General features: G+C 39.8%; 6 protein-coding genes across 7 annotated transcripts in view; 5 read left to right on the plus strand and 1 right to left on the minus strand.

Annotated features, from left to right (window-relative positions):
• The window catches only part of ccndbp1 (cyclin D-type binding-protein 1), an 11,708-nt gene extending 10,599 nt beyond the window's left edge, over positions 1-1,109 (plus strand). Inside the window, exon 11 of the mRNA XM_080775037.1 lies at positions 173-1,109. Within this exon, the coding sequence (XP_080631163.1) occupies positions 173-284 (112 nt within the window). The 3' untranslated portion in view covers positions 285-1,109. The remainder of the gene's footprint in view (positions 1-172) is intronic.
• Positions 1,110-2,696: 1,587 nt separating this feature from the next.
• Positions 2,697-23,377, plus strand: tgm8 (transglutaminase 8). Its single transcript, XM_080775048.1, is given in 16 exon segments — positions 2,697-2,753; positions 4,291-4,470; positions 5,965-6,234; positions 7,094-7,212; positions 7,463-7,591; positions 8,131-8,253; positions 8,256-8,298; positions 8,885-9,020; positions 13,208-13,317; positions 13,550-13,665; positions 17,780-17,906; positions 19,176-19,354; positions 19,658-19,832; positions 21,224-21,387; positions 22,111-22,244; positions 22,491-23,377. Coding segments are annotated over 16 exon segments (2,196 nt in total). The 5' UTR covers positions 2,697-2,737; the 3' UTR covers positions 22,666-23,377.
• Positions 10,090-10,860, minus strand: LOC308325793 (nicotinamide/nicotinic acid mononucleotide adenylyltransferase 1-like; the record flags this gene model as incomplete). The annotated part of the gene is made up of 1 exon (XM_080778488.1): positions 10,090-10,860. One exon carries the CDS (start codon positions 10,858-10,860, stop codon positions 10,090-10,092), a length of 771 nt encoding a protein of 256 aa, XP_080634614.1.
• On the plus strand, positions 15,079-17,247 carry LOC308325803 (N-alpha-acetyltransferase 35, NatC auxiliary subunit-like; the record flags this gene model as incomplete). The annotated part of the gene is made up of 1 exon (XM_080778498.1): positions 15,079-17,247. The coding sequence occupies one exon, from the start codon at positions 15,079-15,081 to the stop codon at positions 17,245-17,247; it is 2,169 nt and encodes a 722-aa protein (XP_080634624.1).
• Positions 23,378-25,096: 1,719 nt separating the features above from the next.
• Positions 25,097-39,989, plus strand: tomm34 (translocase of outer mitochondrial membrane 34). Of its 2 annotated transcripts, XM_080789029.1 has the most exons (9): positions 25,188-25,325; positions 26,768-26,840; positions 27,377-27,532; positions 29,295-29,391; positions 30,329-30,481; positions 31,410-31,570; positions 31,789-31,936; positions 35,294-35,420; positions 37,223-39,989. In XM_080789029.1, exons 3-9 carry the CDS (start codon positions 27,397-27,399, stop codon positions 37,322-37,324), a joined length of 924 nt encoding a protein of 307 aa, XP_080645155.1. In that variant the 5' UTR covers positions 25,188-25,325; positions 26,768-26,840; positions 27,377-27,396; the 3' UTR covers positions 37,325-39,989. The 2 variants fall into 2 exon arrangements, with proteins under 2 accessions (XP_080645154.1, XP_080645155.1); XM_080789028.1 differs by lacking the exon at positions 26,768-26,840 and having other exon boundaries at positions 25,097-25,325.
• A 1,545-nt stretch (positions 39,990-41,534) lies between these two features.
• On the plus strand, positions 41,535-44,674 carry LOC308328246 (uncharacterized protein). The gene is made up of 6 exons (XM_080782015.1): positions 41,535-41,645; positions 41,817-42,243; positions 43,401-43,564; positions 43,773-43,836; positions 43,961-44,045; positions 44,273-44,674. The coding sequence occupies exons 2-6, from the start codon at positions 41,823-41,825 to the stop codon at positions 44,412-44,414; spliced, it is 876 nt and encodes a 291-aa protein (XP_080638141.1). The 5' UTR covers positions 41,535-41,645; positions 41,817-41,822; the 3' UTR covers positions 44,415-44,674.
• Positions 44,675-63,694: the final 19,020 nt, after the last annotated feature.

The following is a 63,694-nucleotide window of genomic DNA, read 5'->3' on the forward strand; positions in this document are numbered from 1 at the left end:
GTTACAGACCCATAAGGGTCCATTTTGGTTACAAACTATCATTTAGTTCCAGGGACCCCCATGAACTCCTTCAAGGACCCCTGGGGGTCCCCGGACCCCACTTTGGGAACTACTGACGTAAAGCGCTCTCTCTCTCTCTCTCTCTCTCTCTCTCTCTCTCTCTCTCTCTCAGGTCCAGTCATGTGTGTGGAGAGTCAGAGCTGACCTGGGTTGAGTTCCTAGAAAGAGCTGTCGATCACAATCTGCAGAAGACCAGACTCCTCATCCAACAACCAGACAGCTAGCGTGTGTGTGTGTGTGTGTGTGTGTGTGTGTGTGTGTGTGTGTGTGTGTGTGTGTGTGTGTGTGTGTGTGTGTGTGTGTGTGTGTGTGTGTGTGTGTGTGCGCGCGCGCAAAAGCAAGCCAAGTGCGTTAATACAGGAGTACAAATATGTTTTTATGTGGGGAATGCAGAGGAATATGAATAAAAGTGTTTTTCTCCTGTTGCATATGTGCATATGTGGAAATCCTTACTAATTAATTTACCGACTTTCAGTCTAATAATTTCTAGCAGAAATTAAAACTCAAATGATTCAGATAAAAGACATTGACTCAAGTTTCAGTAATAATGATATAGAAATGCTTATTTACAAGCGTGTTGTGAACCAGACGTAAACCAGAATCCTCATTGAAGCACATGTTTAAAATAAGCTGCAGCGAGTCCACACAAGGTACAGAGGTCATTGCTTGCATCAAGTAGGTTAACGGAGTGAAGAACATGCTTTTATAGCTAGGGGGCTTGCCTTCCCTTTGAACCTCTTAACTAGTAACTACATCACATGCTGAAGAATGGATAAGTTAAATTTGGATGCTACAGGTCCTTCACAGCATCCTGCTAACATGGTGCCACCCTCTAGCTTGTGTTGTCAGCACAGCTTTTGTTATTAATTACTCCTGGTTGCTTACTCACCTACCCTGGTAAAACATGTCATAGGCCATAGGGTGTATGTATGTGCCTATTCTGATTATTACCCATTTTAGAAGAGTTTACATCATCTGCTGAGAGCTAAGACCTTGACTCACAACGACATTAGATACAGTAACACACACCCGCTTTAGGGATGCCCATCCTCTATTCAGGCTTCAGAAACCAGTTGGAACATGTTTAACAATATTAAAGGGACACTTCACCCTTTTTGCAAAAAAATGTATGTTAATGAGTCCGTTTAGAAGCTTTAGAACACTTTCCTGGGGGTCTTTATGTGTGTAATATGTGGTTTTAGATATTTTAGATTGTAGCAGTGAGCCTGTTGTCTCTGATGTCATGGACACTGGGCTCACTTACTTCCTGTACTACATGTCTCAGTAAGACAGCTCTCCCCCTATCCACAAGGAGGAGCAGTGCACCAAATCATTATGGGAATTGTATACAAAAATACAAAAAACTGTTAACTGTGAGTGGACGACACCATAAAGCATTACACTTGTTTACAATGAATGCACCTTGTGCCCATGCTGTGTGAAACTTAGTTTGTATTTAAGCAGTCAATTTCTGTTTAGTCAGTGTGATTTTTACCCCTCGTCATTTTGGATTTATAGACTTGTTGGGCTATATCTCCAAATTGCATGTGACCTTTCCATGTATTTCTGTAATGGTATGTCTCGCTGGGAATGAATGTATCTCACCTAGATAATTTGACAAAGTTTCTTTCTCCGTTTATTTGCGCAATCTTTACCATTCAAACAGAACTACAGTAAATTCCCATGTAAATTCCCAATACCTGTTTGTGTCACTGTCAAGCAGCAGCTTGATGTGGTCATGGAAACACAAAAGATGTTGTTGCACAACTGAACATCATTCAACACAAATCACTCTTCTCACGGTGAACCTATAACTATTAAGAATTATGAAACACTATCGTAGTACTGACACATACTGACGCACATGTTTTAATGACTACCGGTAAATGTATTGCATAAAATCACTTTGGCAATATTGTTTCAAACAATTCTCTCTTTGTTGCGTCGAACGCATTCTATCCTTTCTCTCTGTTCATTCCATTTATGTATTGCGTGTATTCCCTGGCTGCACAATATAACCATGGAATGACAAGCCACGTTACAGTCAACACAGGACTCTTATTAAGCACCTTGCTCACTGAAAATGATTCAATTAAATGTGTGTGTGTGTGTGTGTGTGTGTGTGTGTGTGTGTGTGTGTGTGTGTGTGTGTGTGCGTGCGTGCGTGCGTGCATGCGTGTGTGTGTGTGTGTGTTTTTCTGATATTTGTCTAAACTCGGGACACAAAAACTTGAAACTGTGACCGTCCCAGTCAAACCAGGACGTCCAGCTACCCTAGAAGCCCACAATAGTTTAAGCACTTAAAAACCTGTAGCCTACCTATACTTAGTTGACTGGAATACCCCAAGGCCAGGGCTGGTTGAATACCACAGGCCAGGCCAGGGCTGGCCTGAGTAGGAAAGCTATGGGTTCATGGGGTTAAGTCACATCTTCACCCCAGAACCTGTGTGCCTGCATTGAAGGCGCTCTGACTGAGTGACAGATTTATGTCCACTGAGAAAAGAGAAAGGATGACCGGTTTTTAACACTGCAACATAGATTTCTATCATGAATCACATTCTGAGACTGGTTGGGCAGGTATTTATACTGCTGCATGACAGCAATACTACCAGACACAGACACACACACGTACTGTACACGCACACATACACACACTGCTGCTCCCTGTGACTTGGACATGGCTGTGGATCTGAGTAAGTAAACAAACACATTATTATTTTGAATTGGCCATTTGATTAAAGTTGCAATCCAGAATTATTTTTAATTAATATACCGTTATTTGTTATCTGTATGGTGTAGAGTTCATACAGTGTAACGTTGCTGTCGGGTGAAAACCTCTTATGTCCAAAACTTACTTTTCAGGATTCAGATGCATTTTGTGTTTTGTAGATCGGCTATTTTTGCTACTTTCTCCCTACGACCCTGTTGTAGGGTAGGACACCCACTGGTTGGCAAGTAGCCCTGTCTGAAGCACAGAGGTATCCCGCTAGATGTTTGGTCTCGCATGCAGGAGAGACCTGGGTTTGAATTCCAGGCGTTGCCGTTGCAATTAACTCTCTTTGTTATGAGAAGATATTACGGACAGGTTATAACTTGATTGATTTTTACAGCATTTCAGATCTGCTGCTTTAGATGGTGGAGGATGAAACAGTGAGAGAGACGGACACAGTCCGTGGAGCTTGAAGATTAGCTATTATTTTTCAAAAGATGTTTTAATACATTTTGAACTTGTGAAACAGGATATTCAATGAGTACTTTTACTTTTGGTACTTTAAGTATATTTTGATGCCAATGGATTGATGGATGGCTGGATGGATAGATATACCTTACTTAATTATTTGTTTATTTGCATTCATATTACATAATTTATGAATGCAACGTAAATACACCAGATTAAGAAAAGATGCTAGTTTACATCTGCTATGATCCGCAGTCCCCACACAAAACATAAAAACAAAACAGGCAGACAGTGAAGCACATTACATTAGGAAACAAATCATAAAAACATACGAGAACAATGTGCAAAGGTAAGTACCTATATGGTATCTATATGGTTAAGCAGCGTTGTTATAGGGCAATACAGATTGCAAAGTAACTTGTCATAGGGTATTAAATCTTGTTTGTCCAAAGGGCAAGTCAAAATCCTTGCAGAATAGACTATAACGTATTTTCTAGTGCGTATCGCTCTGTAAATGTTTATTTTTATGGCGTGTCTGTCTGTCTGTCTGTCTGTCTGTCTGTGGAAACTGGAAAGTAACATATATACTTAAGTACAATTGTGAGGTATTTGTACTTTACTTGAGTATTTCCAATTTCTAATACTTTTACTTCTACTCCACTACATCTTAGATCCAAATATTGTACTTTCACTGCACTATTTATTAAAAACTTTAGTTACTATAGTTTCTTTGTAGATTTAGATTATTATTACAAAATATACATGAACCAATTTAGCCATGTATTTTGGCCATTTGTAAATAGCCGATGTGACGCATTGTGAGCTTGGCTAGGTCGATGTGACGCATTGTGAGCTTGGCTAGTTGATGTGACGCATTGTGAGCTTGGCTAGGTCGATGTGACGCATTGTGAGCTTGGCTAGTTGATGTGACGCATTGTGAGCTTGGCTAGGTCGATGTGACGCATTGTGAGCTTGGCTAGGTCGATGTGACGCATTGTGAGCTTGGCTCATTAACACACTGGTATAACTCTTGAACCTCTTGTCTTGTATAGGTCGTTCAATGTTCAATAAGGTGGACTTCCACTGTCAGACCAATAACTCCTCCCACCACACCAGTGACATCACAGATGACCAGCTGATCGTGCGGCGCGGGCAGTCGTTTGTCTTGACCGTTGACCTCCTGCGACCTTACAATCCTGACGCCGACCAGCTCCGCTTTTTTGTTCAAACAGGTACCGCATGTACTTAGATCTGCTCTTTTATTTTTCTTTGACATGGTTCTTCAAAGGATAATATGGTATTGGTATTACAATTTGAAATGAAAAAGTTTTCACAGTTTTAGAGCATAGGCTATCTGTGGTCATAAGAGATATAATTAACTTTTCTTTTCTATGGTATTCGTATTTTCATGTCAAAAGTCCCTAAACGTCCAATCTCTCTTCCTATTATGTTAAACAAATGTGTTACTACATCATCAGGTCTGTATATTTCATCAGGTAACCACATTGCACATTCCACCAATTACATCAGATTACTCTATTTTACTGTTCAAGATGATGGCCAGGCGGTGCATTACAAAAAACATTATAAAATATAGTATAGTATAAAATATAAAACATTTTAGGTGAGAAATAGGCAATGCAGTAACAAATGGGACCCCACCCAACATTTGGGAAACAGTGGTGTTGTGCACAGATGAGATTAGACTGTGATTGGCTGAGACACAACCAGCCTCTGTTTTACGAGTCAGAAATATTACAATGAAGGTCGCAAAAAAAAGGCCATTGAAGCTTGACCTTTTTTGTGTGTTTTTCGACCTTGTGTGGTTGTGGTTCCTCACAGGATCTTTTCAGACTCCATCTTCATCTTTTCAGACTCCATCTCAGCCCTTAGCACTCCACCTATTTATGATCACCATGCAGACTAGCTCTGATCCATAGCTCTATAATGTGTTGCATTTATGCAATCTAAATGCAACGCATTAGAGCTATGGACCAGAGCTACATGCAGACATACCTTGGTCAATAAACCTGTTTTTGCTTGACAAAAGAAGATAGCATGCTATTTAGATCTAGACCTGTTATCCTATGGTTTCAATGTGATATACATTTGTTTTACGAGTATATTGTTGTTTAGACTGATGCTGCAAGGTTCTTGGTTTTCCTGTGATCCTATATCTTACACTACAGTGTATATTGTAGTGACTACACTATCTCTCTGCCTTTGATGTAGGCTACAGCATGTGTTGCTTAAGTTAATACTTGCTCTGGATAGCTACTGTAAAAGCCTCAATATGCACAGCAGCCATATTGGAAAGAAATTGGGCCTCTTCCATATTTTCTTCACAGGTGTTAGTGTTACCAATGATACCATTACCAATGAAGGCTCAGTTCCATAATTCCATTTAGTGTAGCCCTTAACAGCCCATAACTCTGAGTTTAGAAATCGAACCAAATGGACCCGTTACACAACCGTAATTAACCCAATCAAGGGACAATGAGTCTCACTACTGGTGGGTTTCCGAGGCTACTACTGGTGTAGCAAAGTATTTCCAGTCAGCACAATATCAGCACCCTGACTCTGTTTGACCAGAACGGAATACAGCCTTCATTAGAATCATTGGTAACACCTACGAAGGAAGTGAGGAAGAGGCCCAATTTATTTACAATATGCTGCTATGCATAGAGCCTTTAGTAAATTGTAAACTTGTATTGTAAATTGTATAGTTCCCAGGGGCTCAGAGGAGCTCGGCACGTGGGCTGTGTTTGGTATCCGAGGCCTTGAGGGATTCTGCACCAGTAAGGCCAAATGGAAGGCGGTGCTTAACAAGGGTTCTGCCCTTCAGCAATGCCGCGTGGTCTTGGATGTGACGCCCCCTGCTGACGCTCCCGTAGGGTCCTACTGCCTGTCTGCAACCAGCGAGAAATTCCAGTTCGCAGCCGAACGGGAAGTCATCATGGGCAAGCTGGTGGTGCTCTTTAACCCCTGGTGTAAAGGTACAAATGGAGGGAGGGAGACACCTTTGAACTTTAACAAGATCCATTAATTGTCTCATTAAAGGACATCAAGAAGGGGCACTCGGGTGCACTACTGCTGAGATTGTGGGTTCAAATTCACCGTGGTGCATTTGTCAGACAATACGAATACCATTGGCTCGTGTTCGGGGAAGGGAAGCTGTGCGATGAGGGTGTTTTGTTCATAGATATATATAAGAAAGGCTAGAGGGCTCACCTGCACTAATGGCCAATGGAGAGCGACGTCGCTACGTGGCGGCCATCTTACCGAGGGCAGCATAACATTGTGTCTATGGGCATGTACTTTTAAAATGTCCATAACTTGCTAAATTTTCAACCGATTTTCAAACGTTTGTTATAAACGTCAGAGACGTCTGCATACATATATGCTTTTATATAACGTTCATATAAAAAATAACATTAAGCAGATAAGCGTCCTGAATCATAGCCACGTTGATAACGTTTGTAATAAACCAACCCGTTTGTAAATCTGTCAAGATTTGAGCGAGTTATGACTATTTTTGTTTGAGCTGCCATAGAACATACTGTACTGTAGCCCCTCAGCAAGATGGCCACCAGGTGAACTACGTCAGATACTTCGCCTTGAGCCATCTAGCCTTATGTCTATGGTTTTGTGTACATAGATAGATGAATAGGTGTGTGTGTGTGTGTGTGTGTGTGTGTGTGTGTGTGTGTGTGTGTGTGTGTGTGTGTGTGTGCGTGCGTGCGTGCGTGCGTGCGTGCGTGCGTGCGTGTGTGCGCGCGCGTGTGTGCGCGTCTTTTCTTGTTTTGTGTGGTTTAATTGTGTCGATTGACTGGATGTTTATTGTGTTGTGTGTAGATGATTCAGTGTATCTTCCTGAGGAAGCCGAGAGACAGGAATATGTGATGAACGAAAATGGAATCATCTACAGAGGAACAGACAGATACATTTCTGCTTTGGCCTGGGATTATGGACAGGTAAACATTACATTAGATGACGGGGTTGGATAGATGACGGACGGACGGACGGACGGACGGACGGACAGATAGACAGACAGACAGACAGACAGACAGTGATCTGATAGTGATAAACAAAACACCCAACATCCCAATAGCCCAACATTAGGCTCATTTCCACTGGTCATAATCTAGATTTATTTCAGAATTTCATGTGACCAATAAAAAACATTGTTATTAAACTCAATATTTTGTCTCTCTCGCTGTCCAGTTTGAGGAAGACATGGTGGACATTTGTCTGAAGTTGTTGGACGTCAACCCCAAGTTTGAGAAAGACCCCGCTGATGACCTCTCCGCTCGCTGTAACCCCATCTATGTCAGCAGAGTGGTCAGTGCTATGGTAAGGCAAAACGCATCAAGGCAAGGCTTATAGCCCCTGCTAGCCTGTAGACCAGTAGCCTCGGAAACCCAGACATGGGGTGACGTGGCATTCTACGTGGCATTCTAGGGTTTATCAATGTCACTTCAGATTAACCTCTTAAACCATCTATACTTTATACGACAGACCTAAAAAGATCGGCCAAAATTGGTGAATCTTCCCACCAGAATAGTGATGCATGGTTTTCAAGTGGATACATGTCATTTAAGTTAATTCCAATCTGTCGTAATAATAATAATCACAGTTTTCCTTGTTGTGACATATCCTAGGGTACAGTTTACAGGTAACTTTTACTTTAAAATGATGAATACATAATGCATTACTACAATCCGATAATATTATTCTGAATTAGGTCATTTTACAAAATGAGTAGGCTACATTTTTTGTAATGCAAGTATATTTTGAAGCCAAGTACAATTTTGAATGTAGTATTTTTACTCGTAACAGAGTATTTCTACTTGTATGTTATAAGTGAAAGTACCAGTCTTTTATTTGTGCAGATCAACTCTCCAGAGGAGTGCTGGCCGGCTCTTGGAGTGATTATTCCGGTGGCGTCTCGCCCACTCATTGGAGCGGAAGTGTCGAAATCCTGCGGAAATGGCGCAAATATAACTGTCACGCGGTGAAGTACGGGCAGTGCTGGGTGTTCGCCGGGGTCATGTGCACAGGTAAAGAACCCATGAAGCTAATGTGAGCTCTAGTGTTATACAGTTCTGGTTGTCATTCAAAATGTCAACTCCATTGGAAGGTATATGCATCACAATGTTTAATACAAATACATTGTAATACATTGGTTCTCAACGTCTGGTCCGGGAACCACAGAGGGTCCAAATGGACACACATAACGGGCATAACAGAGTTTCTTCACATTTTCCGATTTAATTCACAGTGGTTTATAGGCTTGGTGTCCTACCAGACATGACATGACATGACATGACATGACATGACATGACATGACATGACATGACATGACATGACATGACATGACATGACATGACATGACATGACATACAGGCCCTTTCACTTCATGGGGCCAGTCCAATCTACATAGACTTCTATTGGTTTGTCCCTAATTGAAGGCTCCACATAGGGACAACCGGAAGTTTATGAAATGCATTGGAGTCTATGGGCTCGCGCGAGTACATGAACCATGTGACCAGGCTGTTTTCTTGACAGTAATATGACATAATGACATGACAACAGGGCTCAGTGCTTGTTCTACTTATTTAAGTCTGCGTTTTTGTTTTTCCGCAGTGATGAGGTGCTTGGGAATTCCGTGTCGTGTGGTGACCAACTTCCAGTCAGCTCACGACACAGACGGCAGCCTGACCATTGACGTGTTCCACGCAGGCTACGGAGTTCGACCCAGGGACTCCAAGGACAGTGTTTGGTGAGTTCATACTCTCATCGCACAACGGTGTCGCATGCAGACAAAAGGTTATCTCCAACTAAAAGCCCTAGCTGTCACCCTGGCACACTGAAAACAGCAAACACACTTGACCTACAGTAGTTATGACGACCATGCAGATAGTTTACCCTGGTAATTTTGTTCTTCTATATCTTGTTTTTTCTAACCACAAGGATACAACATAATTTAGATCTCATGTTATTAGACAGACACTAGGTTCATTGTTTACCTGGTATATAGTTTCAATGTGCATATTATTATTTAGTAAATTGTTTAGTCTGATGCTAGGTTTCTGCATGGATTACCTGAATCCTAATTTACTGATCGAGGCACTATGCACTGTCTCTCTGCATTTGATATAACTACAGTATGTCCTTACCTTGCTTATTGTAAATCGTTCTGGATAAGATCGTGCAGTCGGGACACTGGTTGATCACGCGTTCAGTGTGTCAGAGCGTTAACAGCGTGGCGTGATGCAATGGAGTATGAAATTGAACTTGAGACAAAAGAAAGGAAAGAGTACTGTATTGTCCCGTCTCTCATATACAGTTTCTTTCTCTCCACTGTCATGTCTGTGCGCAGTTACCTGAAAAGTAATCATTAATGACAAAAGGTGGCAGTGATTACAAAATTGCACCTGTGTGAAGTGAGGGGCGCTCTTATCATCATACATCATCATACGTCATCTCATTCCGGCAAATCCCAATTTGCGACCTCACTTTTGTCTTCAATGTTTGTGTTTACACAAACACTCAAAACTGGCCATTCATTATCAATGGCATTCAATGTTTGTATTAGGACAATGTTTGTGTTTACACAAACCCTCAAAGCTGGACATAGGAAGGGTTAGCACCCCTCAAAAAAGGGTATCAGCCATGGCAATTATATAACGATTACCCTGTGGTCAGGTAGCCCACGTGTAAAGTGTCCGTCCACCACCGTACCGGGGTTTGAATCCATCATTATGGATATTAGGCTTTTTCTTTGGTCTTTCAGGCAGATGCGAGTCACTCTCTGCTACATGCATCTTTATGCAGAGACTTGCGCCTTTTCAGCTTGAGGAGACGTCCATGTTTCTCTGCAGAGGTTCCAGGTCAACATCAGCGTTTTTCTGCTCGCTCTCGGCGGTGTACAGGTTGTTCTCCTGGATGTAGCGAACCACGGGGTCTGGCGTCAGGTACCTGACACTCTGTCCCCGCCGCAACGCTCGCCGCAAACGAGTGGCCGAGATCTCGTTTGTCACCCATTGGCGGACCACGTGGATGTTCTTACGATGCCTCCATAGAGCGTCAGATTTGTGGATGACCTCCTCAGCATCTGTCTCGTGGCGGCTGATGCAGACCATGCCATAGAGACCTAGGATCTCAGCCACGTCCTCCTCCTTCCAGAGATTTGGAGTCTGGAAGGAGTCCAGGACGTCAGCCCCGCACAGCAGCATCAACTGAGGGCTTTGCTCCTTCTTTGCACTCTTTCTCCTTCTTTGAAGCTCTTTGTTCTGCCCTGCCTGTTCTCCGTAGTGATGCCGCGCTACTTTAACCGTCTCCGTCCACTTAGGCTGTTCGCTCTCCCAGGGTTCTACTGTGATCCAGTCAGAGTCTTCTATGGCCAGTTGGGCCATCTGCACACGGTGGCGGGCTTCTATCAGGCCCTTCTTCTTATAGCCGTCACCCACTGGAGAGATGATGCCTTTCACCACCTTGTATCGGCCCATGTCTTCCAGATAGTCTCTGGCAAGCTCGAACATCCTCAGGTGCATGTTGGTTACGGGGTTGAAAGAGCCACAGGACAGCAGCACTACTTTGGTTGGATGCTGGGACTCCATTGTCTTTGGACTGATTCTCTGCTCTAATGGCTCCTCTTCTTGTGTGACTTATACATACGTACTTGGTGTATGCCCCTGGAGGAATGTCTCTAAACGGTGTGAAAGGCAGACTAACTTTAAAGCATGCTACGCTTTTACCTTTGATCTGCCTCGACACTCATGTCATCACTCTGACACCAGTCTCGTTCATGGAGTTGTCCAAATATGGACTTCCATGACATGATACTGGCATTCAAGCACTCTGATCAGAATATGGGGTAACCATGACAACCTGATCAAAGTTTTTTTTATTAATTTTTCCTCCTTTCCACCTTTTTTCCCCCCTCCCCTCCCCCCAGAGTTCACGCTCCGAAAGAGCCACAACCCCGGTATCTTGCACCATATGAAATAAAAGGCACATACAAATATACATAGACATAATAGAATAATAGAAGTATCCAAAGAATTAATAATAATTTTTAAAAAAATGTATATATATACATATATATATATAAAATAATAATAATAAAATAAAATAAAACAATTACAGTAGTAGGGTCAGTGTAACAAGTTAAGGATTGTTTATGTCAGCCGCGTTCATCCTCTCAATGTATGTCAAGAAAGGTTGCCAAATGGTGTAGAATTTTAAGGCACCGGCGTATACCCTCTTGTGGAGTAGCGAATCTTTAACCATGACAACCTAATGTCAACAAACATTTAAGAGTCATGTACAGAGTACAGACACACACACATGTGTCTCTGTGTCCTTTCACTCATGCATATATGGAGTTCCTCACTGACATCATCAATATATCATTTGCCCAAATATTCCACAATGCTCCACATTTGGCCTTCAAATATTCACTGATTTACCCTGGAAAGTATGTTTTAATGCCGACCTGTTCTACCCTTAGCAACCGCCTATTATACCAAACATGTTACCCTTAGCAACCACCTATTATCCATATATATACCACACTGTTTACCCTTTTTTACCCATAGCAACCACCTATTATACCCCATCAACCACTGCTGTATAAATTTATCATATCAACCATCCGTTTCCCGTTAGAAACTATACCTATTGCACCAGAGCACCTACGTTGCACCGCCGATCAGACCGATTTCTCGGAGTCATAGTGACGGGGGCTTTGTCAGAGTACCCATTGTACAGTTTGTCTGTGCCCCATTTGTGCAAATATATGGAGATCTATATCTGTCAGTCATTGTTCCCGTCATGATTGACATCAATCAGTATATATGCTCATATATTGGTTTGTGCCCATATCAGTCGGATCTGCGGTTCTGGACAACCCGCCTATCCAAACGTCTCAACGGTGGGCACCACACTCCCACAAGTGTATAATATATGTAGAAAGTTTTAACTTGGTCGGTCCCATATATACAGATGAACATATATGGGCATAGCGGTCTGATGTGGCAATGGACAACCGGATCTCCATAATATATATATGGGTGTATCAGGTTTGTTTGTGGTTATGTCTGAGTCATAGTCGGGCCTGTTTATTGTGGTTATTATGTCTGAGTCATAGCGATGTGGATTTGTTTATGGTTATACAACAGGTTGATGGAGGTCGTGGGCTAAAACTTTGCACAAAATGTGCATAGACTGGTCATGGAAGCCATGTGTCGTTACTCGTTAATATGGGTCAAAATAACATGCACACTGACAGAAGGACGTGTCCTGCTCTTTGGATGGAAACATATTTCCTTTTTGAGCGGTGCTAACCGCTCCAACATCACGTGACATCTATTCCTTTCCGCCCCCTGTGACATCATGTGGGTCAATACATCTTCTTCATCATACATCATCATCATAATAGAGGCACCGAGTGTGATGTCTTTGAATTACAAAGTGGAAGTGGGACATTTCAAAAGTGTGGTTGCTATAAAAGGTATGATAATTGCGAAGGCAGTGAGCACTTACTATGAGACCTAGCAGATCATGTCTGTCTGTGTGTGTGTCTGTGTGTCCCACCTTTGTGCCCATATATGGAGCTGAGTGATTTGTTTGTGATTGATGCAACACACTCCATATTTGGACGTATAGCTGCTTTGGGGACTCTTTATATGGTTATGGCTAAGTTAAAAACTTAAATTAAAAAAAACTTAACTTAAAAAAAAAAAAACTTAAAAAAAAATCTTAAAAAAACCCGAATATGTACGAGCTGCGTTCGCTTCCCGCGTTTGCGCGTCTTACTGGTGGTCTGACTGAAACGTCCTTCTGTCAGTGCGTTATTTGTGGACTTTAATGCCGGCCTCTTGCCACCCATGGCTTTAACTTTGGTAAGTCTCGAGTTTAGAGCACAAACCTTTTAAACGTATTGTTGTTTATTGTGCCATGCAGGAATTTCCATGTGTGGGTGGAGGCCTGGATGAAACGGCGAGACCTGAAGGAAGATGGAAGCTATGATGGCTGGCAAGTTCTGGACCCAACCCCACAGGAGAGGAGCAAAGGTACTTGTCTCTGAAAGCATTAAGCAATGCATTGAATGTCCTTCTAATCCAATGCAAGAAGGGGCCATGGTTTTTCCATTCCTTTTTTCTTTTCTTTTCTTTTCTTGATACCATGCTTTATCTCTGGGACTCCCACACACACTGCAAATGTGATTTACAGAGAGTGCACAAATGGAACCAAGAGGACCCATAAGGAACATTGGACTATTAATGAGTTTGTTCTCTCCTGCAGGTGTGTTCCGCTGTGGTCCGGCTCCCGTCGCAGCGATCCGTGCAGGACACACCGACCAGAAATACGATATTCCGTTTGTCTTTGCTGAGGTTAACGCTGACTGCATTGACTGGCTGGTTAGTAAATGGTCCTGGACTACATTTATATAGGCCAGTGCTTTTCTCCTAAGCACTTTACAAATTTAATTCACTTATTCACATTCACCCATTCATTCACACACTGATGGCAGAGGAAACCATGCAAGGCACCAACCTGCTAGCCAGGAGGAGCCGGGAATCGAAACCTGGAACCTTCGGGTTCCAAGACTATACCTATACCCTACACCGCCTGCGCCACTGCCGCCCGCTGCTCCCAAAATACGGAATTAACTCCCTAGAACTGCAGACTCACTCCCAATCTTCGGCTCACTCATCTCTTCAGACTCCACCTTAGCCTGGAGCACTTGCAAAGGCTTAAAGTGTAATTTAGATAGCATAGCATGTTATGTAGACCAGTGGTTCCCACACTTTTTCATGTCAAGGACCCCCCAAATTGACACTAATTTGCCCACAGACTCCCATGTGAGGAGATATGCCTGCAGGGACCCCCCCATAAGAGAACGGATCTAGCAGTGATTCTCAACCTGTTTAATTTCAAGGACCCCAGTTTGACATGCATTAGTCTACAGATCCCCATTTAATGGCATTTCTATCTCTGAGACCCCAATTTATATTGTAAAATCAATGTTAATTTAACTGAGAGTGGTTCCAAACTAGCATGTAGCTGGGGACCCCCTGGAACTCCCTCAAGGACCACTGATGTAGACAGATGCCAGGTACATTACATTAAATGTACAGATTATTGATTTTCTACTGTCATGGTGATAGGTTCTTGGTCTACTTATGATCCCAGATAACTATTTCTATGCATTTGATGTATTAACTAGTGCTGTCCTCGCTTGCTGTAAATCATTCTGGATTAAGAGCAGCTGCTAAATGCCTATATTGCCTAAATTGTAAATTGAAAGGAACTGTGTTCAGGGAAGTAGTTATATCAGTGCTTCTCAAAGTAGAGCCTTGAGGGGGCTCCAGAGGGTCCCCATGCTAACACAGCATCCAAATCAACAAGCTCCGTGGGAGCTTATAGACCTGCTATTTCCCAAAAATCTAGAAAAGGTTATAAACTTTGTAACAACACAGATTTTGTATGGGGTCCCTGACACAAGATATTTCCAGATGGGGTTTGTGGCCAAATACTTATTATGTTCTATGACAAATAGCTAAAATAGCCAATATTCAAGTTCATAAAACGTTACATTGCGACGGGTTTTGAGCTTGACAAACCAAATATGGATGTCTTTAACTGCAAGTGCCCAAATATGGACAATTGTACATTCTCCAAATGAACTCAAGATTAATCTACATCACTGCGAGAACTGTATAATAGGAACGAGACAGCCCTCTTGGAACAGTAGGTTAAGCTCTGTAATCAGTCCTTTCGAGAAGGGCTTTAAGCTGAATGTCTAAACGATTAGCACACTGTTAGCTATTATGGTGATGAGGTCGTCGGTTGAGGATGATGATAATGATGACATTGATGCTGGCCTGGGACTGGGCCTTGTCCCCGAGAAGACGAAGAATAACGTCAAGTGGGTTGATGTCACTTGTGTTTTCAAGGGGGCATGTAAGGAACTGAACCTTGGCGAGTTGCTCCATGACAAATTGTTTGGCCTGTTCGAGGCTATGTCGGCCATCGAGATGATGAATCCAAAGATGGATGCCGGAATGATCGGGAACCAGGTCAATCAGAAGGTAGTTCTGAGCTTTGAACAGGCTGTCAAGGCCGGTGCCATCAGGGTAAGGGACCTGGGCCCGCCTCAACTGATCGGCATCATGGACACATGTTTCTGTTGCTTGATCATGTGGCTGGAGGGCCACTCTCTGGCCCAGACCATATTTACCTGCATGTACGTGCACAAACCAGACTTAATAGAGGACCCAGCTCTCAAAGCCTTCACCCTGGGAATCCTCAAAGTCTGCAGCATCGTTCAAGGGAAAGTCATGAAGGCTGCTGTGTTTGAAGAGGAAGACTTCCAGGCCGTGACCTATGGCTTCAAGATGGGCGATAATGTTGCGGACCTGCGGGTTACAGGCATGCTGAAAGACGCAGAGGATGAGTTCCAGAGGCGGGTTAAGAGCACACGCTGTCGACAGCAACGAGACACCGAGGTCAAGCTGGAGCACCAGCAGTATTTGGCACTTTTCAACAGAATCAAGTTCACGCGCCTGTTATTGACCACACTTATCGCCTTTTCAAGGAAAGAGGCCAGTAGCAGCTCGATGGCCGAGGCCCAGAATCTGATGGCTCAAGCGGCTGAGCTCCTACCAGCCATCCACTCTAGCATCCAACATGGTGTCCAATCACAGAATGATACTAAAGGAGAAGATCAACCCATCATGATGGGCTTTGAGCCGCTGGTCAATGAGAGACTGCTGCCCCCCACCTCCCCACGCTACATCAAGATCATCAAGAGAGAGGAAATGGTGGCCTACTTCACCAAGCTCATAGAACGTATCAAGAGCGTCTGTGACGTCATCAATGCCACCAGCCTGCACGGCATACTAGACTTCTTCTGTGAGTTCAGTGCGCAATCTCCCTGTGTGCTCTCCCGATCTCTGCTTCAGACAACGTTCCTGGCAGATAATAGGAAAGTGTTTGGTACTCACCTGATGCCGAATATGATCAAGGATGCTCTCAGATACTTTGTCAGCCCGCCTGTCCTCTCCTCCAAGTGCTGTCTCTTCAACAACCACCAGGCCAAGGGCTACATAGACTCATTCATCACACACTGCTCCGTGCCGTTCTGTAGCCTCATACAGATCCACGGCCACAACCGAGCTAGGCAGAGAGACAAACTAGGACTCATCCTGGAAGAGTTTGCCGCACTGCAGGCCGAGGCAGAGAATGTGGACACTGCGTTACACGGCCTGCTGACCAAGCTGGAGCCTCAGAGGCAACACCTGGCCTGTCTGAGCAGCTGGACCCTCTACCACAACCTGAGAATCATGATCCAGTACCTGCTGAGCGGCTTTGAGCTGGAGCTTTACCGCGTGCACGAGTACCACTACATCTACTGGTACCTGTCTGAGTTCCTCTACGGCTGGCTGATGTCCACCACAGAGAAGATTGCGGAGGAGCAGCAGAAAGGATGCAGCAGCAGCAGCAAGAAAACCAAGAAGAAGGAGGTGTGCCCGCTCAGTAAGGAGATCACCATGTGTCAAGCATACCAGAACATGTGTGCTGGCATGTACAAGACCATGGTGGCGTTGGACTTGGACGGGAAGGTGCATAAGCCGCAGTTTGAGCTGGACAGTGAGCAGATTTGCTATGAGCATCGCTTCGCCCCCTTCAACAGCGTGGTCACTCCCCTGCCCGTACGCTACGGCCAGTTCAAGGAGATGTCTGACCTGAAGAAGTGCGACCCTCTGCCAGGTTCGGCTGACTTGTACCTCGCAGCCAGCAAGCACTTTCAGCAGGCTAAGCTGGTCCTCGAGAACGTGGCCGGTCCAGACGCCGAGGTGAGCCGTGTCCTGAAGGTGGCCAAGCCCAACATTGTGGTGACGAAGCTGCTGGCCGGAGGACACAAGAAAGAGCCCATGGTGCTCCCACAGTTTGACTTCTCCACTCACAAATACTTCCCTGTGGTCACAATTACATGATTCAGAAGCAGACTACTGGCAAATGAACACTCAGGATGTAACCCAGTGGTGGACAGCAACAAATTACATTTACTTTTTGAGCAGTGCTAGCAGCTCCAACACTTGACTGCATTGCATGGTCTATTGGTCTATTTCAGAATGTTTACTATGGACTATGGTTCCTTGTCTATATTATTAATATTAACCTCTGCATCAAAGGCACCGCTCACTTCACACTGGATGTGATTCACTCCATTACATTTCAAAGACAAATACCGTACCCAAATACGGTGTCCAGGATGAAATGACTGAGGGGGCATTTGAAAATGGCGAGGGTACACATCTAATTTTTATATAGTAAAACTATGCTGTATGTACATAAAAGTGAGGGTGCAGAATTTGGAACGGAGGGTGCTGGGCACCCCCGTGGCGCCGGGCCTGTGTGAACCTACTAACCTACTGAACCTACGGATTTGTTTGCTAGGGTTCAAGTGTTTATATTATCATTAGTATTATTATTACAATTACTGTATGTGTTTTTGTATACTGCTAGGTTATGGCCGATGGTTCAAAGAAGAACATATTTTCTGACACTTTGAGAGTTGGTCAAAACATCTCCACCAAGTCTGTGGGCTCCAACAAGAGGCAGAATATCACAGACAGCTACAAACAGAGAGAGGGTGAATATATATATGCATTCACACACACACACACACACACACACACACACACACACACACACACACACACACACACACACACACACACACACACACACACACACATGTGTATATTTTTATTGTAATATTTTCTAGTTTACTAGTCAAAGAATAGCAGTAGTTAAAGCTGCACTATGTAACTTTCCTCTTCTACCAAGTGATGAACATTGTACCATTGAGCTAATAGAGCCTCCCTGCTTGCTTAGGGATGAATTGAATATCGACCTTCAGGTCAAAATTCTTGTCAAACCAGAAACAGGTTTGTGTCAATTAAAGGCCAGTTTTCTACTAGACACAAGATCTAAATGTCTCAATAGAAGAGCAGGGAGACCGAATGCAACCACCCCAATTGTATATCGGTAAGTTATTGTATTAACATACCCTACCAACCATACAGATTGGACGAAATGTACAAAGTGCAGCTTTATTACTATAATAACTCTGCCCTCTCCTAACCAGATCATTTGGGGTCTCAGGGGATGGTAAATGCCACCCCCTAGTGTTCACTTTTTTACCCTCAAATTTATTTTATGAACATTCTCCCCAACTCTGAACATTTCTTGCAGATTAATATGATTTCAGATCAATTCATGCTTGTATAGATTATATGCTTTCTTGTCTGCAACCATGCATGTATTAACAATTTCCATGTCATTAACATGGATTCAAGTTAATAGTCTCGGATATTTCATAGAAGCAAAGGTTAAAACTCAATCTGTGACTTCTTCACCCGGTTGGCAGTATGTAGAACAGCAGGAACAATATTACTAAAACATCATGATTTTGTGGGAATCAGTGCTAGTGTTGGAGGCTCCTTTTCATACTGTTTCACAAATCGCATATAGGACATGGTCATATCAAACGTTCAGCCGTGAGGTTTTATTTTGCTTTCATCCAGGCAACTGAGGCAAGTATAGGAAAACAAACATTTCAACCTCCCCAAACAAAATAGTGGATCTACAAACTCACAATGTGTCTAAATGTGACACGTTGTTGTGAGCTTTTAGATCAACTATTTTTTAGTGAGAGAGTAACTTACAAAGTTACAGGCTACCATTCATTTTCAATTAAAGCAAGTGGCATGAAGATACAAAGATATATCATCCAACTTTTGCAGCTGCAAAACAAAAACTGCAACAGCTACAAAACACATGTACATTTCTATCTGTGCATATATACCCCCTGTTTTCTTTTCTGAAATGACACCTGTGTAACCTCTGCTCATAACAGGTACCGACAGTGAGAGAAGTGTCTTTAAACACGCCCTCACCAGAGATTACTCCATAGAAGGACACCCCAGAAAACCAAAAGTGGAACCCGGAGATCAGCCTGGAACGAATGAACCAAATGGAGCGGATGAGCCAAATGGAACAAATGCTCCCAAGAAGATTTCAATGAACATCGAGGAGGTATAGGGCAGGCTTCTTATGTATGATGGATGTAGAAGCTCACAACTTGTAATGTGTGAGCTTGTAGATCTGTTCAGTTATATTTGGGGGGGGGGGGGGGGAAACATTGTGAAATGGGCCATGAGTACTTTTACTCAATATATTTTTATGCCAATACTTACTGTTCTTTAACGCAAGTAACATTTTGAATACAGGCCTTTTACCTGTACTGTAAGAGTATTCTATAGTGTTGGTACTATTCATCCTTACAAAGGAAAATAAAATCTGACTATGTCTTATAACATTGGTTATGCATTATTCTAGGTGTCCAAGCCCATCAACGGTCAGGACATCAGTTTGAAGCTGCAGATGAGCAGTAAGGACCAGGCAGCCAGGCATTTCTCTATTAACATCAGCACCCAGGTCATGAGGTACACCGGTGTACCTTCTGCTAACGTCTACTCCCAGCTGAATGATGTCACTCTACTGCCTAGACAAGGTAAACTAGTCTGTCTTAATACGGTCAATTCACTAACAAACAGCTGAGACACATTAATGAAATCATTGGTGATTTGAAATCGCTTCTTCCAACCACTTTCGTTTCTTGACTGAGGCTGCTGCTGCATGCAGCGTGGGTAGTTTGGGTTCATAAAATGTCATTGGACAGGCTAGTGAGGCTACACAAGCGACCACAACTCCAAATAAACAACTATTTATTGGTATGGTTACTGTACTGTACTGTACTGTACTGTACTGTACTGTACTGTACTGTACTGTACTGTACTGTACTGTACTGTACTGTACTTGGAAATAAATCGCAGAGGCCGAAACCTTGTTTGCTTTGCCACTTTATTAATACATTTGGTATAGCACTCACCTTTCGACCACAAGGCCATGGGTCCGACTGCCAACTCTGCGTATGAGTAGCACAGCTTGGGTGTGGCAAGTTGTGCGCTTATAAGTACTGGGAACTGATAGTAGGTACAGGTGTTGCACTCCAACTCAGTAATCAATCTAGCACATTGTGAAAAGGGGATATGGACTCCAAACCCTCAATAAGCCTCTTCGACCGGTTCTTTTTTTATATAGCATATAATTTGACAGTTGTTGTGACAGATCATATGTGGTCTTGAGTGAGAGTGTGTGATTGTACTCATTCAGGTGTGTCTGTTAATTTCTCAGTGGGAGTTGGCAGCCCTGCAATTATTGTGCATTAGCAAACGTTTTTCTGACACACTGTGCTGCTCCATTCAGCAAAAAAGAACGTGTGTGTGTGTGTGTGTGTGTGTGTGTGTGTGTGTGTGTGTGTGTGTGTGTGTGTGTGTGTGTGTGTGTGTGTGTGTGTGTGTGTGTGTGTGTGTGTGTGTGTGTGTGTGTGTGTGTCTCTCTCTCTCTCTCTCTCTCTCTCTCTCTCTCTCTCTCTGCCTGCCTGCTTGTATTACTATCCATCGCACTTGCACTGCACTTTATATTAATGCACTAACCTCAGGGAAATGGATTGGAAATTAACTGTAAGACAGTTTGGTTATCAATAATTGGAGTGTATTGTCATACACTACTGTATGTGCGAAATGAAATGAAAATGAAAGTGTTAACTGACAGTTCTTTCAAACTGCTGCATTATGGCCTGCACTATCTATTTTATTTATTGTGAATTGAATTGAATTGAATTGAATTGAATTGAATTGAATTGAATTGAATTGAATTGAATTGAATTGAATTGAATTGAATTGAATTGAATTGAATTGAAGTCTGTCTGTCTGTCTGTCTGTCTGTCTGTCTGTCTGTCTGTCTGTCTGTCTGTCTGTCTGTCTGTCTGTCTGTCTGTCTGTCTGTCTGTCTGTCTGTCTGTCTGTCTGTCTGTCTGTCTGTCTGTCTGTCTGTCTGCAGACATGTCCGTGCCCATCCTGGTTCCAGCCTTGGCGTACAGGAGCCACATGCTGAACTGTGACAGTGTGAAGGTGTCCGTCATTGCCACGGACAAAGAACAGCCAGATGCCATCTACCTGACGGAGGTGGACATCACACTGGAAAGCCCTCCCATGTCTATCACTGTTAGTAGCCTATTACATTAGTTACTACTAAAACTGCCACTAATCAGTGGTGGTGTATACTCAAGGTTTTACATTTTCACATTTCAGAAATTGACAGAAAATATCCAAAAATATATAATATAGTGGCTCTACAAGCTCATTGTTGCTGCATGTTTGTAGCTAGCTGGGTGTAGTAGTTAGTAGTGTATATGCATTCAGGACATGTAATGCTCAGTGACTCAGAACCTGCAGGCACACATGCACGGACGCACGCACATTCACACGCACACACACACACACACACACACACACACACACACACACACACACACACACACACACACACACACACAATCCGCAATATATTGGATTCATGTTCATTTTCAGACATTAAACCAATTATTATGGCCAATACTTTCACTCTGAACTTGGTCTCCTCTTGGCTGAAAATAGCTCGCTTGTCAGCTTGTTATTTTTTATCCTATATACAGGTTTAATGTTTGTTTTTCCTTATAAACAAACATTAAAAACGCCATTGACATGAACAGAGTGTTTTGTCGATGTTTGTTTTGTCTGAGATGTATATAGCGCCCCTCACTTCACAGTTCACACAGGTGTGGTTTTTGTCTTAAGGTCTCCTCGGTATAGGGATGCTATGGTTGGTTAATGAAAAGGAACGAAATGATCACACAAGGATTTGGCGGCCCCCTTGGTTTGATTTCTGACCTAATGGTTTGTGTGTAGGTTCCAGAGCAGGGCCAGCAGCGCAGAGAGCTACCTGTGGAGATTGTGTTCAAAAACCCAATTGATGAGGTGCTGAGGAACTGCACTCTGACTATCACTGGCAGTGGACTGGTCAAATATGCCATTCAGGCCAGGTCAGTGTATGTGCAAGTGTGCATGTGATAACCAATCCTGTGTGTGTGTGTGTGTGTGTGTGTGTGTGTGTGTGTGTGTGTGTGTGTGTGTGTGTGTGTGTGTGTGTGTGTGTGTGTGTGTGTGTGTGTGTGTGTGTGTGTGTGTGTGTGTGTGTGTGTGTGTGTACACAATGTATGCGCGCATGTGTGCGCATCGGCATACAGCATGTTTATGAGAATGTATTGTGTTGTTGTGTATATGTTCAGATTAGCAGAGCTGGGTCCAGATCGCCAGGTGCACTTTAAGTTCTTCATCCTTCCCTACAAGTCAGGAGTGAAGACTCTGCTGGTGGACTTTGACTGTTCCAGCTTCAGAGACATCAAGGCAAGCTGCACCATCAACATTCTACCAGCCACACCTTGGGCAGGCTGGGGGATGTGATCTGCCCTGTCCAGGTGTCCACAATCTCCACATTCTACCACTCACCCCTGACGATGTACCTTTGTGATCTGCATAGAATTCTATCTCTGGGACACCAATCTAAGAACATTCGTATTGTTATAATATACATGATTGATTAGTATGGTCTAAATTACTAAAATGAAGGAATGGTTTTTTTGGGGGGTTTTTTGCATATCCAAACTAATCGCCTGATTCACTTCATTAACTTGATCACAAAATGCTTACAAGCTTTCGGTGGACATTTGCTTACAAGCTTTCAGTGGACATTTCTATATACTGACAGACAGACATACATCATCATATATCACATTCTGTGCTCAGCCAATCAAATCATCACTATTATACACAGACACACAAAGCTGGGCATAGGATGGGCTAGCGCCCCTCAAAAATAACCCATCACATCACAAAATAAGACAAAATAAGATGTGTGATGTCAAATATAGCATATATATACAGTATTCACCACCCTGAGAACTGCAATGGTGTGTCATAATAATATACCGGTAGGTTGATTATTATTACAAGCTTCTTAAAACCCCATCATTTCCTAGCTTTGTGTATGTCCATTGTCCAGCATTATTGAGCCAGTACTCCAAGTTAGAGTTCAACCAGCAGGTGGTGTTATACTGCCATCTTGTACAGCTTTAGCTACACGTACTGCTACAGCCTACAGTGGTCTCTGATGCTTCAGATGCACAGTCTATGTTCAGATGTAGCGTTTGGGTTTCATTAAAGATTGGGTCAAATTCGTACTCTCTTGTGTCAATCATAACATTTCTTGATTTCTAGACACTTATATAAAGGCTTCATTCATTTATGGCTTTTGTCTTTTAACTTCTTTGGGGGCCTCCCACGCTGGGTCACAGATCGAGGTCAGAGGAGAAGGATGAGGCGTAGCTCACTTCAGGGCTGGCTGGCCGGCCAGTGTACCAGTCCCACTGCCCACTATACCACTACACAGTGTCACCCAGAGTAGAGCTGGTGGAGTGGCGAGCAAACTATTATGAGGGGAAAGAGGCGCACCACAGACACACACTGCGGTGCAGTTAGCTAACAACACTGCAGACTGGAATAGCTCATCCTGATGCTAGACTGTAGGCAGGAGAGTCTAGAATCACACTTTTTTTATAATGTGTAAAATAAAATAAAAATAATGATTCAAGTAAATAGGGGAAAACTTCATCAAGAATCTTTGCTCTCTGCCTTTTTCAAAAATAGAAACCCAACTGCTCTGCTCAGTCATGAAGCAAAAGCGAAATAGAACACCAACACCCTGCCTGCAGTGTGCAGTCTGTCACTACTATTATAGCTGTCAGCTACACCCTGCTACACTTGAACCACAGGAAATTGATTAATTTGGCCTTCAAAATTAGAGTTTCATAATAATAATAATTACAGGACGTGCAGATAGTTAACAGATAAATAGCCTACCGTATAACTTAAATGGCAGTGTTTTTATTTATTTGGTCTTAGTCTTTTGAATAACACACCATTTAGTCTTGGTCCTACTCCTATTTAGTCTTCTGAAATTCTTTAGTCTCGGTCTAGTCTTAGTCGACTAAATGTCAAAAACTTTAGTCGACTTAGTCTTTATAGTCTTAGTCTTAAAATGAACACTGTTAAATGGTGTTATTATCTGTTATAGCCTTATAGGTGTCATCATCATATAGACTACATGTTTCTCAGGTTGCGTTACTGATGTGGTAAAGTATGTCCACCATGTTACGCTATAGAGGAAATTGATACATTTTCATTCAGAAAATATGGTTAATAAAGATATTAAAATTCTTACTCAGTGGTCAGCAATGTGCTACCATATTCTAGTAATTCCCATCTTTAGTATAAAATGTGGCCCCTGTTGTGTTCAAAATGTGTAACCGTATTACAGTGTAAATAATGGATATGGAAATAATTTGAATAATGTATTAAGATGGAAAAAAAAATCTGACAGCTGAACATGCCCTCTTTCAGAAACAAAAAAGAAAAGAAAAAAAATCGTGTAAAACAAAAAAAATGTTTTGAATGAATGAATGAATGGTTTATTTCGGTACTTACATTTATTACATTTTTAAAGACATTGTCAATGTAAGGTCTAGTTTAGCACCGAAAAGGTGTAGGGCTGTAGGCTGAAGCCAAAGCTTTTGAAAATGTTACCCAATTTTCAGCGGCTGTCACAGATTCTGAGATGTGTCACTTACACCTTTACAAAGACATTTAGGCTGTAAGGAATTTATTGACAGATTGGAATTTTTTTTTTTTTAATATTTATTGCCTGACTAATGAATATATTGGACTGAAAAATGTTGAATACCCCTGGGGGAGCTGGATGACCTAAAATGCGACTTTTACTTTGAAGTACACCACCGGAGGTCGCATACTCGCATTTTCGTCTGTGTTTAACTTGACAGCCGCCAGTCATCGGGGAGAAGAGAACTTACTGGAGCGAACTAGAACAAGCAGAACGTCCATAAATGTCCCTGCAGGTCCATGTGCTTCCAGACAGTGTGGTGACACGTGAGCAGAGGACCCAGCACTGATGACAGGAAAACAACGAACCGTAGATTGGAATAATTTCGCAGCTCTCGCGAAAGAGCATGGTTTAAACCTCGAAGAGGCAATACACGTCCCCACAAGCGGTAAGTGCCGCTACTAGCGCACAGTCACAATGTTGCACCAAACCCGGTGACCCGTGGGAATATGCTACTTCCATTGGCTTGTTCTCGCTCTAATAGACACAGTGACAGAGACTCAAAAAGAAGATAATACACTTGAAACGCCATAAGGGTTATCAGATCTACCACGGTTATTTTTTTGTGCGGAGTCATTTGCTCAATCGTAAAACGGCAACACCATTCATTAGGTCACCACCTACGGCATGATGTCGGCTTGCTAGCTTGGTTGCTAGCTGGATACCTCCGGCCCACAAAGCACAAACAAAAGGCAGAAAACTTTCCGATCATAAATATGAAAGTAAAATAAATCCAAACGTATACCGTTATTGACCACCTTAACCCTGGCGTCCCTAGTTTGTGCATGTTATTATATGCTAATATAAAAATATAAAAAACCTTTGGAAATAGCAAATCACCAAGCCCACAACGCGTGGCGATGCGACGCGTTGCGGGCTTGTAGATTTTAGCTACATTTTATTAGAGAAAAAAAAATGTTGGAAAAGGGATTTCATAAATACATACATGGTTTTCAAATGGGGCTCAATTAAGTGGTTAAACCCAACAAGCCAGAGCTGGTTCCAGCCTAAAGCTAAGTGGACGGGTTCACATCAGATTAGTGGAAATATGGTTCATAATAATAGCATATTAAATGCTGGTCATGGCCGTTTTTCCTGGGCTGGTGTTAAGGTTATGTAAGGACTGTCTGATCATCTGATGGAAGCATTTTTTTCCTGAAAATGAGTATAACTGTGGTGTCACGGATGGTGACTTTAGTAAAGATTGAGATGTTACAAATGTACAATTCATCATACCGATATGTACACTTGACACAGTGCCCCATGAATATGTAGAAGACAGTGGAACAGATGTGTCAAATTCTGTCATAAATATACATACTGTACTATTATTGCATTGTGTTCAGAGAGGCATATTAGTATAGGCATTCGAAAAAAGGGGTCAATCAACCTCAAACAAACTGCGATAGAAACGCTTTCAACTTTTTTGTTTCAGAAATATGTTCCCAGTGGTGAAACATAATTCAACATATTGAAAAATGCTAAAATAGGTGATGGTGCCATTAACAACCTATATAAGGCAAAATTCCCAAAATGTAATCTTCATTTAAGTAGCATGCGTTTTCATCATTCTGAATCATTGCAAGCATTTGTTTTGCACGAAAAACAATCCTTGGGCTAAAAACGGCCATAGCCACTTGCCCAAATGTGTTCAAAAGTTCAAAAGAGTGGTGTGTGTTACTTGTAGTAGTAATAAAGTAATTACTATTAAAAATAATTTACTGACGTAATGTGGTGGTCATAACTGAACAAAATCCTCTGTCTCTCTGTTTTTCTCTGTTTTTAAACGGGCCCATCCATCTAAAATGGTCTGTGTGGTGGATTCTAAAGGTCCTCAGTGTAGTCTTCTCCTTACGGATTCAACAATCATCAACAAAGGTTTATTTGTCTCTCAGTCATTCAGGTACAGTATAAGCAGGGAAGTGTTGGTGTGGCATGCTCTGCAAGACTGCTTACAATCTTAATGACTGACTGTACCTTGTGCGGTTTACATTTCTAACTAATAACCTATTCATTCAATTAATCAATCAATCAATCAATCAAAAAACTCCCATTTTGGGCTAGGACATGACAACGCACAGATTGTTGCTTTAACATTACTTATAAAGAGAACATTACTGCAAAAAAGAACTGCCCTTGGCTTCAGAGTGAAAAGCTATGCTAAATATTGATCACATGAACAGAGCAAAGCTCTGGTTATGAAGAAGAGGGGGGAAATGGAGAGCCTACAAACCCCTGGGGGACACCTTTTTAACAACGGATATAGGGTTTCAAGTGGTTAACTTGTTGATTAAATGGTATTTTCTGTGTACCATAAACAAATTATTGGCCGGCATTTATAATCGTTTGCTCTCCTTTTTTTCCAACCTTGGCATGGGTGCATAGTTGCAATGAAGAATCCCCGTTTGTGCTGTATCTGATATTGTTGTTTGTTTCCAGGTGTTGTGTATAAGAAAGAAATGCCAAAGAAGCGCAAGACTCAGGCGTGGGACGAGCTGAAACAGGCTGGCAATGAACGTTTTAAGACAGGCCAGTATGGAGAGGCCACTGAGCTATACAGCCAGGCTATCAAAGAACTGGAGAAGACGGGTAAAGGTAAATGTTTGTGCATGCACATTATTACGAAAAGTCTGTTTCTTTATCCGACGGCTTTGCTTTTTATTCCTCTTTGTCTGAATGTTGTGTTGTCTTGTTTTGTTAATGACTCTTTTGGTTTTCGATTTCATATTTCAGTTCTGTTTTTTAGTTCAACTAGTTTTATAGTAAGTTTTCAACTCAAGGTGCATTTACAGCTTTAATAATTCTTGTCTAGAAATTCTTATATTCTACTAATGACTAGTAATAGTAATAATGAGCTTTTATTTTGTTTTAGCATTTGCTTTTGTAATCTAAGCATTTAAATGTTTGTAATACAAACCCTTTTGTATGTAGTTCAGCTCTCGTGTACAATATTGATCATGAACTGGAAAGAACAAAACAATGAACAGGAATCCAGCTCTCTGTCTTGATTCCATTATTAAAAGTCGACAACCAAAGCAATTTTCCCTAATCTTATTAGTTTTAGGTTGTTTTGTAGTTCAACTTCGCATTGCCGTTTCAGTTGTAAGTGTGGTGATATCTATTCTCATTTTTGAGTGGTGCAACCACTCCAAGGAACAGCAATGTGGCTATGAGCACCAGTATGACTATGAGTACCAGTAGGGGTGCTGTTGTGCCAGAGACAGATAGTGCTACACTGTTGCCTGCTAATGAGAGAGAGGAGAGGGGGGGAGGGGAGTTGCACCACTCAGTTCACACAGGTGTGATTTCCCCCCCCTTTTTTCTGTTTTTGTGCTGTTTTGGTGAATAATAGTAGTTTTCCAACTGAATTCCATGTAGGAAATGAGTTATTGAAGCAGTCTTTCTTTCTGTATTGGACTATGGAGATGTCATCTATAGAAAAGCAGCTCCTTCTGTCCTCAAGCCCTTGGATGCAGTTTATCACTCTGCTCTGAGATTTATATCTGGTGAACCTTATAGAACTCATCACTGCATCAGAGTGGGCTGGCCTTCCTTGGCCGACAGGAAAAATAAACTTAAATAAATAAATTGGTATCTGTTTATTTTTAAAGCAATTGATTGACGTTACCGTTGTATATTAAAGCTCTGCTGGATTGGAATCCTGTAACATATAGGACACGCTCCAGTCACTGGCTTATACTAAAGGTTCCAAATGTAAACACAGAACTGGGGAAAACAGCCTTTTGTTTTAGTGCCCCAACCACGTGGAATGACTTACAGCATAAATTAAAGATCTGCTCTCCCATTACATACGGTCTTGAAATCTTTGATTACAGACTTACCCCCAAGTGTCTGCAACTGTTTGTAAACATGTATTCGATCACACAATGAGGAAATGTTGCTGTTCTGTTTTTTATTTTTATTTTTTATTGCTATGAAAATGTTGTACTGTATCTCGACAACACTGCAAATGAGGGAAACCTCAATGTCTCGAATAAATAAAGGTTTGAATGAATGACCTTTTTCTGAACTGTCTAATATACTTGGTCATGTGACAATAGCCGATCTATGGGCTTGTAACAAGTAGCATCATGATACATTGTGAGCTTTTAACAATTTCTGACAATTTCTGCCTATAATGACCTTCCCAAAAGGTTGAGAAGGTTAAAATGCCCCTTGCTGTCCATTTGTCTCTGACAGGTGTTTCTCTCCTTTATTGTATAACAGCTGTCTATCTTGTCTGTATGTGTATCACACATCTTTGATTTAGATAGTTGAGAGACAGGGACAGTAACAAACAAACATATTGAAATGCATAAATCTAGATGCATTGACATTAGTTTTCGTTGTTTTCCAGGTAAGAATCCAGAGGATCTGAGTGTTATCTATTCTAACAGAGCAGCCAGCTACTTGAAGGATGGCAACTGTACACAATGCATCCAAGACTGCAACACGTGAGACTATTTATTATCACTTGATTATTATGTCTTACCATTGATTTATAGTATCTTACCTGTCAAAGGCTACTGATGTAACTCTGGCTTTTATATCAGATGCTGAGATGATGTTTTAAGTCTTTACACAGCAGTTGCATTTATTTTGCATGCTTAATCAGCATTGACTTAAACTGCTGCTTATGTCGGTACATAACAAGAAAACACATATGTGTCGATGAAGTGAGGTAATGTTTCAAAACGAGGGTTGATTATTATTATTTTTCACCAAGAATAATACCATCAATCTGTGTGAAATATTGTCACGTTTATTCTTCACACTCCTGGTGTGTAAGGACCTTTACACAGAATGAATAGAATACACAATTAAAGACAAATGATAACGACAATTGGGTGCTCGGGTGGCACAGTGCTAAAATACCTGCCCACCACCGCAGAGTCTGGGGGTTTGAATACACGCAGTCAAGCTTTAGTCAAGCGTCTTCTACCACACAAACACAATTGGCCTGTGTTCGGGGGACGGACGCCAGGCAGGGAGGTTCATATTTCTCACTGCATATACCATATACTCATACGGCTGCACCCCGTCGGTGGGGAGTGTTGGACGGGAGGAGTAGGGCTCTACATCCTCCCGGTAGGGACTCCTCACTGGCAGGTGAGCCAGTAAGATACAACACACAGAAATGTGTAAGTGGTGTGGGCAGGAATCAATTGGCATAATGGCTAAATTGGGGAGAAAAGGGTAAAAAGCAAAAAATGCAATCGTAATAACACAACAAACTAAAGTGCTACCACTATTGTGTCATACTATCCTTTATCCTTGTCTGTCATTCTGTCAATCTGACTGACTCTCTTTATCTCCCCATCTGTTAGTGGGATAAATAAAATCTCTCTCTTTCTCCCTCTCCCTCTCTCTCTCTCTCTCTCTCTCTCTCAGGTCTCTGGACTTAGTTCCTTTCAATGTAAAGTCTCTCCTGCGCCGAGCAGCGGCCTACGAGGCTCTAGAGCGCTACCGTCTGGCCTATGTAGACTATAAAACCGCCCTGGCGGTGGACAACAACATACCCTCCGCACATGACGGCACTGGCAGGTAGGAACCATACCGTATAGAGATACACCATGCACCTCACTGGAGAGGAGCCTGGGTTTCATGCCTCCCTCTTTAAGCCCTATCTATTTAATTGTATGACAAACAGCAAAAGCTAGAAATAGATCTGCTTTAGATCTGAACCTATGTTTTACCAGTATAGAAAATGAGACCTTTCCTCCTCACAAGATGGAGCCCCCATTCATTGAGTTAAATGGACAGGTGGTGCCATCTTGTGGGGTCTGCCACTATTGCAACAACACAGTGTGATGCTGCTATATAAATATTTGAAGTTTTTCAGAAAACTTAGGTCAGGCTTTAGAAGGCGTTTTTAGAATCGGCCTTAGGCCTAAATGGGTTAAGTACAGTGGTAGTACTCTCTTTTCAATAGTAACACTGGCAGTGGTCATAGTAGAACTGATGGTACCATTTGTGCTTGTAGTAGGAATAATAGTAGTAGTTTTGGCAGTAGTAACTTGTATTGTTTAATGTTGTTAGTAGTACTCTAAAAAGAGACAGAGGTTGTTGCTAAGGAGGTTTTTATGAGGTTTCTCTCCGTGACAACTTACTCAAAAATGTCTTATGTGAATAAGTGTATTATGTGGCTGCTAGGGTTTGTCTGTCAGGGAGGCACTTGGGGACACTGGGGAGGTATTGGACTTTCATATCACAAAAAAAATAAATATATATATTATTATTTTCTTTTTATTATTATTATATGCAGCTAAGCATGGCAAGGCGCCATGCAGATAAAATTGTGCAGGAAACCCTGTAGGTGAACTTTCTGTGAAGATATAGATCTATATGCTCACAATCTGTCCTCCTGCAAAAATGTCTCTGTAGAAGAGCCAGGTAGACCCAACTACAACATGGCCAAACTAAGGACCCCAGAGTTAATGTGCTTAACAGGCCTGTTTGTGTCTGTCTGCAGGATGACCAAGGTTCTGATGGAGATGGACGGACTATCGTGGAGGGAGAAACTACCTGCCATCCCCACTGTCACGCTGACCATGAAACAAGCCATGCTGAATGCCTGTCACGCTGCTAACACAGAGAACGGAGGAAACAGGGAAAAGCAGAACACACCACCAGGTAGGTGAAGAGACCTTGCAAACCACACCGCTGTGGTTTTTAGTGGCTACGCCAAGCCCTTTTCATTTCAAGGAGCCCCAGTTTGATATGCATTAGTCCACAGACACCTATGTTTATTCATGGGACCCCAATCTATACAGTACACAAATCTCATTTAACTATACACTGTAGACTGTTCCTCTAACATGTGCTGTGATTCTGTCATCCTGTTATGTCAGCTCCCAGTGCGCAAGACATGAAGAAAGGTCAATTGCTGAAGGAGGAGGGCAACGCTCTGGTGAAGAAAGGAGAACATCAGAAAGCTGTCGACAAATACACACAGAGTCTGAAACACAACCCCACAGAGGTTGCCACATACACCAACAGGTAGTGCACACACACACACACACACACACACACACACACACACACACCATCTAGGGAAATCATTTCAATATACTGTATGGTAGGGCTGCACGATTAATCGAAATCGCGATTTTTGGATTTGGACGATTACAAAAAATGATAATCGAAAGTTGTAAAACGTGGATGCACACACGCTTTGCACACGCCTCTGTGCTTGTGTTTGTTTTCAGGGTGCTGGAGCAGGTTGGGACGCTCGTGTTGCAGTCTCTCACAGGCACAGATCGACTTTTTTGGGGTGCGCACGCTTTTCCGACACACCGAAGATCCGAAGTGGGGGGACATGCGATGCGAAAAGGCGATGGTCCGACATGCGCTGCTCCCGTGCTTGCGGTTAGGGTTAGGTTAGGATTGAGGTTTCGGATCAATAGTATGTCGGAACTAAAGCCTGCACCCGACTTTTTTTGGGTCTGTCCCTTTGGGAGAGTGGGAGACGGCAGCACGTATTTTTCCAGTGCCTGGAGAATGGACAGGCATAGCGGCGAGTAGCTCTGGTTCATAGCCGACCTCCTGTCCCTTATTATCGTAAAGTCGGGTAGTGTGCACTGTTTATTTTGCATCGAGGAGCCATGTGTCTGACTCTGTTGACTGTGTATGTCGCCTCAGCTAAAAACACAAGGGAAGCCTGTCTTATGTTTCGCCGTACGAGCTGTTGCATCAGCATGCAAAAAAAATAGCAAGCTCACAATCCGCATGTTGTGAGCTAGTAGATCGTCTATATTCAGCACGTGTAAAAATGGAGGATGAAACGTTCAGAAACCTTTGCCTTCACAGTACACAAGCTGGCTGTCACAAGTTGAAAAGAGATGTGGCCCATATGACGAGACATAATCAAAATGGAAAACAATTAGGCCTACAGATTCAGTGGCATTTCACATTGTACGGGTGCAGGAAGAGTGGGCACCTAAACATTACATTTTTTCCAAAATGTTTTTTTTAAAGAATTAATTTGGACATATTGTAAACGTTTTCACTTGTTTAATCCCAACGGGGATTTATCTTTCTTTGTTTAAAAGACAAATATGCCTTAAAACACTACTTGCCCTCTATATCTAAAAAATAAAAAACACTTTAAATATTTTTTATTTCTTTCATAAATAGAGAATCTTTCACTCAATAGGAACTGCTCCTGTCCAAGTTGAGGATGTCATATGACATATGTCCATGTGTGGTCCAGCCCCAGGGAATGTATGGAATGCACATGCTAATACAAAAGTATTTAAATATTGTTTTGATGCTCATATTATTCTTAGGAAGTATTAAGTTGTTTTATTTTGCATATGCATTCCATAGGGCTGGACTAGCTCTGGTCCATAGCCTTACTGCTTAAGGTTATGGACCAGAGCTGGACCACACATGGACATATCATCAACCTGCGATGGGAGCAGTCCCTATTCTCTTTATGAAAGAAATAAAATATTGATGGTGTTTTAAAATAAAAAATGTATTCATAGAAGGCAAGTATAATGTTTTAAGGCATATTTGTCTTATTAGCCAGGGATCCTTACGGTTTGGAATTTATTCCAATAGGAAAATTCACATTTGTTTGCATTTGTTTGCATGTATTTATTTTACTGAAAAAATAATCAAAATCAAAATCAAGGTTTCAGAGAACATAATCAAGGTTATTTTTTTAGGCAAAATCATGCAGCCCTACTGTAAGGGCTTGAATGGTGGAGAAAACCAGCAGTAACAAACGTACGCTTACTGCTTTGGAAACCATTCCTGATACCGTCCCAAGTTCCCAACCTACGCTTACTGCTTTGGAAACCATTCCTGATACCGTCCCAATATGAAGTTATATATATATATATATATATATATATATATATATATATATATATAGAACTGCGTCGTCAAAATTAATTATGCGCTGTCAATCAAGCGCCGGGAAGCGCTTCTGCGTACCAACAGCTGGGGCCGCCCAGAATGATTATTATGGCCAGAATACTAGTAAATTCTGTTGCAGGAGCATTTCCCACTGACTGCCACTGAAAGTAGCTACTGGCCAATCACAGCACGTCTTGCACAAGTGCACTGGCCATTGTGGCTAATCACAGCGCGTCCTTACTCAAATGAGGGAGGATTCCATGCTGCTCACTGCTGGGAGGAGGGCGGTTGACAGCAGGATAGGAGTTTACTACTGAGTAAACCTGACACAAATGGTTCGGCTTCTCCGTTTCAGATGTGGAGCTTCAGGTGTGAGCTAGTAGATTGGCTATTTAAATAAAAAAGTATCTAAATATTGCTTTGATGCTTATATTATCCTTAGGACGTATTAAGAAGTTAGAATATGCATATAGGGCTGGACCACACATGGACCTATAGCTGCAATTTGCAACTCTAGATTTTTTTTAAATAATGGGATGAATCTAGAGTTGCAATACTCTTCATTGACTCCCCAGTCCCCACTTATCCAATAAATATTGTTTTGCTATAAGTTATTCATGCATCCCTCTTTTATCCATCCGGAGAGGTGGGTCGCCACATTTTAGGAGCACCAAGTAACTCCTCCAGGTGCTCCTCTACTCTGAGTACTAGACCAAAACAGTTGTGTGCAGCAGAGCATGTGAGCGGAGCGGCCGATAATTCCGCTCTTCGCTCTCGACGGCTTTTGTTACGCTCGCTCCGCGCTCACGTTCATCTCCCCCACGCCGCTCTACGCTCGCTCCGCCTCACTTCAAAATCCACCCACTCGCGCTCACATGCTCTGTTGTAGCCCATCGTCATGTGTCCAAATCCAAAAGAACAGATATGTAAACTGTCGACACGCCATGAGCGGTGCATTGGTGATTTGTATGTCTATTCTCATGGACAGTCCGTGAAGCAGATTACGAGTATGGGGCTGGGCTTGAGTCTGAGAGCAGGCCCGGCGCCAGGATGAAATGACTGAGAGGGCATTGAGATTTTTGAGGGGGCACAAAGGCAAAGAGGTTGATTTAAGGGCGCAAACATCCCCTTTACCCCCCCCCCCCCCCCCCCCCCCCCGTGGTGCCGGGCCTGCTTGAGAGGCAATGATTGATGTAAACTGCTAGCCAAGCTTGCACAGTGCTGTGCCGTGTGCACTGAGCGGCTCGGAGCGGCTCGGAGCGGAGGACAGTTCTCGCTCCGGAAGTCAATCCAACCCATTTAAAAACCCACTCCGCGCTCACGTCAAAATCCCCCCCGCTCCGCTCACATGCTCTGGTGTGCAGCCAGGATTTTTCTTAACTAGTGGCTGCATCATTGGAGTCAGTTTTTCTAATATTAACGTGTGTTTGTGCGTGTGTGTGATAATGATGCGACTGTATGTGTGATAATGATGTGACAACGTGTGTGCAGGGCGCTGTGCTACCTGTCATTGAAGCAGGCCAAGGAGGCGGTGCGTGACTGTGACCAGGCTCTGTGGTATGACAGCTGTAACATCAAGGCTCTGTACAGGAGAGCTCAGGCTCACAGGCAGCTGAAGGTGAGAACACACACACACACACACACACACACACAGGCTCACAGACGCTTCCCCGTTTTTCCTACCCGATTTTGCACCAGTGAGGGGCGGGGTGGCAAGGCGATGGCCCTAGTTACAGTTAATTGAATCGTCAAAACTCCTGCATTTGATCATCCATTTATTCCACTAGATTAGACCATAGACCATTTTATGATTTTTATCCAGAATGAAAACATTCTCTGAGGTAAATGAGTTGGTGTACATTTCCCATAATAGCCTATAGCCACTATAATGTTTTAGTTATTACATAACTTAATATGCTTGGCTGTATTCTTCTTGGACAAATATGAAAAGAAACTCTTATGGAAAGGCTATATTATTTTACTTATTTTGACCAATTAGTATAATTTAGTATAGTCGTTGCATAAATTGTATTTGTAGGCTACTGTCATGAAAGTTTATAATGGTTAGAGAAATTTGAAGTTTCGACACCAGTAGTAGTAGTAGTGAATTAGCAAACTGGACATTTGGACTGAATGTTTTCTTTATCCTCGTGTTGGGCTTCTGTTTTCGCAGAAGTTCTTATTTGTGTTGGTGGTGTGGGCTAGCCCCTCCCTCCCCTCACTGTGTGTGCATGGTGTGGGCTAGCCCCTCCCTCCCCTCACTGTGTGTGCATGGTGTGGGCTAGCCCCTCCCTCCCCTCACTGGTGCAAAACCGTCAAAGGGCCAATATTTTATTATAGTTTTGAAGTAGTTCACGCATATACATGGTATTTGCTGTTATTTCATTCCGTGACCACGCGTGCCGGAAGTGTGGGAGGGAATAATTATGGTATACCCACCGAAAAAACCTAGAACACACCACTGACTCACTGAGTTCCCCCTTTCTTTGTTGGACAGCTGCTCAATTAGCCTGCTAGCCATCGTGTCCAGTGGTCCACCACGCAAGTGGCCAAACGTGTTTCTCAATAGAAGAGCATGTGTAGACCAGAGCAATAGAGTAAGACAGAGTTACGACAACTCCATTCACTTCACAGGGCCAGGCTCTTCTACATAGACTTTTATTGAAAAGGGACAACCGGAAGTTTACGGAATGCATTGGTGTCTATGGGCTCGCGTGACTACATGAACCACGTGACCAGGCTGCTTTTATTTTTTTGCCGATGCGTTCCCAGATTGGAGCACCACTGACATAGAAACAGAGGTTTTTCTGAAAACTGTCAGGATTTAGAGTCCTCGGGTCTAAATGGGTTAAAGTTTGAAAAATGTGGCCTATATTGTATGCCTGAAACGTGGTCTCCAGGTTTAACGTGGTCTCCAGGTTTAACGTGGTCTCCAGGTTTAACGTGGTCTCCAGGGTTAACGTGGTCTCCAGGTTTATCGTGGTCTCCAGGTTTAACGTGGTCTCCAGGGTTAACGTGGTCTCCAGGTTTATCGTGGTCTCCAGGTTTATCGTGGTCTCCAGGTTTAACGTGGTCTCCAGGGTTAACGTGGTCTCCAGGTTTATCGTGGTCTCCAGGTTTATCGTGGTCTCCAGGTTTAACGTGGTCTCCAGGTTTATCGTGGTCTCCACTCTCCAGGTTTAACGTGGTCTCCAGGTTTATCGTGGTCTCCAAGTTTAACGTCGTCTTACTCTCCAGGTTTAACGTGGTCTCCAGGTTTAATGTGGTCTTACTCTCCAGGTTTAACGTAGTCTCCAGGTTTAATGTGGTCTCCAGGTTTAACGTGGTCTCCAGGTTTAACGTGGTCTTACTCTCCAGGTTTAACGTGGTCTCCAGGTTTTATGTGGTCTCCAGGTTTAACATGGCTAAAATGTTTTTCAGGACAACAAGGCCTGCGAGGAAGACCTCATTCGCCTGCTGAAGGTGGAGCCAAAGAATACAGCCGCCCTCAATTTGATGCAGGAGGTACAGAAGAAGAAGTGACACGACCATACTGCCAGGAAGTGTGTGTGTGTGTGGGGGGGGGGGGGAGTCGAGACAAGACTTGTCAGATCATCGGGAGCAGCGGTGACACGATTTCAACCAATTACAAACAAGACTGACGGTTGGTTCTCGCAAAAACATCTTCTATCCATTTATCGCTGATTGTCGGTTCTGGCTCCGGTTTGTTTTTCTACTACAGTGGTTCTCCCAACGTTTTAATTTCAAGGACCCCCGCAACTCTAGGTGTGTACAGGTGTGGAACCAAATTAACCCTAGAGTTACAGACCTGTAAAGGGACCCCCCCTCAAGGAACCTGGGTCCCTGCCTGAACCCTACTTGAGAACCTAATGAGATCCATTTGTAGAACTAGTTTGTCTTGAGTGTACTCGGAGTTAAATTAACAGGAGTTTACATTGTAGATTGGGATCTCAGATTTGAAAAGATATGGGGGTCCGTGGCCTAATGCATATTTAACTGGGAGTCCTTGAAATGAAAAAACTAAGTTGAGAATCACTTAGGCAGACGATTTCTGAATACACAAATCCCATGTGATCACTTATTTATGTTATTAAATAACAGTGTGGATAGTCAGTCCTAAAGAGTTGATAAACGAATGTGATTTGCCTGCATTTCAAAGAACAAAGCCATAATGCATCTGTGTCAATGCACCATCATTTGACATCTGTGGTTGGTCATTTCCTACTTTGAACCCTCTTTGAGAGTGGATTGTTTAGATGTGACAATACACATTCTAGAAGTGCTCTAGCAGTATTGTAGAATTGTCCCTAACTGAGAATGGAATGAGGTTGGTTGCTACCAGACACTGGCCGAATGCTGTATCTGCTGTGTCACGCATGTGCGTTTACGGGCTGTGTCCACAGAAAGTGTGACAAAAGTAAATAACTAAACTGAATATGAAACAATTTCCCCAAACTGAATCAAATGTACAGTATGCTGTATCAAACTATGCAGCTGCAAGGCGATACAATGTTGTCGTCTTTTTTCTTTTCTTTTTTGTACTCTTTAGTTTGTGCTGCCTCTCCTTTTTGGTCAAGCGACATTGAAGTGACTTAGGGGCGTGTCATTGCCACTTCCAATGTGCGTAGAAGGCTTGTCCTAGACTCACCGGTGGCAGCTGGGCTGGCTCATGCTTGGGAACCAGGTGACCATTGAAATTGCAAGTTTTTAAACTCACAGGCTAGTTGGGAATTTCTACCTGCACTTGTACGGGAAGGAAGCGATCCTGTGGGATTGCTTGCTTTTCACACAAGTTAGTCCCACATACGTTCCATCAGGACTGCTGCTGTGGGCATGCCTCCATAATGGTCGACATCTCCACGGTGGCTTTCTTTGCAAACATTCTTTCCGACTGCTTCTGCATCATCCTCTACTCAATGAGACTGATCTGTGCTGCACATGCGATCCAAAGCTTGAACCATTGATGGTAATCCTCATGGTTATGATAAACTATCAACGTTGGGTGGTAAATGACCGGATTGTCTCACACAGTGAGGAGTGCGCCAGCGCCAAATACATGGCGGAAAGGCTGGCAATTAAAAAAAGGCTTTCTGTGAGCACGGCCCTGAAGAAAACTGAATAGTTTTAGAATTTTGCACAGGGACAGGTTTTGATTGGATTTTCACGCCACCTTTCAGCCGACCCACACCCCTCCCATCCAAAAGGTTTCAGTGCTGAACCTGTGAACCTAAACACTGGTTTTCATTGTGTCTTTTGAGTTGTCCCTGAAGTCTTTCCTACAGTGCCTGGCGCCAGCTTTACAGCGGCTCTTTTGAAGACACACAGCAGTGACTTAACCACATTAACTATTTTTGAGAGCAGAAATTCTCAAAGCAAGCTTATGCCTACATGTGTAATATGTATACTAGCCGTCTGTCGTTTGATGCAGAAACAAATAAATATATCTAAAGATCACAACACGTCACATCCAAGCTGCTAGATTGGCTATTTTCATTGTGGCGCCAGAACTTATCGAGAGCTATTGAGAGAATTATGACACTGCGATTGGTCATCCATTGTAAACTGAGAATATTTATACAATATTCAATCTCTTTTTGTGTGGCTAAAACAATGCACAGATTTGTGCTCAGAGATAATTAAAAAAATAAGAGAGAATGGAAGTAAGGATCAAAGTGTCATTGCTCTCAATAGCTCTTGGTGACACTACACTGTTTCTGATTTAGTCACTGCTATGTGGCTGCAGAAAGCATTATACATTTCCTTATGCAGTTCCTGGTTCACGTTATGTTTACGTTCTTTGTGTCTGAGTTTCTTCTGTTTGGACTCTTGTCATCTAACCTTGTTGTTGGCTAAACTTGGCTCAGCTGTTCCGACCGACCGATCCACCCACCCATCCATGTGTGTGTGAAACTGAACTGAATGTAACTATCATTTTATTCTATTTTATTATGTCATTTATTGGGGTTCCTAGTTTAACGTTCACATGCACATGAAAAGGAACTGGGTGTCATAATCTGCTCTAGCCCTGACACATGACCTAAAACAAATGCTGTTCTGTTGAATGGGGTTTACCTTGTTTGTGTTTCTGCTTGCCTAAAATTGACATAAGACATCTTATTGTTATTTAAAATGAAGCTGTTTAACCACGATGTCGGTGAAATAAAGATATTATTCCATTGTTATCTCATTTAACTGTGTTCATCTATTTTTTATTATCAATGAAAGAAAACATGGATTTCTTTATACGCTTTTCCTTCCAGTGAGCAACATTCTGAGCATTACAGAATGTTTATGTAGTTTTCTTTTTTTTTTCTTCAGTAAAACAATACACATACATACACAAACAACAATAATAATAATAATAGTGACGGTAATCAACACAATGTTTATGTAGTTAGTTAATTATACAGTGTAGAGCATACCATCAAATCTAAAATTTGAAAGATGTCATTGTGGGTTGTCGACAAGGAATGTGGAGGATGCTACTAACTGTAAAGGCATGTCAAACCTTTCAGCAGTAAGTAGAAACAATGAGAAATTGTTTCATTTTATAGCAACAGTATTATCTATAGGCACCCGTATCAACACTAGTTGGGCAGGGACTACCACTGTGCCACCCGAGCGCCCCCTATCTAGCTATCAAAAATGCAATTCATTATCTGCTACTTATTCTAGCTATAGAATAAATGCAATTCATTATCTGCTACTTATTCTGCCCACAGTTGTTCTTTCTACAGAGCATAGAGGCCTGTTACAGTATTGAACTGCAGTACAGTAATTATGTGCTATTTGTCTATCAATAAATACTGCATGATAAACACAGCAAGAAGGTTTTTGCTTTTTAAGTAGACTTACATTTTCTATGAAGTCATCTGTGTCATTCAACAACACACGGTAGCATTGCTATACATTAGAATATTGAGTATTTAGATGGATTTGATATATTAATTTGAAAGTATGGTATGGCTTAATGGCCTTTTTTTTTTTTTTTTACTTTTCTTTTAACTGGCAAACACTTTTGCACTTTCTTTGGGATTTAATCCAGTGGTTCTCAAAGTGGCCCCCAGGGGTCCTTGAGGGTGTTCCAGGGGGTCCCCAGCTAAATGTGTTAATAACCCTAAGAATCTGTTTAATCAATTTAAACTGCATCGTACAAGCTTTCCAATACATTCATTGTGATGATAGCATATATCATTCATCACATACACAATATTCACTATCACCATAACCTTTTCAAAAACCTCACAGTTGTATTTAAATAGTATTTAAGCCTGAAATAAGTTGAGATGCGGACACTGTAGTATACGTTTTGAAGAAGAATGAAGCAAGGTCTGAATGCAGACAATACAGTGTACAAACATTATATAAGGCCTACTGAGGAAATGTTCAACAAGTCATTCCATTCCTGTAGATGTTAAATGTCATGAACCACAAACAAGGCTTTGGCTGTTTGTGATTATCCATTTGGCCTTATTTTAACATGCTGCTGTAGCCTACTTTTAATGCTGTCAATAAAATATCGATCAAAGACGGTGATCGACTGATTAAAAAATATCAGGACACATACACTCACTGTCCCGGTATGCTATTGCCTCTTTGGTCATTTAGAGTTTAATTGAATAAAGCATTAAAAAAAAAGGAGGATGTGTCTTGTCAGATAAGCGTCTGTCGATGAGGCTCACTGATTAAACTACCACATCAAACCTGTCTGTCAGGATTCCTGACTCATAGAGACGGAGTAAACACAATGAGAAATAATTTCATTTTAGTAACAGTGTGCCCTGGCTACAGTATGGCTAGTATCGACACTCACAAAATTATCTCATAAGTGATCAGTGAAAAGGTAAGCGATTTTTTGGCTATTTTTAATAAAAACAAGATTTTGTTAAAATGTTGAAGCTCTATATTGTGATATTAATAATCATGTGTTTGTTCGGTAACAGGGGCCTGCCCAGATCCAGTCCAGCACTAAACACTAACAGTCCTACTTTCTCCATTCTCTCATGTTTTCCAGTCAGTCATGGATTTCATGCCCGACATTTTGGACATGATTTCCCAGACAGCATCTGTACTGTACAAGCTCTGTATGGAGGTCAAGGCCAACAAGGACCGGTGCCGGTGCCTGAGTAAACGTGTGGAACAGTTGGAGAAAGTGGTCAGGAGAATCAAACGAGAAGACATCTCTCCCGAGTTGGAGGAGGTCCTAAATGAGATCAAGTCCACACTAATGTCTGCTGTAGCGGTTGTCAAAACATATACCTTCAACAAGAGCTTGGTCATGCGTACCATTAAGGTCTACAGCCACGTAGATGAGTTTGAGAAGTTGAATATCCGCCTCGATGAAGCATTTCAGAATCTGTCCCTGAATCTGCAGGGAGAGACTCTGTCTTCCTTTCATGCATTCATGAAAGAATTCAAAGAATTGAAATGTCATATTAAAGGTAAGAAAACAACTTTACAGTCAGTTGACACGTCTCATTCAATATAATAGGAATGTAATGATTTATAAACTATAAATTTGTGGCATGTTGTGAGCTAGATTTGTCTGGATAAAGAACCAAATTGCTACATTGTTGCGTTATTAATTAGGTCTGGTTTGTGTTTAAAGCGTCCTGTGTTAAGCAACCAAAAATTGTAAACAAATGACATGCAAGCCGTACAGGCCTTTAGGCTTCATTGCCATACATATTGCCATACCCAACAACGGAGTGTGTGTGTGTGTGTGTGTGTGTGTGTGTGTGTGTGTGTGTGTGTGTGTGTGTGTGTGTGTGTGCGCGCGCGCGCGCGTGCAGGTGTGAGCAGAAGGTGTACCAGAATGGCTGTATGTATGTTGTGCAACCTGGGCCTGACCTGAAGATCTGCCTGAATTGCCCAAAGCAATCATGTGTCACGGTCCGTGACATGTTATGTTTTCTTGTGTACCTTTTATTTTGTAGTATTGTTTTGTGCCATCCTGTCTGCCCCTGTATAGTTCTGTACCTGCCTTGTCTAACCTGTATTGTGATCAGTCTTTGTTTTCCACCTGTGTCCTCTTAGTCCCCCAGCCAATCCCTTTCTTGATTTGAGTGTTGTTCACCTGTGTCTAGTTTTCCCATGTCTATAAGTTTGCCCTTGTGTTGTCAGTTCCTTGTGGGTTCGTAATTTGTTATCAGTGTATGTCTAGCTCCTCGTGATTCCTTGATTTTCCTAGTCCTAGTGTTATGTCCTTGCTCCTAGTGTTCCTAGTTTATTTTCCTGTGTTTGTTCCTGCTCCCCTGGTTTTTTGGTTAATAAACCACCGTGCACTTGACCTGCCTTGTGTCTGCCTCTTCCTCTGCCTTGTCCTGCGCTTGGGTCCTACACACCTCTGACTCTGATCGTGACATCATGCTGATCATATTAGTCTTGAGAATGCAGGCTTACTTTGACATGTGTTTGTGCAGGAAAAACTAGAAAAATTGCTCCTAACCCTATAGGGAACATAGAACCTGGGGAACATAGGGATGACCTCGTTTGGACAACTGATAATAAAATGTTTGACATAACCTTTGCCTTTACAGTGGAACTAAGGTGACGTATATTCTCAACTCAGTTTCGCCCCCTCCCCCCACACCTGTAGATGGGAGAGAAGGGTCGACCCCACCACAGGTCGGGTGTACTTTGTTAACCACATCACTCAAACCACCTCAGCAACCCACACAGGAGTCAGCTCGTAATTATGAGGAGTGGCAGAACCAGCACGGAGCCATGATGCAGCAATGTAACCAGATGTTTACATACGGGGTGAGTGTGATCACTTCTGGCTGCCTGACTTACTGACCAATGGGTGGTTTCAGTGTGCAATCATGTTGTGGACCTGGGGCCATCGGGTAATGCAGGGGTGTTTTAGGGTTTACGTTTCACAGTTCAATGCAATTTTGGTACAGCAGAGGAATGAAGGCCACATGGTCTGAAATGGTTATGACCACCTCCCCCTTTCTCTGCCTAATAGTTCCAAGAGCAGCTTGCAGCATACAACGCACCTGACCGACTGGGGCCTCTACCACATGGCTGGGGTAAGCATAATTTACCATTAAGTGTTATACCCTGTTTTGCTAACAAGAGCCTGTTATTAGGTAATGAGGTAATTGACTATGTTGTTGTAGAGTTGTTTTTTCATGACCTACCCCTATTTTCCAGAGAAGAGAACAGACACCAGTGGCCGAGTGTATTTTGTTCATCACACAACTCGGATGACTCAGTGGGTGGATCCCAGGACACATGGGTATATTAATATCACATTTTGTTAATAATCCTTTGTAACATACAGACCCTGTTGCTAAAGCGCATGTTCAAACGTTTAGTGGCAACATTCTGTTATTGATGTTGTGTGTGTGTGTGTGTGTGTGTGTGTGTGTGTGTGTGTGTGTGTGTGTGTGTGTGCACGTGCGTGCGTGCGTGCGTGCATGCGTGTGTGTCTGTGTGTGTGCGTGTGTGCGTTATTATTTCAAGGGTGGTGTATGAAAAGCCCCTGCCAAATGGTTGGGAGAAGAAGTTCATGGCGAATGGGATTCCTTACTTCGTAGACCATAATAGGGGAACTACCACCTACGTTGATCCTCGCACAGGGAAATCCTCACTGTCTCAGATATAAATAATACAAATTAAAATAGACATATTATAGCCTCTTGAGAGAGAAAAAGCCATGTCTTAGTTAATAGGGTATCTTTGAAAAACAAAGAAAGGGTCCCCCACACTGTCAGACACTTGCCAACATGTTGCTGTTTAGAAGATTACACCTATATGGACCACAATAGAAACGAGCCCCTTGGGTCTTTGTGTGTCATTTGTTTTTTGACTGTATACTACATATAGTACACATGTACTGTTAATAAAGTATTCAATCCCCCAGGGGTCTGTATAATTGGTCCACTTCTTTTCCCCATTAACCCAAATCTCTTCACTGAAAATAGATCTATAAGATAGATCTACAAGATCACAATGCGTTGGGAGCTTTTATAATCAATTCACTCCTAACTCCTAGGCAGAAATGTTCGCCTACAGTATCTTCACAGAATGTTGGCCTATTAACATTGTCTGTCCTGATGAAGGTCTAATCGACCGAAACGTTGTGTATATATATATATATATATATACCGTATATATACATATATATATGGTATCTAGCTATCTTTGAATTGTCTTTATCTATATGCAGATTAGTTGCAGAGTGGAGATTATATATTATATTATATTATATAGGAGTGGAAGAGCAGACTCAAACTCTCTTTGAAGGCTTCAATGAAGTTGTGCCTCAGCAGTACAATTTGCATACAATCTATGATAGAATAGTGGTGTCCATTTCTCCATTCCAAAAAAAGATTGACATAAACCATTTCCTGCTTCTGCTTTATGCAGTTTTCCTGTTCAACAGTGTTAAAACTTAATTGGGGAACTATGGGTATCTTTGACAACATTTGAAAAATCTGTTATTCGATGAATCGCCGTCGAGCATGAAAGCAATCATTGGAAATCACACAAGCAAACAAAAAGTCAGCACTCCGACAAAAGCTGTATTTAATGTCCCCTAGATGATGCTGTGTGGGATGCAGCAGATAGACTTGGATGACTGGCAGGGAAACAGCATCTACAAACACTATGTGGGCAGCAGCACGCAGATCCTGTGGTTCTGGCAGGTTTGTACTGTAGTATAGAGACGCATGTGAACGAACGCGCGCACGCACAAAGGTCAGTGTAGGACAGCTCGTCATATTTTTACCCTTCTATATTTTTAAACGTACAGTTCTCTGACCTGAGGCCGTTTAAAAAAAAAAGCTGCTTATCTCCATATTTTTGGTATATATTTTTGGTAAATTCATGCCCTTACCTATACTTATAATCATACTACAGTGTCAGTAGTATGATATAGTGTCTGTTCGGTACACTTTTTGGCCACTAGTGGCGCTAGTGAGCAATTAATGCATAAATTATGCAAATTAGTAATTAAAATTCTCGACATTCCATGAATTCCATAGATATAATTAACATAATCATAAATCATAAATATCCATAACCAATAAATATCCATAAATATAATTAGCATATAATAGTTTATAATTAAATAATAATAAAAAACTAATGATAGTTATTTATAAAATGCATGATGTGTGTGTGATTAGCTGATCTCATCTCTCTCTCTCCCTGCGTCTCATGTGCCATGCCTCCCCAAAAGCCAGCAGAGATGCTGACTCGAAGGTGTGAAAAACAAACAAATGTAAATTTGTTTGTTTGTCCCTGGGGGTGAGGTGGGGGGATGGGCTCCCAGTCTTTGTGGAATGCCATGGGCCAGACATGCAAATTAAATGAAGCGCGGGGGTGGGGTGGGGGGATGGGTTCTAACCAGGTGCCAGACATGCAAATTAGATAAACAAGGGGGGGATGGGCTCTAACCAGGTGCCAGGTGCGACATGCAAATTAAATGAAGAGCGGGGGTGGGGTGGGGGGATGGGTTCTAACCAGGTGCCAGACATGCAAATTAGATAAACACAGAGGTGGGGGCTCCACTCTTTGAAGTGAATTGTATGCATAAATTAATCAAGTTAGTATTTAAATGCCCTACATACATTGACAGTGGGTGTGTGATTACTCCTAGTGGTCAATCTCTATATATATATATAATTACACTGCAATACCTACTATGCCCTGATGTGATCTCAGTCATCTAGGGCAATGTTTTTCAATCAATGGTCTGGGGACCACCAATGGTCCTTGAATGTAATTCTTGTGAAAAATCAATGATACCCCCCTAGTGTTCAAGCTCTATATAAATATTTACACTGCAATACCATTTATGCCCTGATGTGATCTCAGTCATCTAGGGAAATGTTTTTCAATCATTGGTCTGGGGACCACCAGTGGTCCTTGAATGTAATTCTTGTGTAAGTCAAGGATACCCCACCTAGTGGTCAATTTCTATATATATATATATATATAATTACCCTGCAGTACCTACTATGCCCTGATTTCAGTCCCCTAGTGCAAATGTTTTCAAGCAATGGTCAGGGGGCTACCGGTGGTCTTTGAGAGGGTATAGGTGACCCCCACCAGCTAAATCATGGAGAGTTGGTAACCAAATAGGCTCCTTATAGATCTTTAACTCTATACTTTTCAATATTTGGTGTTTTGTGCGGTGTCTTTGAATTTTGTATGTTTCATATGGTACTAATGTGTCGGGGTAATGGTATGTCTAGTATTATTTTTGGTGTTTTGTGTTGTGTCTTTGAATTTTGTATGCTTCATGTGGTACTAATGTGTTTGGGTTATTGTCTGTCTTGTATTATTTTCGGTGTTTTGGGTTGTGTCTTTGAATTTTTTATGTTTCATGTTGTCCTAATGGGGTTGGGTATTGTATATATTGTATTATTTTTTGTGTTTTGTGTTGTGTCTTTGAATTTTGCATGCTTCACGTGGTACTAATGTGTTTGGGTTATTGTCTGTCTTGTATTATTTTTGGTGTTTTGTGTTGTGTCTTTGAATTTTTTTATGTTTCATGTTGTCCTAATGGGTTGGGTATTGTATATCTTGTATTATTTTTTGTGTTTTGTGTTGTGTCTTTGAATTTTGCATGCTTCATGTGGTACTAGGTGTCTGGGTTATTGTCTGTCTTGTATTATTTTTGGTGTTTTGTGTTGGGATCTTTGAATTTTTTATGTTTCATGTTGTCCTAATGGGTTGGGTATTGTATATCTTGTATTATTTTTTGTGTTTTGTGTTGTGTCTTTGAATTTTGCATGCTTCATGTGGTACTAGGTGTTTGGGTTATTGTCTGTCTTGTATTATTTTTGGTGTTTTGTGTTGGGATCTTTGAATTTTTTATGTTTCATATTGTCCAAATGGGGTTGGGTATTGTATATCTTGTATTATTTTTTGTGTTTTGTGTTGTGTCTTTGAATTTTGCATGCTTCATGTGGTACTAGGTGTTTGGGTTATTGTCTGTCTTGTATTATTTTTGGTGTTTTGTGTTGGGATCTTTGAATTTTTTATGTTTCATGTTGTCCAAATGGGGTTGGGTATTGTATATCTTGTATTATTTTTTGTGTTTTGGGTTGTGTCTTTGAATTTTGATTTTTTATGTTTCATGTTGTCCAAATGGTGTTGGGTATTGTATATCTTGTATTATTTTTTGTGTTTTGTGTTGGGTCTTTGAATTTTGCATGCTTCATGTGGTACTAGGTGTTTGGGTTATTGTCTGTCTTGTATTATTTTTGGTGTTTTGTGTTGGGATCTTTGAATTTTTTATGTTTCATGTTGTCCAAATGGGGTTGGGTATTGTATATCTTGTATTATTTTTGGTGTTTTGTGTTGTGTCTTTGAATTTTGTATGCTTCATGTGGTACTAGGTGTTTGGGTTATTGTCTGTCTTGTATTATTCTTGGTGTTTTGTGTTGGGATCTTTGAATTTTTTATGTTTCATGTTGTCCAAATGGGGTTGGGTATTGTATATCTTGTATTATTTTTTGTGTTTTGGGTTGTGTCTTTGAATTTTGCATGCTTCATGTGGTGCTAGGTGTTTGGGTTATTGTCTGTCTTGTATTATTTTTGGTGTTTTGTGTTGGGATCTTTGAATTTTTTATGTTTCATGTTGTCCAAATGGGGTTGGGTATTGTATATATTGTATTATTTTTTTGTGTTTTGTGTTGTGTCTTTGAATTTTGCATGCTTCATGTGGTACTAGGTGTTTGGGTTATTGTCTGTCTTGTATTATTTTTGGTGTTTTGTGTTGGGATCTTTGAATTTTTTATGTTTCATGTTGTCCAAATGGGGTTGGGTATTGTATATCTTGTATTATTTTTTGTGTTTTGGGTTGTGTCTTTGAATTTTGCATGCTTCATGTGGTGTTAGGTGTTTGGGTTATTGTCTGTCTTGTATTATTTTTGGTGTTTTGTGTTGGGATCTTTGAATTTTTTATGTTTCATGTTGTCCAAATGGGGTTGGGTATTGTATATATTGTATTATTTTTTGTGTTTTGTGTTGTGTCTTTGAATTTTGCATGCTTCATGTGGTACTAGGTGTTTGGGTTATTGTCTGTCTTGTATTATTTTTGGTGTTTTGTGTTGGGATCTTTGAATTTTTTATGTTTCATGTTGTCCAAATGGGGTTGGGTATTGTATATCTTGTATTATTTTAGGTGTTTTGTGTTGTGTCTTTGAATTTTGTATGCTTCAGGTGGTACTAGGTGTTTGGGTTATTGTCTGTCTTGTATTATTTTTGGTGTTTTGTGTTGGGATCTTTGAATTTTTTATGTTTCATGTTGTCCAAAGGGGGTTGGGTATTGTATATCTTGTATTATTTTTTGTGTTTTGTGTTGTGTCTTTGAATTTTGCATGCTTCATGTGGTACTAGGTGTTTGGGTTATTGTCTGTCTTGTACTTTTTTTGGGGTTTTGTGTTTGGGTCTTTGAATTTTTTATGTTTCATGTTGTCCAAATGGGGTTGGGTATTGTATATCTTGTATTATTTTTGGTGTTTTGTGTGGTGTCTTTGAATTTTGCATGCTTCATGTGGTACTAGGTGTTTGGGTTATTGTCTGTCTTGTACTTTTTTTGGGGTTTTGTGTTTGGGTCTTTGAATTTTTTATGTTTCATGTTGTCCAAATGGGGTTGGGTATTGTATATCTTGTATTATTTTTTGTGTTTTGTGTGGTGTCTTTGAATTTTGCATGCTTCATGTGGTACTAGGTGTTTGGGTTATTGTCTGTCTTGTATTATTTTTGGTGTTTTGTGTTGGGATCTTTGAATTTTTTATGTTTCATGTTGTCCAAATGGGGTTGGGTATTGTATATCTTGTATTATTTTTTGTGTTTTGTGTTGTGTCTTTGAATTTTGCATGCTTCATGTGGTACTAGGTGTTTGGGTTATTGTCTGTCTTGTATTATTTTTGGTGTTTTGTGTTGGGATCTTTGATTTTTTTATGTTTCATGTTGTCCAAATGGGGTTGGGTATTGTATATCTTGTATTATTTTTTGTGTTTTGTGTTGGGTCTTTGAATTTTGCATGCTTCATGTGGTACTAGGTGTTTGGGTTATTGTCTGTCTTGTATTATTTTTGGTGTTTTGGGTTGTGTCTTTGAATTTTTTATGTTTCATGTTGTCCAAATGGGGTTGGGTATTGTATATCTTGTATTATTTTTGGTGTTTTGTGTGGTGTCTTTGAATTTTGTATGCTTCATGTGGTACTAGGTGTTTGGGTTATTGGCTGTCTTGTATTATTTTTGGTGTTTTGTGTTGGGATCTTTGAATTTTTTATGTTTCATGTTGTCCAAATGGGGTTGGGTATTGTATATCTTGTATTATTTTTTTGTGTTTTGTGTTGTGTCTTTGAATTTTGCATGCTTCATGTGGTACTAGGTGTTTGGGTTATTGTCTGTCTTGTATTATTTTTGGTGTTTTGTGTTGGGATCTTTGAATTTTTTATGTTTCATGTTGTCCAAATGGGGTTGGGTATTGTATATCTTGTATTATGTTTTGTGTTTTGTGTTGGGTCTTTGAATTTTGCATGCTTCATGTGGTACTAGGTGTTTGGGTTATTGTCTGTCTTGTATTATTTTTGGTGTTTTATGTTGGGGTCTTTGAATTTTTTATGTTTCATGTTGTCCAAATGGGGTTGGGTATTGTATATCTTGTATTATTTTTGGTGTTTTGGGTTGTGTCTTTGAATTTTGCATGCTTCATGTGGTACTAGGTGTTTGGGTTATTGTCTGTCTTGTATTATTTTTGGTGTTTTGTGTTGGGATCTTTGAATTTTTTATGTTTCATGTTGTCCAAATGGGGTTGGGTATTGTATATCTTGTATTATTTTAGGTGTTTTGTGTTGTGTCTTTGAATTTTGGATGCTTCATGTGGTACTAGGTGTTTGGGTTATTGTCTGTCTTGTATTATTTTTGGTGTTTTGTGTTGGGATCTTTGAATTTTTTATGTTTCATGTTGTCCAAATGGGGTTGGGTATTGTATATCTTGTATTATTTTTTGTGTTTTGTGTTGTGTCTTTGAATTTTGCATGCTTCATGTGGTACTAGGTGTTTGGGTTATTGTCTGTCTTGTATTATTTTTGGTGTTTTGTGTTGGGATCTTTGAATTTTTTATGTTTCATGTTGTCCAAATGGGGTTGGGTATTGTATATCTTGTATTATTTTTGGTGTTTTGTGTGGTGTCTTTGAATTTTGCATGCTTCATGTGGTACTAGGTGTTTGGGTAATTGGCTGTCTTGTATTATTTTTGGTGTTTTGTGTTGGGATCTTTGAATTTTTTATGTTTCATGTTGTCCAAATGGGGTTGGGTATTGTATATCTTGTATTATTTTTGGTGTTTTGTGTGGTGTCTTTGAATTTTGTATGCTTCATGTGGTACTAGGTGTTTGGGTTATTGGCTGTCTTGTATTATTTTTGGTGTTTTGTGTTGGGATCTTTGAATTTTTTATGTTTCATGTTGTCCAAATGGGGTTGGGTATTGTATATCTTGTATTATTTTTTGTGTTTTGTGTTGTGTCTTTGAATTTTGTATGCTTCATGTGGTACTAGGTGTTTGGGTTATTGGCTGTCTTGTATTATTTTTGGTGTTTTGTGTTGGGATCTTTGAATTTTTTATGTTTCATGTTGTCCAAATGGGGTTGGGTATTGTATATCTTGTATTATTTTTTGTGTTTTGTGTTGTGTCTTTGAATTTTGCATGCTTCATGTGGTACTAGGTGTTTGGGTTATTGTCTGTCTTGTATTATTTTTGGTGTTTTGTGTTGGGATCTTTGAATTTTTTATGTTTCATGTTGTCCAAATGGGGTTGGGTATTGTATATCTTGTATTATTTTTGGGGTTTTGTGTTGTGTCTTTGAATTTTTGTATGCTTCATGTGGTACTAATGTGTTTGGGTTATTGTCTGTCTTGTATTATTTTTGGTGTTTTGTGTTGGGATCTTTGAATTTTTTATGTTTCATGTTGTCCAAATGGGGTTGGGTATTGTATATCTTGTATTATTTTTGGTGTTTTGTGTGGTGTCTTTGAATTTTGTATGCTTCATGTGGTACTAGGTGTTTGGGTTATTGGCTGTCTTGTATTATTTTTGGTGTTTTGTGTTGGGATCTTTGAATTTTTTATGTTTCATGTTGTCCAAATGGGGTTGGGTATTGTATATCTTGTATTATTTTTGGTGTTTTGTGTGGTGTCTTTGAATTTTGTATGCTTCATGTGGTACTAGGTGTTTGGGTTATTGGCTGTCTTGTATTATTTTTGGTGTTTTGTGTTGGGATCTTTGAATTTTTTATGTTTCATGTTGTCCAAATGGGGTTGGGTATTGTATATCTTGTATTATTTTTTTGTGTTTTGTGTTGTGTCTTTGAATTTTGCATGCTTCATGTGGTACTAGGTGTTTGGGTTATTGTCTGTCTTGTATTATTTTTGGTGTTTTGTGTTGGGATCTTTGAATTTTTTATGTTTCATGTTGTCCAAATGGGGTTGGGTATTGTATATCTTGTATTATTTTTTGTGTTTTGTGTTGGGTCTTTGAATTTTGCATGCTTCATGTGGTACTAGGTGTTTGGGTTATTGTCTGTCTTGTATTATTTTTGGTGTTTTATGTTGGGGTCTTTGAATTTTTTATGTTTCATGTTGTCCAAATGGGGTTGGGTATTGTATATCTTGTATTATTTTTGGTGTTTTGGGTTGTGTCTTTGAATTTTGCATGCTTCATGTGGTACTAGGTGTTTGGGTTATTGTCTGTCTTGTATTATTTTTGGTGTTTTGTGTTGGGATCTTTGAATTTTTTATGTTTCATGTTGTCCAAATGGGGTTGGGTATTGTATATCTTGTATTATTTTAGGTGTTTTGTGTTGTGTCTTTGAATTTTGGATGCTTCATGTGGTACTAGGTGTTTGGGTTATTGTCTGTCTTGTATTATTTTTGGTGTTTTGTGTTGGGATCTTTGAATTTTTTATGTTTCATGTTGTCCAAATGGGGTTGGGTATTGTATATCTTGTATTATTTTTTGTGTTTTGTGTTGTGTCTTTGAATTTTGCATGCTTCATGTGGTACTAGGTGTTTGGGTTATTGTCTGTCTTGTATTATTTTTGGTGTTTTGTGTTGGGATCTTTGAATTTTTTATGTTTCATGTTGTCCAAATGGGGTTGGGTATTGTATATCTTGTATTATTTTTGGTGTTTTGTGTGGTGTCTTTGAATTTTGCATGCTTCATGTGGTACTAGGTGTTTGGGTAATTGGCTGTCTTGTATTATTTTTGGTGTTTTGTGTTGGGATCTTTGAATTTTTTATGTTTCATGTTGTCCAAATGGGGTTGGGTATTGTATATCTTGTATTATTTTTGGTGTTTTGTGTGGTGTCTTTGAATTTTGTATGCTTCATGTGGTACTAGGTGTTTGGGTTATTGGCTGTCTTGTATTATTTTTGGTGTTTTGTGTTGGGATCTTTGAATTTTTTATGTTTCATGTTGTCCAAATGGGGTTGGGTATTGTATATCTTGTATTATTTTTTGTGTTTTGTGTTGTGTCTTTGAATTTTGTATGCTTCATGTGGTACTAGGTGTTTGGGTTATTGGCTGTCTTGTATTATTTTTGGTGTTTTGTGTTGGGATCTTTGAATTTTTTATGTTTCATGTTGTCCAAATGGGGTTGGGTATTGTATATCTTGTATTATTTTTTGTGTTTTGTGTTGTGTCTTTGAATTTTGCATGCTTCATGTGGTACTAGGTGTTTGGGTTATTGTCTGTCTTGTATTATTTTTGGTGTTTTGTGTTGGGATCTTTGAATTTTTTATGTTTCATGTTGTCCAAATGGGGTTGGGTATTGTATATCTTGTATTATTTTTGGGGTTTTGTGTTGTGTCTTTGAATTTTTGTATGCTTCATGTGGTACTAATGTGTTTGGGTTATTGTCTGTCTTGTATTATTTTTGGTGTTTTGTGTTGGGATCTTTGAATTTTTTATGTTTCATGTTGTCCAAATGGGGTTGGGTATTGTATATCTTGTATTATTTTTTGTGTTTTGTGTTGTGTCTTTGAATTTTGTATGCTTCATGTGGTACTAGGTGTTTGGGTTATTGGCTGTCTTGTATTATTTTTGGTGTTTTGTGTTGGGATCTTTGAATTTTTTATGTTTCATGTTGTCCAAATGGGGTTGGGTATTGTATATCTTGTATTATTTTTTGTGTTTTGTGTTGTGTCTTTGAATTTTGCATGCTTCATGTGGTACTAGGTGTTTGGGTTATTGTCTGTCTTGTATTATTTTTGGTGTTTTGTGTTGGGATCTTTGAATTTTTTATGTTTCATGTTGTCCAAATGGGGTTGGGTATTGTATATCTTGTATTATTTTTGGGGTTTTGTGTTGTGTCTTTGAATTTTTGTATGCTTCATGTGGTACTAATGTGTTTGGGTTATTGTCTGTCTTGTATTATTTTTGGTGTTTTGTGTTGGGATCTTTGAATTTTTTATGTTTCATGTTGTCCAAATGGGGTTGGGTATTGTATATCTTGTATTATTTTTGGTGTTTTGTGTGGTGTCTTTGAATTTTGTATGCTTCATGTGGTACTAGGTGTTTGGGTTATTGGCTGTCTTGTATTATTTTTGGTGTTTTGTGTTGGGATCTTTGAATTTTTTATGTTTCATGTTGTCCAAATGGGGTTGGGTATTGTATATCTTGTATTATTTTTGGTGTTTTGTGTGGTGTCTTTGAATTTTGTATGCTTCATGTGGTACTAGGTGTTTGGGTTATTGGCTGTCTTGTATTATTTTTGGTGTTTTGTGTTGGGATCTTTGAATTTTTTATGTTTCATGTTGTCCAAATGGGGTTGGGTATTGTATATCTTGTATTATTTTTTTGTGTTTTGTGTTGTGTCTTTGAATTTTGCATGCTTCATGTGGTACTAGGTGTTTGGGTTATTGTCTGTCTTGTATTATTTTTGGTGTTTTGTGTTGGGATCTTTGAATTTTTTATGTTTCATGTTGTCCAAATGGGGTTGGGTATTGTATATCTTGTATTATTTTTTGTGTTTTGTGTTGGGTCTTTGAATTTTGCATGCTTCATGTGGTACTAGGTGTTTGGGTTATTGTCTGTCTTGTATTATTTTTGGTGTTTTATGTTGGGGTCTTTGAATTTTTTATGTTTCATGTTGTCCAAATGGGGTTGGGTATTGTATATCTTGTATTATTTTTGGTGTTTTGGGTTGTGTCTTTGAATTTTGCATGCTTCATGTGGTACTAGGTGTTTGGGTTATTGTCTGTCTTGTATTATTTTTGGTGTTTTGTGTTGGGATCTTTGAATTTTTTATGTTTCATGTTGTCCAAATGGGGTTGGGTATTGTATATCTTGTATTATTTTAGGTGTTTTGTGTTGTGTCTTTGAATTTTGGATGCTTCATGTGGTACTAGGTGTTTGGGTTATTGTCTGTCTTGTATTATTTTTGGTGTTTTGTGTTGGGATCTTTGAATTTTTTATGTTTCATGTTGTCCAAATGGGGTTGGGTATTGTATATCTTGTATTATTTTTTGTGTTTTGTGTTGTGTCTTTGAATTTTGCATGCTTCATGTGGTACTAGGTGTTTGGGTTATTGTCTGTCTTGTATTATTTTTGGTGTTTTGTGTTGGGATCTTTGAATTTTTTATGTTTCATGTTGTCCAAATGGGGTTGGGTATTGTATATCTTGTATTATTTTTGGTGTTTTGTGTGGTGTCTTTGAATTTTGCATGCTTCATGTGGTACTAGGTGTTTGGGTAATTGGCTGTCTTGTATTATTTTTGGTGTTTTGTGTTGGGATCTTTGAATTTTTTATGTTTCATGTTGTCCAAATGGGGTTGGGTATTGTATATCTTGTATTATTTTTTGTGTTTTGTGTTGTGTCTTTGAATTTTGCATGCTTCATGTGGTACTAGGTGTTTGGGTTATTGTCTGTCTTGTATTATTTTTGGTGTTTTGTGTTGGGATCTTTGAATTTTTTATGTTTCATGTTGTCCAAATGGGGTTGGGTATTGTATATCTTGTATTATTTTTTGTGTTTTGTGTTGTGTCTTTGAATTTTGCATGCTTCATGTGGTACTAGGTGTTTGGGTTATTGTCTGTCTTGTATTATTTTTGGTGTTTTGTGTTGGGATCTTTGAATTTTTTATGTTTCATGTTGTCCAAATGGGGTTGGGTATTGTATATCTTGTATTATTTTTGGGGTTTTGTGTTGTGTCTTTGAATTTTTGTATGCTTCATGTGGTACTAATGTGTTTGGGTTATTGTCTGTCTTGTATTATTTTTGGGGTTTTGTGCTGTGTCTTTGATTTTTTATGTTTCATGTGGTACTAATGTGTTTGGGTTATTGGCCGTCTTGTATTATTTTTGGTGTTTTGTGTTGTGTCTTTGAATTTTGTATGTTTCATGTTGTCCTAATGGGTATGGGTTATTGTATATCTTGTATTATTTTTGGTGTTTTGTGCTGTGTCTTTGAATTGGGTATGGTTCATGGGGTACTAATGTGTTCGGATTATTGTATGTCTTGTATTATTTATGGTGTTTTGTGTTGTGTCTTTGAATTTTGTATGCTTCATGTGGTATTAATGTGTTTGGATTATTGTATGTCTTGTATTATTTATGGTGTTTTGTGCTGTGTCTTTGAATTTTGTATGTTTCATGTGGTACTTCAAAATATTATATTAATACAACAGGCCGCCTGTTTGTATTAATAATATTTTGAAGTACCACATGAAACATACAAAATTCAAAGACACAGCACAAAACACCATAAATAATACAAGACATACAATAACCCAAACACATTAGTACCACATGAAACATAAAAAATCAAAGACACAGCACAAAACCCCAAAAATAATACAAGACAGACAATAACCCAAACACATTAGTACCACATGAAGCATACAAAAATTCAAAGACACAACACAAAACACCAAAAATAATACAAGATATACAATACCCAACCCCATTTGGACAACATGAAACATAAAAAATTCAAAGATCCCAACACAAAACACCAAAAATAATACAAGACAGACAATAACCCAAACACCTAGTACCACATGAAGCATGCAAAATTCAAAGACACAACACAAAACACAAAAAATAATACAAGATATACAATACCCAACCCCATTTGGACAACATGAAACATAAAAAGATCAAAGATCCCAACACAAAACACCAAAAATAATACAAGACAGACAATAACCCAAACACCTAGTACCACATGAAGCATGCAAAATTCAAAGACACAACACAAAACACAAAAAATAATACAAGATATACAATACCCAACCCCATTTGGACAACATGAAACATAAAAAATTCAAAGATCCCAACACAAAACACCAAAAATAATACAAGACAGCCAATAACCCAAACACCTAGTACCACATGAAGCATACAAAATTCAAAGACACCACACAAAACACCAAAAATAATACAAGATATACAATACCCAACCCCATTTGGACAACATGAAACATAAAAAATTCAAAGATCCCAACACAAAACACCAAAAATAATACAAGACAGCCAATAACCCAAACACCTAGTACCACATGAAGCATACAAAATTCAAAGACACCACACAAAACACCAAAAATAATACAAGATATACAATACCCAACCCCATTTGGACAACATGAAACATAAAAAATTCAAAGATCCCAACACAAAACACCAAAAATAATACAAGACAGCCAATTACCCAAACACCTAGTACCACATGAAGCATGCAAAATTCAAAGACACCACACAAAACACCAAAAATAATACAAGATATACAATACCCAACCCCATTTGGACAACATGAAACATAAAAAATTCAAAGATCCCAACACAAAACACCAAAAATAATACAAGACAGACAATAACCCAAACACCTAGTACCACATGAAGCATGCAAAATTCAAAGACACAACACAAAACACAAAAAATAATACAAGATATACAATACCCAACCCCATTTGGACAACATGAAACATAAAAAATTCAAAGATCCCAACACAAAACACCAAAAATAATACAAGACAGACAATAACCCAAACACCTAGTACCACATGAAGCATCCAAAATTCAAAGACACAACACAAAACACCTAAAATAATACAAGATATACAATACCCAACCCCATTTGGACAACATGAAACATAAAAAATTCAAAGATCCCAACACAAAACACCAAAAATAATACAAGACAGACAATAACCCAAACACCTAGTACCACATGAAGCATGCAAAATTCAAAGACACAACCCAAAACACCAAAAATAATACAAGATATACAATACCCAACCCCATTTGGACAACATGAAACATAAAAAATTCAAAGACCCCAACATAAAACACCAAAAATAATACAAGACAGACAATAACCCAAACACCTAGTACCACATGAAGCATGCAAAATTCAAAGACCCAACACAAAACACAAAAAATAATACAAGATATACAATACCCAACCCCATTTGGACAACATGAAACATAAAAAATTCAAAGATCCCAACACAAAACACCAAAAATAATACAAGACAGACAATAACCCAAACACCTAGTACCACATGAAGCATGCAAAATTCAAAGACACAACACAAAACACAAAAAAATAATACAAGATATACAATACCCAACCCCATTTGGACAACATGAAACATAAAAAATTCAAAGATCCCAACACAAAACACCAAAAATAATACAAGACAGCCAATAACCCAAACACCTAGTACCACATGAAGCATACAAAATTCAAAGACACCACACAAAACACCAAAAATAATACAAGATATACAATACCCAACCCCATTTGGACAACATGAAACATAAAAAATTCAAAGATCCCAACACAAAACACCAAAAATAATACAAGACAGACAATAACCCAAACACATAGTACCACATGAAGCATGCAAAATTCAAAGACACAACACAAAACACAAAAAATAATACAAGATATACAATACCCAACCCCATTTGGACAACATGAAACATAAAAAATTCAAAGATCCCAACACAAAACACCAAAAATAATACAAGACAGACAATAACCCAAACACCTAGTACCACATGAAGCATACAAAATTCAAAGACACAACCCAAAACACCAAAAATAATACAAGATATACAATACCCAACCCCATTTGGACAACATGAAACATAAAAAGATCAAAGATCCCAACACAAAACACCAAAAATAATACAAGACAGACAATAACCCAAACACCTAGTACCACATGAAGCATGCAAAATTCAAAGACACAACACAAAACACAAAAAATAATACAAGATATACAATACCCAACCCCATTTGGACAACATGAAACATAAAAAATTCAAAGATCCCAACACAAAACACCAAAAATAATACAAGACAGCCAATAACCCAAACACCTAGTACCACATGAAGCATACAAAATTCAAAGACACCACACAAAACACCAAAAATAATACAAGATATACAATACCCAACCCCATTTGGACAACATGAAACATAAAAAATTCAAAGATCCCAACACAAAACACCAAAAATAATACAAGACAGCCAATAACCCAAACACCTAGTACCACATGAAGCATACAAAATTCAAAGACACCACACAAAACACCAAAAATAATACAAGATATACAATACCCAACCCCATTTGGACAACATGAAACATAAAAAATTCAAAGATCCCAACACAAAACACCAAAAATAATACAAGACAGCCAATTACCCAAACACCTAGTACCACATGAAGCATGCAAAATTCAAAGACACCACACAAAACACCAAAAATAATACAAGATATACAATACCCAACCCCATTTGGACAACATGAAACATAAAAAATTCAAAGATCCCAACACAAAACACCAAAAATAATACAAGACAGACAATAACCCAAACACCTAGTACCACATGAAGCATGCAAAATTCAAAGACACAACACAAAACACAAAAAATAATACAAGATATACAATACCCAACCCCATTTGGACAACATGAAACATAAAAAATTCAAAGATCCCAACACAAAACACCAAAAATAATACAAGACAGACAATAACCCAAACACCTAGTACCACATGAAGCATCCAAAATTCAAAGACACAACACAAAACACCTAAAATAATACAAGATATACAATACCCAACCCCATTTGGACAACATGAAACATAAAAAATTCAAAGATCCCAACACAAAACACCAAAAATAATACAAGACAGACAATAACCCAAACACCTAGTACCACATGAAGCATGCAAAATTCAAAGACACAACCCAAAACACCAAAAATAATACAAGATATACAATACCCAACCCCATTTGGACAACATGAAACATAAAAAATTCAAAGACCCCAACATAAAACACCAAAAATAATACAAGACAGACAATAACCCAAACACCTAGTACCACATGAAGCATGCAAAATTCAAAGACCCAACACAAAACACAAAAAATAATACAAGATATACAATACCCAACCCCATTTGGACAACATGAAACATAAAAAATTCAAAGATCCCAACACAAAACACCAAAAATAATACAAGACAGACAATAACCCAAACACCTAGTACCACATGAAGCATGCAAAATTCAAAGACACAACACAAAACACAAAAAAATAATACAAGATATACAATACCCAACCCCATTTGGACAACATGAAACATAAAAAATTCAAAGATCCCAACACAAAACACCAAAAATAATACAAGACAGCCAATAACCCAAACACCTAGTACCACATGAAGCATACAAAATTCAAAGACACCACACAAAACACCAAAAATAATACAAGATATACAATACCCAACCCCATTTGGACAACATGAAACATAAAAAATTCAAAGATCCCAACACAAAACACCAAAAATAATACAAGACAGACAATAACCCAAACACATAGTACCACATGAAGCATGCAAAATTCAAAGACACAACACAAAACACAAAAAATAATACAAGATATACAATACCCAACCCCATTTGGACAACATGAAACATAAAAAATTCAAAGATCCCAACACAAAACACCAAAAATAATACAAGACAGACAATAACCCAAACACCTAGTACCACATGAAGCATACAAAATTCAAAGACACAACCCAAAACACCAAAAATAATACAAGATATACAATACCCAACCCCATTTGGACAACATGAAACATAAAAATTCAAAGATCCCAGCACAAAACACCAAAAATAATACAAGACAGACAATAACCCAAACACCTAGTACCACATGAAGCATGCAAAATTCAAAGACCCAACACAAAACACAAAAAATAATACAAGATATACAATACCCAACCCCATTTGGACAACATGAAACATAAAAAATTCAAAGATCCCAACACAAAACACCAAAAATAATACAAGACAGACAATAACCCAAACACCTAGTACCACATGAAGCATACAAAATTCAAAGACACAACACAAAACACCAAAAATAATACAAGATATACAATACCCAACCCCATTTGGACAACATGAAACATAAAAAATTCAAAGATCCCAACACAAAACACCAAAAATAATACAAGACAGACAATAACCCAAACACCTAGTACCACATGAAGCATGCAAAATTCAAAGACCCAACACAAAACACAAAAAATAATACAAGATATACAATACCCAACCCCATTTGGACAACATGAAACATAAAAAATTCAAAGATCCCAACACAAAACACCAAAAATAATACAAGACAGACAATAACCCAAACACCTAGTACCACATGAAGCATGCAAAATTCAAAGACACAACACAAAACACAAAAAATAATACAAGATATACAATACCCAACCCCATTTGGACAACATGAAACATAAAAAATTCAAAGATCCCAACACAAAACACCAAAAATAATACAAGACAGACAATAACCCAAACACCTAGTACCACATGAAGCATGCAAAATTCAAAGACACCACACAAAACACAAAAAATAATACAAGATATACAATACCCAACCCCATTTGGACAACATGAAACATAAAAAATTCAAAGACCCAAACACAAAACCCCAAAAAAAGTACAAGACAGACAATAACCCAAACACCTAGTACCACATGAAGCATGCAAAATTCAAAGACACCACACAAAACACCAAAAATAATACAAGATATACAATACCCAACCCCATTTGGACAACATGAAACATAAAAAATTCAAAGACCCAAACACAAAACCCCAAAAAAAAGTACAAGACAGACAATAACCCAAACACCTAGTACCACATGAAGCATGCAAAATTCAAAGACACAACACAAAACACAAAAAATAATACAAGATATACAATACCCAACCCCCTTTGGACAACATGAAACATAAAAAATTCAAAGATCCCAACACAAAACACCAAAAATAATACAAGACAGACAATAACCCAAACACCTAGTACCACCTGAAGCATACAAAATTCAAAGACACAACACAAAACACCTAAAATAATACAAGATATACAATACCCAACCCCATTTGGACAACATGAAACATAAAAAATTCAAAGATCCCAACACAAAACACCAAAAATAATACAAGACAGACAATAACCCAAACACCTAGTACCACATGAAGCATGCAAAATTCAAAGACCCAACACAAAACACAAAAAATAATACAAGATATACAATACCCAACCCCATTTGGACAACATGAAACATAAAAAATTCAAAGATCCCAACACAAAACACCAAAAATAATACAAGACAGACAATAACCCAAACACCTAGTACCACATGAAGCATGCAAAATTCAAAGACACAACACAAAACACAAAAAATAATACAAGATATACAATACCCAACCCCATTTGGACAACATGAAACATAAAAAATTCAAAGATCCCAACACAAAACACCAAAAATAATACAAGACAGACAATAACCCAAACACCTAGTACCACATGAAGCATGCAAAATTCAAAGACACCACACAAAACACAAAAAATAATACAAGATATACAATACCCAACCCCATTTGGACAACATGAAACATAAAAAATTCAAAGACCCAAACACAAAACCCCAAAAAAAGTACAAGACAGACAATAACCCAAACACCTAGTACCACATGAAGCATGCAAAATTCAAAGACACCACACAAAACACCAAAAATAATACAAGATATACAATACCCAACCCCATTTGGACAACATGAAACATAAAAAATTCAAAGACCCAAACACAAAACCCCAAAAAAAAGTACAAGACAGACAATAACCCAAACACCTAGTACCACATGAAGCATGCAAAATTCAAAGACACAACACAAAACACAAAAAATAATACAAGATATACAATACCCAACCCCCTTTGGACAACATGAAACATAAAAAATTCAAAGATCCCAACACAAAACACCAAAAATAATACAAGACAGACAATAACCCAAACACCTAGTACCACCTGAAGCATACAAAATTCAAAGACACAACACAAAACACCTAAAATAATACAAGATATACAATACCCAACCCCATTTGGACAACATGAAACATAAAAAATTCAAAGATCCCAACACAAAACACCAAAAATAATACAAGACAGACAATAACCCAAACACCTAGTACCACATGAAGCATGCAAAATTCAAAGACACAACACAAAACACAAAAAATAATACAATATATACAATACCCAACCCCATTTGGACAACATGAAACATAAAAAATTCAAAGATCCCAACACAAAACACCAAAAATAATACAAGACAGACAATAACCCAAACACCTAACACCACATGAAGCATGCAAAATTCAAAGACACAACCCAAAACACAAAAAATAATACAAGATATACAATACCCAACCCCATTTGGACAACATGAAACATAAAAAATTCAAAGATCCCAACACAAAACACCAAAAATAATACAAGACAGACAATAACCCAAACACCTAGTACCACATGAAGCATGCA

Source organism: Protomyctophum bolini, assembly GCF_963924005.1.
Source record: "Protomyctophum bolini genome assembly, chromosome: 2".
NCBI lineage: Eukaryota > Metazoa > Chordata > Actinopteri > Myctophiformes > Myctophidae > Protomyctophum > Protomyctophum bolini.

Coding starts and splice junctions, on each gene's coding strand:
- LOC308328246 (XM_080782015.1), top strand. CDS start 41,823: ATGGATTTCATGCCCGACATTTTGGACATGATTTCCCAGACAGCATCT. Junction 43,837..43,960: donor GCCTCTACCACATGGCTGGG/GTAAGCATAATT, acceptor CCTATTTTCCAG/AGAAGAGAACAGACACCAGT. Junction 44,046..44,272: donor GTGGATCCCAGGACACATGG/GTATATTAATAT, acceptor TATTATTTCAAG/GGTGGTGTATGAAAAGCCCC.
- tomm34 (XM_080789028.1), top strand. CDS start 25,226: ATGACAGGAAAACAACGAACCGTAGATTGGAATAATTTCGCAGCTCTC. Junction 31,571..31,788: donor AAAGCAGAACACACCACCAG/GTAGGTGAAGAG, acceptor CTGTTATGTCAG/CTCCCAGTGCGCAAGACATG. Junction 31,937..35,293: donor GTTGCCACATACACCAACAG/GTAGTGCACACA, acceptor ACGTGTGTGCAG/GGCGCTGTGCTACCTGTCAT.